Source organism: Trachurus japonicus, chromosome 24, assembly GCF_045865225.1.
Source record: "Trachurus japonicus isolate A0001 chromosome 24, Traja_1.0".
Taxonomy (NCBI): domain Eukaryota; kingdom Metazoa; phylum Chordata; class Actinopteri; order Carangiformes; family Carangidae; genus Trachurus; species Trachurus japonicus.
In genome coordinates, this window is record NC_140930.1 from 12,017,210 (window position 1) to 12,088,218 (window position 71,009).

The following is a 71,009-nucleotide window of genomic DNA, read 5'->3' on the forward strand; positions in this document are numbered from 1 at the left end:
CAGACGGCTTCAAAGAGGCTCGTAATAGGTGTGGCACTAAAGCCTCTCACACATCATGAAAAGGTCAACAACATTCCCTATGAAGTCTTTATGCCTCACGCAATGCAGGGATTTTTGTGCAGGAGTGTGTGTGCACCCTGCATGTATCTTTGAAGGAGCTAAATTTAAAAGCTGGATGGCCTACTTGTTAGCAGAGCTCGCTTCCTTTTCCTGCACGACAAGCAGGATGGGGCACTCAGCTGTGCAGCTGGAGCCGTGGCTGTCCGATTGAGACAAAGCGAGGTGATGATAGACGACGTGGATGCCTGTTGGATGATCGTCACGTTTCTGCACCTCTAGTATTACAGCGCCTGTGATTTTCAGTCAGTTTTGCTTCTATTTCACGTGACTGGTGACATGTGAACCATGCATAGGCATATATGCACGGGCGTAATGATCACGCAGAAAGCCATTTTGGTTCGAGGTTGGGTAGAAACTGTGAACAGCTCATGTTCCCCCAAAGGTGTTGAAAGGTAAAACAGCAGGGTGATAATTGAACTCTGTTTCCCCATCAGCTTCCCCTCATTTCCCATCCTCCTTTGCCCCCCCCCCCCCTCTCTCTCTCTTGTCTGCTTCTTCATGCTTCACCTCCTACATGTGACCTCCCAGCAGGGTCGGCTGCCAGCAGCAGGTGAAAGATCATGACCTCCCACACAAAGACCTGCTCCCCTTCTCCTGCGGGCAGTGAGAGCTTAGCCCCAGCCTTAAGCAGAGATTAAGAAAACAGGAGGATATCACACATCTCTCAACACTAACAATATATCCAGGAGGATTTCAGAACACAAGCCCCTCAGTAGAAAACGGAGAGCAAATGCCATCACCAAACTGCCTTTATATTGTGTGTCTATAATTGGGGTTGCCATGAACTGAAACCTTAGAGCTGATATGGAAACAATGGATAGAGTCAGTTGTTTCCGGTTCGTCACTTAAAATAAATCTACCCATTCGTTATATTCCTGTCATCTCTCCTTTCCTTCCTGTCGTTACTGCGGTGGTATCACTCTCCCAAAAAGCACTGCAACTGCTCTTGTCATTAAAAATACACCAGACATGTATCAGGCCTCCTACGGGAGCCCGGTTGGGTCTCTTCCGCCTGCAGTGCGTTTGAACTCAGCATGCGATATGGAACTGTTTTAAGGCAGAGGACAGATAAAAGTGTTGGGTTACACTGGACATAGAGATGGCAGCTATATCATTATGAACACACAACTATGTGTACACACACACGCAGACACACTTGACTGTTTTTCCTGTAAACCGTCACCCATCAAAAACACACGAGCGAGCGCGGTGCACTTGTGCGCACGCCACCACCTGGACCTCGGTATAAAATAGGGCAGGTTGTGGAGTGATTTAAGATAATCTTCAAGGGGGAGAAACGTGATACGGCGCAGGACCAAAGACATCCTCTGGAGCCATCCGTCTGAAGGTCCTCCAGTAAAAACATCAGTCAGGAGACACACAGAGAAAACTACCTGACAGCTGCAGCTCATCATAAATCTGACCAGCTGTGGCTACTACTGCGTCTATGTTTGTGTTTGACCAGAGGACCCAAAAAGACCAGATGACATGAAATGTGTCACCTCTGGGTTCCCATAGACAGATGCTAGCCTAATTACCTCAGCCTGTCAGAAAATATCTTACATATATTTAAACGTTTTGTTTGGTTTTTGCTCTAGTCTTATCTTTGCCACTTTGCCAGAACAGTAGTAGCTAGCACTTACACTGATATTAAAACATTTTTATTTGCAGGATTAGCTCTTGCCCAAGGGTTTTCTTGGGAGTTTTTCCTCAGTCGATGTGAGGGTCTAAGGGAAGAGGATGTGTAAAGTCCTTTGAGACAAACTGTTTGTAAAAACGGGCTATACAAATAAAATTGCCTTGCCTATTGCCTATACCCTATGTTAGCCTTAACAGCAGCTACCTGACTATACGCGTGTCACATGTTTAGCATCAAACTTCGTTCTTTCACTCACAAACAGCTGTTTCCAGAAAAAGAAACTCTTTCTACCACTTCTTCTCTTTCTATCACTTCCTTTCCTCTACTGAAGTTGAAATGCTAACCAGCTCCTCCTAGCACTTCACCATGAGTCACCGTAGCATCCAGCCCTGAAGAAGTAGTGCTGCTCGGAGGACACGTTATAACCTTGTGTGTAGTGAGGATAGCTGAAGCTCTTGCTAAGACTGATGAGTCAACAGCTGCTAATGCTAACAGCTATAAAGGCCATTGCATAGTTCGAAGATGATGTATTGAAACAAGCTAGATACAGTATCTATAATTTTGCAGGTATTGGATCATAAAGCAAAGTGATGAACAAGAGAAGATTTCAAGCTATGATAACAAGTTGCAAGGTCATCAAAGTTCACAATTTCTGACACATCTTATTCAAAACCATGCACACATTCTAACCTCATGTTGGTGCTAAGACAGAGGATAATCACGTTCATTCGGTTTCATCTGGGCACCGTGAGTTGTTATTTAGACGTTTGAGCTCGGACCAAAAGGAGACGTTATACAAACCCAGGGCCACGATGTCATTAGAAGACAAGCGGAAGACAGTAAATCACTGGGACCAAACCACTGACAGGGCATGAGAGGAAAGGGTCTGGGTTTAACGTTACAGTGTGGCACACAGGGAGGGCGAAGGTGCTAAGGTCGCCCGATCTCAGGTTACATTCTCACGAGATATAAAAGTGGGAAGAACACCTGCCATCTGTCTCTGACCGTGAGGAAGGAAGCTGCCATTCAAATAACTTCCCCTTGATCAGAAATGAAGTGACAGCTTAGCTTAACATTTAAAAACGACTGAAGGCCTTTCAATAATGTTGATGTGACTGTGCAGCCGTGGCCCTTGTTACTTCGGCATTTTGGAAAACCTATATTTGTCAAATGAGGAGACGGCTGTGGTCTCATGTAGCTACTAGAAAAATATGAGTGGTAGGCCTATAAATCTTGTCGTCCATGAGTGTGTTTCCTAATGTGGCAAATTTCCCATATGCAAAAGCAGGGTTGTGCAACATGGTGTCCTTATCAAATATGCAAAACTTTTTATATAATTTATGCTTGAAGCAGTGATTCAAATGTGTCAAAGTCACCTATGAGTGTCAAAAGAACTGAGCAGTTCCTCCATCTGCTGCTGTTGCATAACAGCCCTGAAGTCTGTCCAATTATTTAAAAAAAGAAAGAAAGAAAAAACTGTTGACCTGAAGCTGTCAATTAACAGTTGACATACTAAGCTACTGCATCAGTAGAGCATCATCATCATGGACGGCTCTTTTGTAGCCTAAGAGGATGTTCTGGTTATGCAACATCAGTTTGAAAAGGGTCAGTGTCAAAGTTCATCATCACTGGAACATAACTTCATTTTCTATAGGAGTGGTACCTCATGTTCTTTCTGTCCATCAATCCCCTCATACTGTACATAACATCCCATAGTCAGGGGTGAATGTCATTATCCCAATCTTCATTATTTCTCTCCTCTTATGTAATCTGTTCCATCGTCAATCTCTTAATTATCTATTCATCTGTCAGCATTTACCTGTCTGATCCAGGGCTGTAGTCTGACCCATGGGCGGCTGCTGCTGCTGCTGCTGCTGCTGCTGCTGCTGCTGCTGCTCACACGCGCTGTGTGTGTGTGTGTGTTACCTGTGCTGCTGCACAACAGACACACCTGCCTCTGGGATCCGACTGGATTCACTTGGGGGACGCGTGTTCCTAACTTTGCCCGTGGGCAGTTTATTAATTACGATGTGCTATTTGACAGTTTAACCCACGGGTTTTTCTTCTTCGCAGGGAGCTCATGCAGTAAATCCTCGGTTCTTTTGCAGCAGCTGGAGACAAGTCGATCTTCCTTTAAAGCGGGTAAAAGTGTTTTGCTAGGAAGTTAACAACCGCGTCCTCGGTGCAGGTCAGGTGATGACATGACCCACGTTGCGTTACGTCATCATTAGACAACACTGGCACGAGTCTTATCTGATTACGACTGGATGTTACGATTGATTTTGCATTATTTGGGTGGGATTTTACAATTTCACCTTCAGGTGGTGTAATTCTATTAAGTCCAAATTTATATTTTCAAGTTAAAGATCTTTGTTGCCTTGACTACAAAACCTCACAGCATCTTTTATAGGCTACAGATTTTAAAATGCTCACTGACAAACTAATATAATCTGTAACACACTTGAAAACAAATGCATGGCATATGAGAAAAATAATAGAAACAACTGAAAATCTTTAATATTGAATATTATGTAACTCATCCAGAACTCAGAATTCATATACAAAAGCAGTATAAAAATAGAAGAAAAAAATCAAAAGACAAAAAATATCCACATTTTGTTGTTTCTGTGTGTAATTTTGCCAAATGTCAAAATCCACAGAAAGACAACAGAACCCCTGAGTATGTTGTGGGAAACAAGTCCAAACACAAAGATGACATAACAGAGCTCAGGGTCCATAAGTATGAGTGGAATTCACTCTTTAAAAAGGTCAATTACAATGTCAGTTTCTGTGGTCAACAATGACCATGTAGCTACATTCCTAAATTTTCCAAAGAGCGAGCGAAAGGTTTTGTGAAGTGGCCTGACTGACTGCCTGTCCGATGTAAATTTCACGACACTTCCGCCTGCACACTGCGATCATAAAATGTTGTTCCACGCTTTCATCTTCACACAGATGTGTTGTCTCCAGCAAGAAAAGATCAGTTTGCTTGAGGTGCTTTCAGTAACCTGTGAGGAATTTTAAAAAAGTCCCTCAAGGTCCTTGTAGAGTTTACAGACAGTAGCCAAGGTCACATGGATTTAGTTTGTGTCAGGTCTCAAGTTTTACCTCTTAGGAAACATCCTGTGCAAAACATCTCGTTTCTGTTCAAGAGATGTCTTTATAGAGCACATAAAGAGATGATGGAGACCAAATGAAATCCACATTATATTCACAGATGAGAGCTTTTTGCCCATTTTAACTGCAATTTTTTTGTAGATATAAAAATATATGAAACTGCTTAGAAAATAATGGTTCAAGATTTCATCATTAAAAAAAAATGCTACCTGCATACACATACTGTTGCTTTGTCATGTCATGTCTTGAGTTTACATTTTTCATTGATCACAGAAACCTGCTTGTGTGCATACAGAGTGTAAAAGAAAACCCAAAACCAAACCCAGTCTTAACAGTTTATCATATAGGGCACAATAAGACAGTGACACTGAATGGAAACTGGGTCGCATTATGGAACCCACAGGGATAGAGCAATCATATAGCTGCTCTTCATATACACGCCACTCCTACCTTTTCTATTTTCTGCAGTTCCTCATTTAAACGCGTCACTGTAATCGTATTTTCTTTTAAAAAGCTGACACAAAGGTGTTAGTGACAGTTTACAGATTGTGTTTTTTCTTTGTGCCTTTGTGTGGACAATGGTGTGATAAAAACGATCCTTCCTCCACTGTGTGATTTATAGCTCTCCTGCCTTTTACCGACCGGTGAGTAATACCTTCAGCGCTAGTGAGGTTGCGGCCTAAATGATTGTCCCACAGGGGCTTGGCCTCAGAGCTTTTCCATACAGTATCATCTTTCTCACAGCAAGATGACTTCATTGTCGCCTGAAACTGCCTGAAATCCTGGAAGAGATAAAGATTTACCCTCAGGTAGGAGCCGAACAGACAAACAATACCGAAGCTGTCTATTAACATTTCTGTCCTCTCGACATGTCAATGTCTTCGAGCCTTTCAGTGAAAGAAAATTATAGTTGGCTAATAACTGTTTTTCCCATGCGTGTATCAGCACGCCTGGCCATTTTCAGTTAAGTTGAAGTCCCATAGTCCAAATAGTTTTGAGTTCAAGTAAGAAAATTGCGGTCATGAACTTAACTTCCAGGGCAGCTCGAAAACAACTGCCATTATTCTAGTGCTGGTTTTGTTAAAATATATCCCAGTTTTTTTTTCTTTTTTAAATGTTTAGTTGATGCCAATCACAAGATGATGCCAGTTTGATTTTATCATTTAATTCAATGTTTTAACATCTTGTTCTGTATTTTATATAGGGCTGACCTCCAAAAGTCGACTATTCGACGATTCGATTCGGAGGGGTCTGATTCGACTATGAACCTCGTAGTCGAATCTAACCAAGACCATACCATTCTGACTATATGGGGGTGCCCACGGCTGCTGAGCATAAATTGTTACATAGAATGTCTTTTTTCGTTATAAAAAGACTATTTTGATACAAAATCTGCCTACTTTCTGTTAATAAAGAGTTCAAAATTATGTGTGCGTTTAAACGGTAGTCTTAGCTTCTTACTACGTATTAATAAATCACCCACTGCAGTTGCACAATCAAATGAGCGGAGGTTTTTTTTTTTTTTTTTTTCAAATGAGCGGAGGTGAGCAGTAGGACCGTCAAAGTCACGGTACTCAGAAGTCACTGCAGAACACTCACGGAGTGGCAAAAAGACGAGGGGCAGAGCCGCCAAAGTTTAAAATCAAGGAAGTCTGACAGTCTAACTTTGTCAGCATTTATCATGCATGACCTGACAGAACAGCAAAACATTGTGAGGATACATCTGACTTTGACCGAGTTACATTCAAGAACCTGCTTTCAGTCACGGAAAATAAATTAACTCCAGCGGTGATTTTTTTTTTTCGATGGATCAGCTGTGTTTACCGTTTCAAGTGTCAATAGTTCTGATGGTTAGACAGATGAATTAGTCCCTAACACATCCTAAAGTTTGACATGTCAGAGTTTTTCAGAAGAGGAACTTGTTTTTTTTCCGACTTCCGAGTTGTCATGAACGCACCATAAGTGTCGGGAGTCACAGCTGTAATCTCGTCCAGTGTTGCCAACTTGGCGACTTTGTCGCTAAATCTGGCGACTTTCCAACCCCTCTTGGTGACTTTTTTTGTCAAAAGCGACTAGCGACAAATCTAGTGACTTTTTCCCGTGATATTACAAACGTTTCTGGACCTGAAATCACGTTATCACAGCTGTTTTCAACGAGCAGCGGCGCTGCCGCGGGCACTCACAGGTATTCAGCCTACACACAGTAGTGTCACGGAGCTGCCTCCGCTGCATTCAGAGACGCTCTGCTCCACGCCACAGACATGAAGAGCGCCGCTGCCCCCCCCCCCCCCCACCCCCAACCCCCCCCCCCCCAACCCCCCCCCCCCCGCTGAGATAATGACGTCATTTAGCGACTTTTAGCGACTTTTACGACAGCCAATAGCGACTTTGCTTACTGAGGAGTTGGCAACACTGATCTCGTCCCTCTGCAGCCTGTCTGTCTCTCTGCCGGTGCCGCGGTCACACTGTGTGTGTTACAGGATTGATTAACGTAATGTACGGATTGTCGAGTCCTTCTGACCTCAGTTTGTTTTTATACTACATGTTTTACCCGGTTTCTCTCTGTGTCCACGACCACCGCTATCCTTCATCACGTTGAGGGATGTTTGATTTGCCACTCACAGTCCGAGCAAAAGGAGCGTTGTCCAGGGCAACGTAACATAAACGCATACCCTGGGTCACAATGGGTACAAAAAATCATCCAAAGTGTGGAAAATAAATAAAGGTATTTGTTTTACACCTACCATATTTTTTGGGTGTTTTAGCTCTTTTGTTTGAAAGGGAAAAAGTCGCAAATTTGCTGCTATCTAAAAAAAAAAAAAAAAAAAAAAAAAAATGGTTCGACGATCAGTCGACTACGGCAAAATCTGACGAATCAGATTCGACTATGAAAATCCTTAGTCGAAAACAGCCCTAATTTTATACTCTTACACTGTGGTTTTCTGAATGATAAAAGGAACATATGATGAAATTTTGTTTGACTCGGTCAGCTTACCATATTCAAGTGACCTGTAATATCATGTGACACTTCACAAAACAAGAATATTGTGCTGCTCAAAACAAGCATTTATCTCCAAAGGCTTGGGCTGTGAGACACACAAAATGACTTCCTGACCTCAAGATAAAGATTTCCTGCATTTAACGATGTTTATGCATGTCTGACAATGTGCGTGGACTAACAGTACATGAGTTGTTATTTTTGCTTCCACATCATTTCCAGACATAGCTGTGCATTTGTGCCTATAGTACTGTCGTTAAAAAAAGTGTTGCTGTGCCGCCATTTCTCCTCAAATGGTTTAACGGTCCAGTTGCAGCTACAATCTTTTTTTTTTACACACTAAATGCACTTTCTGCCAAAGAGAGCAGTAGAGGACTTAAGTGCTGGACTCACCATATTTCTAGACATGTAAACAGCTGTGCTACTGTCAACTAATGTGGCAATAGCTACAGCCTTTAATTTAGGTTTACAATAGCCTGTCTTTGGTCTAGCTCCTTGCAGCACAAAGCTAGAAAATTGATTTTAAATTAAAAACCAGCAACAAAAATAAAAATACAGAAACACAAGAAGAGTTTTGTCCAAATTTGATGTGATTGCGTGGGTTTTAGAGTTTTGATAACTTTATTAGCGTGTGACTCAGCTGATTTGTCTAACTGTTGAGGTGGCTCAGGGGAAGCTTATCTGTGGCAGACTGTGTTAGAGACATGGCAAGAACTGCTGTTGAATTAAGTCACGCCATAGGAGATAAATGCTGTCTGGTGTTTGTAGTGTCAAAGGCCAATATGTGACGGATGAGGAGCCCAAAATAGGATCAGTGATGTTTCTCTCCTTCAAACAAAGGCTAAAACTGAAAGAAAGAAAGAAAGATGAGGGCAGCCATAATAAAAAAGCTCCATTGCATGCTAGTTACGATTAGATGACACACTATGTTGGTTCTGAAAAATTCTTCATTACGCCTCACAGACACAACAAAACTGAAAAAATGCATTGCAGGCTCAGACACTGTGTTCAGCTCACGACCTCCTGTCTATATCCCTGTAGTACGTCCATTTGGATTAGCATTTGCTTACAGATGTTTTTGACACCAATTTCGCACTGCTTGGTATCACTTTTACAATTTCCCAGACAGTTTTTTACCCCCGGGGCTGAACTGAACTGTGTACAGTGCATGTTCACCTATACACACACACACACACACACACACACACACACACACACACACACACACACACACACACACACACACACACACACACACACAAGAAAGCTTATCTCCTCCATCGGCTGTGAAACACTGGGAGCCCCGGTCTGCTGCTTTCAGCTCAGAGTGACGGCCGTGTGAGAGAGAGAAAGTCTTTGTGATATCAGACCCTGAGACAGAAAGAGCTGTCGAGAGTTTGCCAGGATTAATGGACATTAGCACATGAAGTCATGAAGGAAGCAGGAAACGCCACAGGAAATGCCTAAGAGGGTGTGTAATGCCATCTCTGATCACTGCCAATGTGGCACCCGCATTATGTATGCTGATGCGGTGGGAAAATAGTGGGGGCTTTTGTATGTTTAGCACACTGGACTGGATGCTAAATATAGGGAGAAATCTGAGACATTAATTGTATCAGTGGTGTTGTAAGACATGCGAGATGTTCAAGCACTCCAGTGAGAGCAGTGATTGCAGTCACATAATTAACATGGAAGAACAAATTAGACAAACCGATTATATTATCAGCAATCAATGACATATTTAAGGGCTGGTTGCCCCAGTTCGTTAATTAGCGCACCATTTCTTCACTGTGCAGTTGCTTTCTGCAGCTGGAAATATTATTTAAAACAGACGCATTTGTTTAATTATAGCAGTAAAGTAATTTATCCTTATGCAGGACTGTGTAAATGTTTATATTTTCTGATAAAAGTGGATAAAAGTTTCCAAAATGGAAAATCAAGAGTCTGCAGCTGCTGTTATGTATACTTTCTTTGTCTTTTTTTTAAACACGAACATTTTTGTGTTGTAGTTTTGCTCCAGCTTGTCTCCACAACACTCGTTTTAAAGAGCTCTTTGTTTCTTTCATGCAAAAACTGCAGACATTAAAAAATACAGAAATTATGTGTATGATTGTTTGCATTTTAACGACACATTATGAAAACCGAGAATATGTCCCAGATGTCCTGCTGCAGCCCTGTCCCCTATGTGTACATTTCACACTCAGTGAAACAGAGAGACAGCAAGCTGCTATCTAATCAGCACAGGAAGAAACTACTGTGGGTCTGTCATCGTTCTCATACAAAATGAGGAAACACTCTCTGTCTACATTTTGTTTTTCTACAGAGTTCACTGATGAAGAATGAAACTTTTCATTTTTTTGGGCTCGTATGAAAGGCTCTGGACGTAAAAGCGGGTGTTTGGTTGCTAGGTGGCAACAAATGCTGCACCTCATAATAACATGGTTGTTATGGTATCAGGGGGTTGATCAGATAATGGTCAGAACATGTTTTATAAATCCACTATTGTTTGTATGCTTTATCCTCATGGGACACTGATTTCCATTGCAAATTAAATGCAGTGTTACCATGGTGCCCACGTGTACATTATATGCCAAATAACAGCTGCATGAGATTTAATGATAGATTCCTGCAGAGAACTGTGACTTTGTGGTGTTATGTAAAGGTCTTAAACATAAGAGACACACCACAATCCATTAGTGTTTGACCCTCAATAGGCAACACTCCTACAGATCGCTGTCAGGTCACAGGGGAGAAATGCATCATGTCTGCTCTTAAACATTTTTTGTTACATCACTACCTGGTGTCAAGTGGCCCAGAGATGATGATATCACCTGGGTAAGGTAACTGGACATGCTGAAAAGATGATCCTGGGAACTTGTTCACACAAATATTCTTACGTATTCAAACAAATACTGAGATGACAAATACAGCATAATGACCTTACTTGTGTGTGAGGTCAATTACATGCCAGAGAGCACTCCAGTCCAAGTCTAGTAACCCAAACCCACACTGGATTTAAGTGGGATTTTTTTTAAACCAATCACAGATAAAGAACAGAAAAGACTTAATAATTTACTGTAATGTTATCAGCGTAAAACCAGTATACTGTGTCTAATCCTCATAAAGTCAGGGAGAGCGATTAAGTGTCAAACTAATACCGATTCGGGCTGTTAAATATGGCACAGGGTCTCCACTATAGTCTCCAAACATAAGAAAATAGGTTAATATTTTGCTATAATCTGGTAGATCACGCTACAGCAGCAACCTACACCCTGACCTCTGACCTCACATTATAGCTCCCTGATGGACACTCTCAAACTGGGTGTCATTTCAACATTCCTTATGATACCTTTACATGCTCACTTTAATAGGTGAGTCAAACGTCTGAGCACCATCTCTTCCCGTAGCCACCTCCTGTATGTGACCTCAGTTTCCCAGAAACCTGAACCTAATTGCTTCATCTTTCCCTCTCCCGTCATCTGTTGTGCATTGGCTGCATTACGTATCATATTTTGATCTCTCGAGCTGTCAAGACCGTCTCAGTTGCAAGAAGGCAAGTGGCATGTGGGGGGTCTGTTGGAAATGAGAGTCTGTTTTTTTCATTTGCCACCACCTTGAGAGTGTGATTAGAGGAAGTCTGTAGTATGTCTTCAAACCTCAAGAGCCTCTGGCCTCCCCCAGACAAACTTTGGTTTCATCTACCACAAAGGGTGCAGTGTTTAAACCTTTAAACAAGGCCTTTATTATCATGTTTAGAAAAGGGGACAGTGTGTGAAACCTTTAAATCTGAAGAGCAGAGCTTTTTTCCCCCTGATTTACCATAACAATATGCAGTATGAGTGCTGTGAGTCTATTAGTTGGAGATTTAAAAGTAGAGCAGCAGAAAGTTCACCAAAATCACAGAGAATAAGTTTCCTTACTTGTCATGGTGCTTATTTTCCTGTTGGAGAGTTTTTACCTCAGTCCAAGTACAATAGAGGTGAATGGAAATTAGATTGTTGTATTTAAAAACATCTGTCAGCTGCACTGGGACTATTTCCTCTATAGGAAGAAGTTCCAATGAAAACTGTACACAGTGAGGGTTACTCAGAGTACAGGGAATATGGTTTCTGGTAAAGAAAAAAAAAAAGATGTCATTGTTGGGTTTTTAAATGTGATTTTAATGCCATGTGCGTTAGAGCCTGCCTTCCACTGAAGTAGAAGCACCGTCGTTGAATAGCGACTTGAATAATGCTGAACACTATGCTCATGGGGAAATACCTGCAGCAGCCCTTGAATTAAGTCACAATAGACAACAAATCCTATGCATGTAAATAGACATCGGCCTAATCTTCTTCTCACTTGGATGTTTAAAACCACTCCTGTGTACAATGAATATAAAATTAGTGCCAGAAGATGATTGGAAACAACATCTAGTCGTAATCTTCATACTAGCACCTTTCTACCACACTGTAGTTGTTTTTATGGGAGGTTGTTGGCTTGGCTAGCCAATTTCTTTGCCAGGGCTAGTGACACGCTGGAACTTTGTTGTCTGAGTGAAGTTGAGTCAGATTAGCTTTCCCTGTGCTCCATACTAGATTGGCAAACATGTTTATTGATGGCATTTGTAGGTGCCATATAGGCTGCTGTAGGTGCTACTATTTTGGATAGTGCCAGGCTTGCTGTCTCCGCTATCTGTGCAAACTTAGATAAGTTCAAACAATAAATATTTTTTAAATATATTTAGCATAAGAATAATAGTAAAAGTATATGAATCAAAAGATATTCATAGGTAGTGTGAAGTTGAGTCAGCTTTATTCAAAGTTAAAGCAGAAGTAAGCGATCAGGTCGTTTTGGCTAACTTCTTGTCAGCCGATGGAGTTGGCAGTCCCCGCCCTCGTCCCTACGTCACCACATTCACGTTCTCCGTTCTCTCTATGCCGTTCTCCGTTCTCTCTCCTTATTGGATAAAGGTTGTAGGATACAAGGAAAGTTTTCTCCTCATCTTACAGCAGAGCAGTGACTGACAGACCCGTGTTTCAGACCAAACACTCTATGTAAGTGATTGCCGATATAACTATTCAAGATTTATATTAACACAAATATTCCGCTTACTTCTGCTCAGCTAACAGTCTCCTAGCTTTTGCTTCACATGAATTCATAGCTCCATAGCTTACTTGAACATCTCATCATTCTTCTTACCTAACTCTTGTAGGAAGCCTAAGTGCATTTCACAAATGTTGAACTATATAATGCGCATAGGAACCAGAAATGTTTGGAAACTTGATGTTGACTCTCAGTAAACTAGATGTGTGATCTGGACAGTTCTAAAAGGTCTGAGTCTCCTTATGTATTGACAAAAAAAAAGCTTACATGCCCCTGTGCTAAATGATCTTGCTAGAATGTTCTTAAAGGATCTAGAGAGTCACCTGTAGGCAGTTCTCCATCTCCCTCCCTACTTTATAGATAGCGGACAGATGGAACTAGGCTGTCGCTCTGCTAAAGTTAGCTATGCAATTAGTTCACACACTAATTAGCTGTGAGAGGAGCAGAGGCGCACCAGATTTCCCTTGTGCCTAAAACCCATTTCCCAGCCTGAATAAGAGTAAATGAGGTCCTGGCAGCGGTAGCAGGAAATATATATATAAAAAAAGACAAACATGGCAACTCCTGATGATACAAAAGGTTTATCACAGTTGATTTATGTGTTGTTTAGTTATGGGAAAATGGAAATGGAAATTTTAATGTTCCTGTGTGGTATGATAAGGACACGCAGCCTATCTCACACTGTCTAATCAGTGGTAACTAGAACATCTTTGATAAAAGAGCTTCCCAACCTCTGTGACTGACCTGCTGACAAGGGGTTGCAGCAAATAGTTAATTCATCATGTAATAATGTAATAAATATTCTCAAGCTGCAACAGAAACAATGGAAAGCACATAACATATATTGCTGAACTGTAAAAGTATGATTAATATGAGCTTGGATTTTACAATTAAAATCCCCTCCAAGTCGCTCATACTGCCCTCATCACTCAACTCTGCTTGGATTAAATTTGTGCTTTCAAAATAGAAAGAAGTCAGATGGATGCAGCTCTGTATCTGTGTGTGTGCACTGAGGAGAAACTGCCAGCCCAAGAATGTGGAAAGGGTTATAACACAATTAAAGCTCTGTTAAGGGAGTGCAGCGCTGGCAGGCATCTGACATCAGGTGCAACGGAGACCCAACAATAGGGCGTTCTGAGCTGGTGAACAGATCAATGTCATATGTATCGCTTATCATGAACAGGGCCAAATGCTTCACTTGACAGACACTATGGACACATTAGACATTCATAATGGGCACGAGTCAGGAGAAGGTCAGTCTGGTGAATACCTCCTTTAATTACGTCCCTGTATTCTGAAAAGAAATAGACCTGCTTATCGTCCCGAGGGGCCTAGGACTATAGGACTTGATCCACTGGTCAGGTCAAGACAGTTTTATAGGCTCCAATAATGTTAAAGCATCCAACCAACCAGTGCAGCACATACCATACCAGCAAGATGAATCATTTTTTTCTGTTTCTTTCAACAGTTGCCAATAGGAACATAAATCACATGTCTTCCAGGCAAATGTTCTTCCAGACCAGTGTGGAGGAAAATATCCAAACTTCCCATCTGACTCAGGCACCTATAGTTTCATAAGATGTGAGTTTCTGAACAAAACACGGCAGAGACTTCACATTGTTGTTTCTCGGACAGTGGAGAAGAAATTCTCTGGCATCAATTGAAAGCGGGGGAGGTTGCATTGGAACATTAGCTATTCATGCACTTGTACTCCCCTGGAGGAACGGGATCAGGAATCCCACCCATTTACCAGAAAAAGGCAACGTCCAAGGAAACTGATCCAGATCTGAGGGATCGGGGTGGAGCGCTGCTTAGCTGTTTTTCTTTTCCTTTTTTTCTTTTTTTTTTTCTTTTTTAGTAAATCTCGCTTTTTCCACAGTGGCATTATCTCAGAGAGCATTAACTCTTTCCCTTTAAGGGATTTAACTGACACTCACATCCAGAGTGACTGACGTATGAAAGAAGCTGTGAATGACAGTGTGAATAGAAATACCTCTCAAATCTCCAAGGTAAAATTGGCCTCATTATGAAGGACAACTTATTCTTTTCCCACCTTTTTTTTTCAATCTTCAAAACATTTCTCAAACTGCATATTCATCATTCTGTAGATAAATAGAGCAGCAGCAACAAATGGTCCTTGAGTGCCCAAGATGTGACAATAAAGGCCTACAGTATATTGTGTATAAAAAACGATGTGGCATATGTGTTCCTCATCAGGAATATGATTGGAGATCTTTGAAGGTGGACGGTGGGGGTTCCTCATCAAGTATCCAGGGTTAGAAGGTGTTATAGATGCTGGAAAGATTTGAAGATCAAAATTTGTGATTTTAAGAATCCTTTTTGGATTTTGACAGCATGTGACAGTGAATGAAAACAGACTTTATTGCTGAACGACACTCAAATGCCCTAAAGAGCATGATGGGAACTGCAGAGTTGGGTCATAATTTTCCCTGCAAGTGACTCCTTTGACATTGCAGAGACAAAAATTTGCATTGTGCAGCTTTATTATGTAAAGCTGCACAAAGATAATAACTTTGTCTTGTCTCAGTTTCCTTCCCCATGTGATGGTTCATGTCTAATTGTACCAGTTTTATTTATATGGCACGAATGTCTCAAAGGGCTTTCCTAAACATCAAGGTTTTCTCTGTCCTCAGCCGTTAGCGCATCATCTGCTTCACATATTCATAAAAGCACTGTTCATTACCCAATCTTCAAACTACCCTTGTCCCCTTAACCACATGTCAATTCCCGTGATTTCCCCCGTGATCGTCCCAGCACAGGGAAACCGTCTTTAGCTGCACGTCCTGAGCATCGACAACAATGCCCTGACAGCACCAGATGGAGAGTCATAAATCACGGGCCCATGCACACCCAGGAGAGTCCATAAATAGTGTAACAGTTCTGAGGGTAAAGACACCGCGGCAAGCCCCTGGTCCCCCAGCGGTCCCGAGGGCCGAGGCAGCATGTGAGCCACTGGCCCATAACTCTCTCATTCTTTCAGTGACACAGAGCTTTTTTTATGCTCTCATTTACTTGTGAGTAAATCACAGAAGGGGGCGACCACTGAACACACGAATGTTTTCTTCAGCTATGACCAACCAGGGACGGTGGTGGATTATCTCAAAGTATTCTGCAGAGACAAACCAGATGTTTTTACAATTAGACTGAGTGAGTAAGACAAAGAAGGAAAGTCACAAGGCCATAGACAGGGAGAGGGTTGAGAAACAAAACATCCAACTAATTCATAGGATTGTTTTTAGTTAAATGGAGTAACAGATGACCGAGTTTTTCCACACAGTTAGTCATGTAGTTTATATTCAGACTAGACTAAATACACTTTTCATACGCCAATCAGTTACAGCCGGCATAAGCCACATACAGATGCCAGACCATGTGAATTGATACGTTTAATCCCTTCACTATTGTAAAAGGGGTTCAAGCGTGGTCATATAGTCTGAGGGGGTCAGGCGGTTGTTGCAAGTGTGTTTCTGTTAAACCCCCATGAGTGAATCTATTTTCTGAGGCACCTCTGACACTCATCTGGACCACAACAATGCCCCCTTTCTCCTCTCCGCCTCACGCTTGGCTGGCCTCTCAGAATACGACCTAGGGCAAAATAATCCATACCCATGAACCCCCACACTGCACTCACATACATAGAAACACACACACACACACACACATGAACACACATGTCGGGAGTGTAAATGGTCACACGTGTTGAGGATCATTGAAATGTACACAGAGTCTCTTAGTAGAACTGATGAGCACACTCGTGATATACTCAAGTTCACACGGAGGAGGAACTTTAAAAGACACCCATGCAGCAGCGGAGACAGACAAGACATGCACATGACAGAAACACACAAAGGAGCACTGAAACATTAACATCCACCAGTGGAAAATGGTTTAAACTGAGAAAACTTAAGAGTTACAAGGCTGCCACCATGTGGAGATATTGAAGAAGTACACACACTTTGCTCTTCACACTAAAAACTAGTGCTAAACCACTCCTGCTTTTTTCTTCTTTTTTTTTTTTTTTACTTCATGAGCATCCACTACTGAGCTTACCACTGTTACTCTGACCAACATTAACCCACATTTGGTTTTTAGATGACAATGGACCCATGTGACATTCAGGTGCAGCCATGCCCATCCACAAACAACTACATCATCAAACTGGTGAGATCTTTTTGTTATTAGTAACAAAAGAATATGGGATAAATTAAACAAATTATGGGCAGACCTGCTTATCTACTCATGAAACCAGCTGTTAACTTGGGACATGGGTTTAAAATGAGGGTAGCCTACATAATACAGGACACATTACACCCTGTGTCAATGAGCATGGTAACAATTGATTCTATATAGCTCATGTATTGGTGGCAGATAATGATATGTTATTTCTAATTACTCCAAAGCCATATTTAAGTAGTTTAAAGCAGCTTTTACTATGAATGTCTGCCCTATTGGTTTGTGTTTGTGCATACATTCCTTTTATAACTCTGCAAACTCCTGCCACAAAAAGAGAGATTTGATTAAGGTCAAGATGGAAAATGGTCTTTGAGTTGCAGAAATCATTCAAATGCCGCCCGTCACACCAGCTGAAGTTTCTTTGTGAACAGCTGATAAGCAGAGTGCAGGCTAAAATAGTGTCATCATGACCATCGTCACTGTGTGAATACAGCTGCCATGAGGTGGGCAGCACCATCATGGTCTGGACAGGATCCATCCCTCACACACAATCTAGCTTATCTTCAGCCTGCACGACGCAACTTCCTGAGAGTCACCAAAGCAACAAGTAAGAGTTCATTTTCTTATTTTTAAGACGTCTGCAATTCCATTTGCATTTTGCTGTTCAGTAGTGGCTCCACTGGTCCACAGGTTGGCTGTTTGACGTTAACTTGATCTGTTCTCCTGGGAGCTGTGAATAAGTCATGCTGTTTTTTATTGTTGCTGTTGTTGTTTATTTGTTTTCCTCGAGTGAAGAATTGGATATTATTGTTTTGTTGTCATTCTACTTTCTATTCACACTCATTGTCATTAGTTCCTGTTGTGCTCAATTAATTCTTTGTTATCGCGACCTCCATAATTCTTGCTAGTTTTATTTCCTGTTGTAGTGTGAAAGAAATACAGGCTCCTCTCTTTACTATAAGTCTTTACTATATGTCTTCAAGTTGTTGTAATGGAAAACATGTCAACTATGTACTCTTATTACTTATAACTTATAAGTATTGTGTTGCCTGATGTGCTAAGCTTTTTCTATACTGCCTTTTTGTTTTGTTTTGTTTTTTACAGCAATAGGCTATACCTTTTGCAAGTGATTAATTTCTCTGATTGTCTAAAGGGTGTTGCTGCATATAATTCTGTCTATGTCCTAAATGAAATAATTATTATTGCAATTATTATATAGCATATATATAACTGCTGTGTTTACCTCTCAGGGAGAGGATACATTCCCCTTGACGCTGGCCTCCCCAGAGCAAGTTGTCTTGTTTTGATAAGACACTGAGGGTGGTGAGGTCACCATTTGGACTCCTTATCTTTACAGCCATTTAAAGGGTAGGTGCTCGTGCCGGCTCTTTAACATGCTTTTAAACACGTGACATTTTGTCTGGGTTTTGGTGCATTTTCTCATTTCACACGGTTCCATTCAATGAGAACCTCATATTTATTTTGAAGAGCAAGAAAATAGGCCCACAATACAGGCTGCCTAGGGGCCTAATTTCAACATACTTTTTTCTAGATAGTTTCAATCATTGTAAGCATCTTAATTTTATTTTAAAGGAGCTGTTTGTAAGTTTTGCATTTGCTAACCAGACAGCCTTACCACTGGCAGCTGTTTACTTACCAGTTGTGAGTTCAGCATCAAACTTCATTCCTTTACTCAAAAGTTGTCTCCAATGGAAAGAAACGCCAATGTCTTGTTTCTGCTACGTCTTTACTTCTACTGAGGTTAGCATGTTAACCAGCTTGTCTAGCCTGTCCCATCATTTCTGATAGCAACTTTTTCTAGCCTCCAATCTAAGAAAAGACATGCCACTGGTCAGAGGGAATGATATAAACTCTTGTCTTATAAATGTAGCAATAGCTGAAGCTCTTGTCAAGCAGCAATCACCATAAACTAGCAAGAAACCACAGTCAATGACAAAGAAAACTTGTAAATAGCCGCTTTAACTAATTTGTAGGCCTGCTAAATTAAGATTCAGAATTCAACATTACATTATATAGAGCTGTTACAAGATAGCAGAAAAACTGAGTGACAGAAAAATATTTTTTTTTACAGTGTAATGATGTGAAATCGTCACAATAAAATCACAGGCGTAAAAAACTTTTTGTAGATAAAAAATAGATCTGATCAGTTTGGCCTAAACACATGTGCATTATTGGATCAACATCTGCAGAACAAGTCAGGGAGACTGATTGGCAGATCGAAGCTGGTATTATTCATACAGTATGAGCGATTGCATGTGAGCGTCAAGGCCACGCACAGATGACTTCACCAGTATGGGGTTAATCTGTCGACTCAGACGGTGAATAGGTTTGGGAGGAGGGAAGAACCACATAATCTGATGTCCCGCCTGCTGTTCAGTCGAGCCAGCAATGGTCTGGGCTGGGGAGGTTGTTACTCAGGTTAGCTGCCCTAACTGGATTATAGGACAACACGTCAGTGAAAGGGCACCTGGGCATATACACATATAGCCATTACCACACACACACACGTGCCCAAGCAGAGAAGATTAGTCAGAACAGCAAATTTCACCCCCTGCAAGGAGCTTAAACTCCATACCAGCTGGGGGAAGGTGTCGGAGCAGCTCTGCATCTTTGACACCTCTCGGCTTTCTCTGAAAATATTTGCTTTCTCTCTACCCTGTAACCTTTTATAATCACTGGAAGCAGCTCAATGATTCCTTTTTCTTCCAGATATCTGTTTCATTGAAGTCTGACTTGTGTATACCGGGTGGTGGAGAGCTGTTAACAGCAGGAGGATGGAGACAGGCCCAAAGACAGACCCAGAGTCTGACACTCAGATGCCAGACAACAGCGAGGCTGCGAAGCTGGACGCCTCCGGGTTCGAGGTGACAGCCGACCGCCTGGAGCAGCTAATGAAGAGCATGGAGGTGCTGCTGTCGGACGTGGAGCAGCTGCGTAGCCACTGCAGCCACCAGGCCACCGAGCTGATGCGTGCGGCCGTGGACCTGAGGCAGCAGCAGGAGGACCTGAAGGAGAGTTACTCTGAGCTGTCCCGAGAAATGCAGGAGATCATGAATACAGTAGACGACCTGTTCAGCACCAAGAGTGCCTTTGATGCCAAGGAGAAGCAAACACAGAAACTGAACCGGCAGCTTTGAGAGACAGAAAGTGACTGACAGACTTATTTTCTCATTGTAGAGAAAAAAAAGACTGTGGGTGTTGGTTTTTTGGTTTGGGATGTGTGAGTGAAATTGTGGAAGGATTGGTTTTGGAGGTTTTGTGCTATATGCAGAGGCTTTGAAATAATATTTTAATGAGACCCTTGAATGGCATCATACAGACTTGTTGTTGTGCAAATCATAATTTTTAGGTCTATATTCGACAAACATAGTCACTGGAAAAAAAAAAAAACCTGGTAAAATTCACAACTCTATATCACTACACTTAGTCCAGTTAGCAAATACAGAACAAGAGAAGCCTGAGCTTAACACTGGTGCAAGTTGTTGCATTGCTTTCATGCTAGATTACCACGTATTGCTGTCTTGAATGCAGGTGATTTCCACCTCTTCTGCATGTCAACAAATGATTTACTATCACTTCTGCTGTCATTAGATTACGCAAACACACACATGCATATCATAGCTATTTTTACTCTCTTTTGGGCACTTGTGTGTTCAATGGTAAGACTAAAGTATATATTTTGCTCTCATCAGGCCACATGTCTCCTTCAGCTTTCCGAAACTCAGGAGTGTTTTGGTTTCCAGTTGTACATCTTCCCATTCAGCCATGCTCACTGCGGTTTCTTGCTAAAATAAAACTAAATAGAGCCTTAGGTTGATGTTTAAATCCCACCAGCACCTCTGCTGTGACTGTCTGGTCTGTATTTAGTGGTTGTGAGACGTGCAAAAAGGGAAAATCGGTGGCCAGCAATGTGAAGAGAATTCGATAAGTCTTTCACCTTACCTTATCACATTTTTAGTTTTTTTTCATTATGAATATTATTGCTTTCATGATTCAAAATCAAACGTGAAACCATTAAATCATGTGTGTTCAAACATCATCTTCTTTGCCGTCTTCCTTGTAGTGCAATGTACAATTAAACTTTTACACAAGAGCAGAAAAAATAAAAGACACTGACTTATAATTTATAAAATGAAATACGCTCATGGCCTGAGGGTCTTAGCTGGGAACATTATGTTCCAGAGAAGGAAGAGCAGCTTATATTTATTGTAAAAAAAAAAAAAAAAAAGAAGTGGAAAAAACCTCCTGTGCATCGCTGTGTGGTTGAAATCTGACACTAAATGGGCTGTGGTGTTGGAGAGCAGAGAGGGTGAGAAGATAGAAAGCTGGGTGTCAGTGCCTACCTTCACTGCTGAGGTGCACGTCTCTCTGAGCTGCTGGTCGACCAGCTGGGAATTCACTTCAAGACGGTAAGATGAAAAAGAATTCAGATTTGTTGTTCGCATCTTTCAACTATCCACACTTAGCCTATTCAATGCAGATTTTAAACTTTGAAAAAATGTTGAGTGGTAAAAGAGGAATTTAATTTGAAGCCTTGTTCAACAGACATAATTCATATTAATGGCTTAACTGCACTTATATTTATGTTAAATAGAAATAATTGCTCTGAGAGTTGAGTTATTTAGTTGCTGTTCTTATCAGTAGTTCGTCAGTGGCTTCTGTTGAACATGAACATCCTGCAAGTCCTGGGTCTCCTACAGCTGCTGGCTGTACCTGCCTTCACGGTGAGTCTAACTGTTAACAATAATTATTATAATTTTGTTCCGTTTGGATGTAAATTTCAGCACCCAAGTACCGATGGAAATCCAGTGGAGCACAGAGTACAGTATGTACAGCAGTGCAAAGTCTCAGGGCTGGAAAAAACCACACATATTTAATTTCTAACATATGTCTGCAATAATGTTGTTTATATGTCACAGCAGGTTTACAAATACTACTATGCTATACTTATGCAACACATTGGGGATGGTTTGTGGTTAAATGTTCCTGCTGCTATTTTGGTGTCTCTAGCATGCTCTTAGTGTGTGTTAGTGGTTGGGTTGGTGGTGGGTTATGATATGGTGTGTGAGAGCACTATGTGTTCCAGCAGCAGAGTGAGTAGCAGTTTAACTGTTTTTTATTTATATTTTTCAAGCTGACTCAGCCAACCCATGACTACTGGGGGGAGTTTGGACCCTATGGGCCCTGCAGTCGCACCTGTGGCACAGGAGTGGCTGTGAGAACCAGGAGATGTATCACTTCAAGGTAGGACATAAAATCATAGGGTCTTAAAATAGTATGATTTTTGAAATGAGCATCATAGCATTTATCTAGAGTGTGGCTTGTGTGCAAACAGAAGTCTTTTCTCTCTCCCTCTTCAGGACAGATGGAGGACATAACTGCTTGGGATCCTCTAAGTCCTTCATAACCTGTAATACACAGGTAATTATACTTAAATTATTATTATTTTTACCTTTTTATAAACACCATAAAACAACAGCCTGCTCCAATGTGTCCTAAAACTTTACATCTGTCGATAATCGTAGGAATGTCCAGTTGGATCCAGGGACTTCAGGGAGGAGCAGTGCGCCCAGTTTGACAGAATGGACTTTCAGAGCAAACGTCACGCATGGGTGCCTTACTATGGAGGTACAAGGTTTATTATTACCTGAATCTAAGTGATTGCTTGGCTTACAGATGACATTTAGAAATACATAGCCTATATACAAAATGAATGTGATTACTGTATCTTCAATATTGTAGCAACCAATCCATGTGAGCTGAACTGCGTCCCGAGAGGACAGAACTTCTTCTATAGACAAAGACCTGCAGTGGTTGATGGGACACCATGCTATGTGGGCCGCACTGATATCTGTGTGGATGGCGTCTGCAGGGTGAGAGCAACACTGCGGCTCTGCTGTTAACTTTGAGGATAATTGATATTCATAGAATGTTAGTTTATTCAATGAATGTTTTTAATTCTTTGTGTATTTTGTAGCTTTCATTTATGCAAGAAAATTTGATCAAGCATGCTGGTTTTCAGCATAACCCTGTCCCACATTTACACTATATTGGCACAGCAGTGTTTGTCAGGAATTCATCAACTCTGCACTTCTGTAATAAGATGCATTTTTCTTATTACCCTTGAGTTGGTCTTTTAAATCAGACAGAATCATATCAGTTGATCTCCTTTCAGACCCTGACCCATGGAGAGTTCGTGGGTTTGGATGACGACATAAACTCTGTGCACTCTGCTGCTCCTGTTGTCGTCGCTCCTCACCCGAGGGAGACGCTTACATACATCTACAAAGCCGGTGTCTACGGCGCTTGCTCAGCCACCTGCAATGGGGGCATGCAGTATCGCAGTGTGGAGTGTTGGGTTCAGGATGCAAGGAACCCCCGTGTGGTGGAGGAGACTTACTGCATCACCCAGCGCCTGCAGAGGCCACAGAGTCAGCAGGCTTGCAACATGCATCCATGTGCCGAGTACAGTGTCTCAAGCTTCAGTGTGGTTCGTATCTCTCAGTAGATTATCACATTGACAGGCACGGGAGGTTTATTATAGACGAAAATAAGATTTTAATTTGTTGTTGCATTTGATATCAGTGTTCAGTGACCTGTGGAGAAGGCCAGCAGACGAGGGAAGTGTTCTGTGTGGGACCAGGAGGTGAACGTCTGGCTGAGAGTGCCTGTAGTGGAGCAGCACGACCTGCATCAGTCCAAGTGTGCCGCAGGCCTGCCTGTCATATGCACATCACCTGGCACGTGACTGACTATGGACTGGTAAGGATTAAAAAGAAAAGAAAAGAAAAAACTTTGAATGTCTGTTATCTTCAAGTTGTTTATTTGCCTGTGTTTTCTCATATTTCCAGTGCACTAGAAGCTGTGGTGGTGGAGTGAGAGAGAGGAGGGTGAGCTGCTTTGATACAGATCTGAACCCGTACCCCGAGGCCCGGTGTGGATTGGCTAGCAGGCCTGTCTCTGTGGAGACATGCAACGCACAGCCATGTCCTCGAGCTCAAAGTAAGTCACATTTGAAGTGGTTATACACCAGTTTGGTTTGATTATTTATGTTATAGTTATATTTGATCAATGCATGTCTTTCTGTTCAGTGGTCCCAAGTGTACAGGATCCACGGGCACATGAGACCACAATGAGAGGATTTGTGCCCCACGTTCCAGGGGACCCTGCAGGTATGTAAAGGATGCAGTAGAATATCACTCTTTCTTTGCAGTTAATTACAGTAATATGTGTACATTTTTGACTTACACAAAATATGTGCATCCAGTTTATTTTTGAATGAATGCCTCCTCAGCCAATAGAGAAACTCTGCCCTTACTTTATGTTGTTGTCTGTCTGGACCATGACTGCACTGCTTCCACATTTACTTTATGTCTCTCATACACAAACACAGAGTCCAAACTGTTTCTATACCACCAAAGGCCATATTTATATTCTAAAATAAGAAATAGACAAACTAAACTGTGACCAAATAGGATACTTCAAAACAAAAATCTAAACATATATACGTCTGTACGGTAGCAGTGTGTTTGATTATGTCTGTGTCTGTGTTTATGTAATCTCTTTAGCTTCCAGACCACTGACAAACATTCCCCATGATCCCTACCCTGCTGTGGTCGGCCCTCACTGTGCACAGTCATTTTACGGCTGCTGTCCTGATGGCCAAACCTCCGCCACTGGACCTAGGAATGAGGGCTGCTACCAAGACGACTGTGTTCGCACCAGGTAGGGATGCCTCTGAGACAAAAAACTATTTGATGAATTGCTTCTATGCTTAATTTATGCACATTAGGGTAAAAAAAACAAAAAACTTTCTTCTTTAGGTTTGGCTGTTGTTTGGACGGAGTGACTCCAGCTCAGGGTTTTGGAAGAGTTGGATGTCCAGAGTACCAGACAACTGTGGTAGGAATCACATATGGTCCTTGTCTTGTTTCGATAAACTTATTGAAACTGATAGATAGATAGATAGATAGATAGATAGATAGATAGATAGATAGATAGATAGATAGATAGATAGATAGATAGATAGATAGATAGATAGATAGATAGATAGATAGATAGATAGATAGTTGCAGTAATGAAGGCAGTAGCTGTGATTAAAACTGGCATTAAAAAGATATCTCATGTTTCGTTTTCTCCTCTCCTCTCTCAGGAGCGCCCATCAGCCGCTGTAATGCCATCCCATGGTAATGTGTGCTCCATGCCTCGTGATGAGGGCCCCTGTGATACCTGGATGGTCCGGTTCTACTATAACTCGGGCACCGGTAAATGTACCGAGTTCTGGTATGGAAGCTGCCAAGGGAACGCCAATAACTTTGTGTCCATGGAGGCGTGCCAGAGAGAGTGTGGGGGTGTGGTGAGGGAGACCTCACCTTCACCTCGCAGAGTGACCCCAAGAAGAGGGCCGACCAGGGGTGCTCGGAGGGCAAGGGCATAACCTTGCACACCACTTATACCTCCAGTACACAGGATTAACAAGGAGCCCTTGCTATGAAGCTAAAATACATATACACACAAATAGTGTACATTGATTTACATATATGAAAACAGACACAAACATGTACTGTAAAACATTCCACATTTCATTTCGATTCAACATCAGAGATTACATTACAAAGATAGCCTCAGATCACCTATAGGCTAGATATCACAGCTCCTGGGTCTGATTCTTATCATTCTTTTGATCCTTGATATTTTGTTTGTGACACTCACCTTAATCATTTGTATGTTTTTTTTTCATATGGTTCAGAATCAATATCAATAAATCTTCAGCTCTCCAGTCAACTTGAAAAAAAAAAAAGTCTGTGTCCTCATCTTTTCTTGAAGTGTTTTCTGAAATTGCACTTTGTTTGGATTTGACTTTTTATTAAAGTTATGTTTAGTTTACAAGAGAATAATTCCTTTAAAATGATTTAATATGTTTACGAAAGTATTAGAGTTATGCCTAGGCTAAATGATTATCCTTTTACAGTCCATAACAGTGTTCCTTTTTATGCTTATTTTGCTATCGAGTACTTGTGTTATTAGCTACCTTTTTTTATTATTATAAAAATAAAAGTCTTGTGTTTTTACTAAAGTAAAAGATATACCGGTAGATAGTTTTTCCACCACAGACATTGCGTTTACAACATGACTATTCTTGCAGTTGCGTTTATTTTGAAATTGAAACTTTTATTTTGAAAGTAACTCACTTAACAACCGGAAAAGGTCCTGTTTCATTTCCCCTGAATATTTTTGCTCAAACAGCTACATCGCACCGGGAATTGAGAAGCAATAAATAACGCTTTTTTGCAGTTTTGCATCCTAAATAAGCATACAAGGTCTGCGGCCAGTACAAACATGGTAAGCTTTTTTGTTTTACGCTTAAAGAGTGAAAAACTTCTTGTATTTTTCACAGGAGGTCTCATTAATCCATCATAGCCATGCTAACAAGCTTCGGTGCTAACGTTTACTACTACTACTCTGTCAAACATGCTTTTTGTCGCACTTTTTCTGTTGCTTTAAACACATAGTTGCAACTTTTGGTCTGTTTTTTTTATATTTATATAAATCTCTGCCTATTAAATGAAACAGTAAATGAAACGTGTGGGGTATTAAGTCAATATAACTTACATTTGCTGAATAACCAGCGTTTACCTAACGTTACCGGTTGAAATAATGTAAAAGACATCACATCGATGGCATCAAACAGGAATTTATTAATTCATGTGACGAAAATAACTTTGTGTCTTTGTGTTCATTAAATGTTATTAATCGTTTTTACAGTCGCACACAATTTTGCTTGTCCAGCCGACGAAGAGACCTGAGGGCCGCACATATGCTGACTACGAGTCAGTGAATGAATGTATGGAAGGTGAGTCTGCAGCTTATTGTAGTCTCAGTCATTACATGCAGTGTTGGTAATGTTGGCTAAAACCATATACAATTGTTAGAAAATTTATTTCAAATATAATCATAACTATTTTTTGCTGTAAGTTATCGTTCATGCAAAGTAAAGGTATTTTGTCATCAGTGAAGGTAAGCTGAGAGACTTATTACAGTTTGGGATGTCTGAGTAGTAATATGCATAAGTGTAATTTTGTAACTTCTTCATCAATGAATGGTAAGTATGCTGTAGGATGACAGGACATAATAGGTAAATTCATACTTCAACTGAAATTAAACCCCTGACATTTCAACCACATGTTGGTCTGATTCACAGTTTTTACAGACAAATTTTATACTTAAAACAATCCATTGATGATCAAGATTTGCCAGTTGGCTCTTATAAGTTTATGTTCTTTATCAAACCTCAGTTGTTTATCCTGTATATCGCTCTTTTTAGTGAATTCGGTAGTGTTTTTGATTTAGGCTCACCAACAAACCTTGTTACATGGTGTGAAAGCGGCAATATACACAACATTAAATATCATGCTATGTGATGTTTTAACCGTTTTCTTTTGATACGTGCTGGAAATTATTTTTTGCATCTGTTTAGCATGCTCTGCACATCTCTTCCAGGTGTTTGCAAAATGTATGAAGAGCATCTGAAGAGGATGAATCCAAACAGTCCTTCTATCACTTATGACATTAGTCAGTTGTTTGACTTTATTGATGACTTGGCTGATCTAAGCTGTCTTGTGTAAGTATGGTCTATCTGGTGAATCATTTATTTGACTAAAAACCATCATATCAATAACTTTGAGTAAAAATATATTTTTTATTATTAACAGGTACAGAGCTGACACCCAGACATACCAACCATACAACAAAGACTGGATCAAGGAGAAGATATATGTCCTGCTGCGGCGTCAAGCTCAGCAGGCAACGAAGTAAAGGCTTCAATGACAGGTTGTCCTGCTACACACGCCTGGGAAGAGTTTACACTGCACTACATTTCCACAGCATCATATAGATCTGTGTATATGGACAACATTGTCGGGTGGGTTTTCACACAAAACTATACATTGGGAAAGGAGGGGGTTTGAAGAATGGGATTAAGTCAAACTTTTGAACTTTACATTGAAACAGAGATGTGCTCGGCAGCATGCATATTTGTTACATCACAAGGCGAGAGGGATTCAAGGCTGCACGGACTAACTTATTAATGGAGAGGGATCCATGCTTGGACAAGTGCTCCACAGGCCAGATGCAAACAATTTTTATTTGTCAAATTTTTAGTAGTGTGCTTTCAGTTCCCCTAAAATGATGTGACATGTTCTTTTTATATCTTCACTGGGCAGTTGGATTCAAACATGCTGTGGATTTTCACACAGGTGATTTTGAGTGAATCAATATTTGCAGACTGACTCCAGTTTATTTAACTGATCCCAGAACATTTCTTTCCATACTTCATCGGTTGTTGTTGTCATTATCGCCATTATTATAGCCTACTATCTTGATGTGAATTGCTGTTATTGTAATCATTGTGTTTTGCATAGAGTCTGATTTCATTTGTCCCTGTTGTTTTCTTTGATTTAAACAAAATAAAGAATTGTTTTCTGACTTGGCTCCACTTATGAATAACATTTTACACAATGGGGAATACACCGTTGATTCAGGGACTCTTGCATCTGATGCAAAGTGGCTGGCTGGATGGTAAGTTTTATATTCAGGATGTTGCAGCAGCAGCTACGCTTAAGATTTGTTGTGTTACTGTCTCTTTAAATGTGGCGGGCTGCCCTGTTGTTGCTGTGCTGGAAACCCCGTACTGATTCTGAAGGGACCCAAGATGGCTGAATACTCGCGGGGGGGTAGTTAGCAATTATCTGAGCAAGACGTCGGGGAATGAATGGCATATAGCATTATAATGTGAAGCGTAACGTTGAAGTAATCATACGACTACAGTTTGTTGGCTTGCATAGTTTTTTGGGGGGATGCATGAATACCAGTATGGAGAGAGTGGTCTCTCCGCGGCCCCGAGCCAGAACATGGCGGAACACTTGGGGCAGAAATAGCGGCTAACCGCTACAGCTAGCTGTCGTATTATTCAGACACACAATTGGATATTGTGTGGTCCAGGGTAAACACGGTGTCTTTCGTTCCGCAGCTGTGAAATAATGTTATCGGTGCACAGGTCTGGCCATTTTTGCTTCAATAGGGTTGTTTTAACATTGAATATGTGGAACGTAGGCAGCTAGCGTACGAGCTAACTAGTTAACTCGGTAGGTTTGGTAGCTAACGTAACTGGCTAACGTTGCCCGCCGTGAGCTGTACAGACTGTACTAATAAACAGACTGGGTGTTTTGGGAGCCATTGGTCATAACAACGGGGCTTATCATTCACCCTCCTCATTCAGCTGTATGCTATGAGTTTGTAACGTCTGTCAGCTCTTGTTTTGTCGATTAAAAACTCAGCTAACGTCAATGCCCTCCGCACTGTAAATGAGTCTGTCGTTAGCTGCTACAATGGTCTGTAAGCTGATTTTGTGTGGCGCCTTGCAAGACAACTTTTGAAGGATCTCGTCAGAGATAATAGTAATAATCAGATATTGTAGTTATAACTGTAGAATTAATTAACCGGGGAGACTCTTCCTGGGTGCTCGTCCAGGTGCCTCACTTTTTTTTATTTTTATTTTTTTATTTTTTAGAGGTGCTTCAAAGGAGTGTTAGCCTGGGTTGACCCCCCTGACACAAGTCAAGTCAGTGCCGCATTGTAGAGGTGAACAGGTGCAAAAAACAAAACAACAACAAAGTGAACTGAAGTTGTGGCGTTACTTAGGTGAAGCAGACAACCTGTAAAAAGCCAAGAAGGTCCGGGAGGGGAGGAGGAGGAGGGGGAACCGGTTACAACCACCTGCCAGGATGACGGACACTCGTCGCCGAGTCAAAGTCTATACCCTCAATGAGGATAGACAGTGGGATGACCGCGGGACCGGGCATGTCTCCTCTGCCTATGTGGAGCGATTGAGAGGCACGTCTCTACTGGTGCGAGCAGAGAGCGATGGTGAGTGAACAAGCTAGGGCATGAAGAATGGCACATGCCAATTAGGAGATTACTTGTAGTGTATTATTGACCACTGCTGTAGATTCAATGTCAACAATACCCTCCACACGGATGAATTTTAATCATCTGGGATCACGCATGTGTATGCAAGCAGGGAATATCCTAACCTAGTCTCCCCCATTTAGACTCATAGGCTGCCTCTTGTTTTTTTTTAACCAGGGTCCTTACTGCTGGAATCCAAAATTAACCCAAACACAGCCTACCAGAAACAACAGGTCAGTACACAGCATGCTGCTCTATGCTAACATAGGACACGGATTTCCCTCTCTGTGTAGTGATTGTAAATCGGTTTTGCTTTTCTTTTCAAAAGGATACTTTGATAGTATGGTCAGAGGCTGAAAATTATGATCTGGCACTCAGCTTCCAAGAAAAGGCTGGCTGTGATGAAATCTGGGAGAAAATATGCCAGGTAACTGCACTTCTTTTGTGTGGGTGTGTGTTTGTCTCCTTCATCTGTGAATGCCTTTTTTAGTATTAACACGTGTATGGGTGTAACTGTTTCTGCAGCTCGTTATATCTTCCTCTGTCACTGATGTTTGTCTCTTTGTGTAGGTGCAGGGGAAGGATCCGTCAGTGGACATCACCCAGGATGTGGTAGACGAGTCTGAGGAGGAACGCTTCGATGACATGTCGTCACCAGGTCTGGAGTTACCACCATGTGAACTGAACCGCTTGGAGGACCTGGCCGAGCTGGTGGCCTCCTCACTCCCATCGCCGCTGCGGCGTGAGAAACTGGCACTAGCTGTGGAGAACGAGGGCTACATTCGCAAGCTCCTGGAACTGTTCCGCGTGTGTGAGGATTTGGAGAACCGAGAGGGACTACACCACCTGTACGAAATCATTAAAGGCATCTTCCTACTCAATCGTACTGCACTCTTTGAGGTTATGTTCTCTGACGAATGCATCATGGACGTCATTGGTTGTCTGGAGTTTGACCCAGCACTCCCACAGCCGCGGCGGCATCGAGAGTTTCTCACAAAGACAGCCCGCTTTAAGGAGGTGATCCCCATCTCTGATCCTGAACTGCGTCAGAAAATACACCAGACATATCGGGTGCAGTATATTCAGGACATGGTGCTGCCAACGCCCTCTGTTTTTGAGGAAAACATGCTGTCCACCCTGCACTCCTTCATCTTCTTCAACAAGGTGGAGATTGTGGGCATGCTTCAGGTGAGAACGACAGACACAACACAACGTGTCCTGTCAGTGAAAGGGATTTGTCATTTATTGAATAAGATGTGTACATGCACCAAATGTTCACTCACTTAAAGCAGAAACAAGTGATACAAATTTTTATGACAAACAGACAACCTCTCATAAGAGAATATTTTGGAAAACAGTATTTATGCAGTGAGAACTGGAAATTACAGTAATTGTAGGATTGTACAAAGGTTTTATTTTTGGCTGATTGTGCTTTCCCAGTCTGAGTTTGTCTGCTAGTCTTTTATGGTCATGTGACCTTTGTGTTTTTGTACTGTGTCAACTCAGCAGTGTTTATGTATGGCTGTCTCCATAGAGATGGGGAAGTGTTGTGTAAATCAGTTATGCTGCGCTAGAGGAAAACTGAAACTGGCACGCTGTTGACTGTGGTACGCTGTGCCATGAGAAGTTGTGAAGTCAAACACCACTGATGCAGACCATTTCTTCACTTGCCAACACACAGTTTTATTGAGCCAAATGTAACAAAGTGTTTTACTAATTTAAAGTAGCACTTGAAATACTGGATTGCAGATATCACAGAGTGAAAGTCAGTTGTCAGTGTCAAGTATCTAATTCACATAACCCATCAAAACTTTTATATACACCAGATTTTCTTAATGTAAACAGTACAAGCTCAGAAATGCCAAATGAATGTATTTTACTTCTGAATGTGAAATTGATGAAGGTGTTTATAATGACAAATTGTGTCACACTATGAAATTTGTTATTAATGAACATGGTAATACTGTTCCCTTTTGTCTGCTGGTTATTTGTGTCTCTATTAGTTCAACAGCTGCTTTGTTATGATGGATTGTTTTAGTGGCAGTGAAACACTGACAGACAAGTTTGATTATTTATGTTTCACTCTGATTTGTTGACTTAATGTGATATTCATCCCTTCTCATCTCCGCTTCCCCTTTGATGTCAGGACGATGAGAAGTTCCTGACAGACCTCTTTGCACAGCTAACAGATGAGGCTACTGATGACGACAAAAGACACGAACTGGTATGCCAGACCTTCATTAGAAATTGTAAATCAAACTGCTGTTTTGTTGTAACTGTCCCGTGTTTTCATGGAGCTACATTTGTTTCTGTTTTATAGGTGAACTTCCTAAAGGAATTCTGTGCATTCTCACAAACGTTACAACCTCAAAACAGAGACGCCTTCTTCAAGACATTGTCAAACATGGGCATTTTACCTGCACTAGAGGTCATACTGGTGAGTGGATCAACATTAGCATACATTTCATCCACAACATGCATTGGGATTCATTTTGCTGTGTTTGCTCCGATGCGAGGGGATCGAAGGGATTCTTGGTGTTGTTATAGCTTTGACAGAAGGGCTGTCGTTTTTGCATTAAAGCTTCAGTTGGTAACAATTATTCAGTCATATTTGCTGGAATTGTCACTATATTCTGATGGTCAGACATTAAATGAGTAATTTAGGACAAAATCCAACTCCTCTGGCTCCACCTACAGCCTGTAATCGTATTTGCCAAAATCCACCGCGCCCGACGATTCTCCACCAGTCAGGTAGAGGGAGCAGGAGGAGCAGCCAATCGCCGCTCCTACACGTCGTGCTATGGATACGGTACATCTTTTTTTTTTTTTTTTTTTCTCTGTGGGTGCGTTCATGGCTACTTTGTGTGTGTCTGTGTGTGTGTGGGGCGCTTGGCAGAGGTTCATAAAGGGACCTGACGGAGTATTGTCTTGAAATTTCCGACCAAGTCGCGGAGTTTACTTTCACTTTCGTCAACTTACCAACTGGAGCTTTAAGATCATGGCATGTGATAAATTTAAGTTCACGTGAATTTAAAAAGGGTCAATTGTGACTCATCAGTCGGTGAAAGATATCAGGGTGTTGGCAATATGTCATGCATCTATTCTGTGTGAACAATCTTGTTGCCAGGAGTCGAGCATGATACAAACACACTTTGTTGAGAAAGCAGAATCAGACTCCCTGTGGTTCCTATATTTGATGTGTGAGGAGTTTTATGATTTACATTGTATTGTGCTCAGCTCTTGTTCAAGTGAATGACATTAAAAAGTTGCAGTCACTAATTCAAGGATATTTTCAGACTTGCACTGTATCAGCTTCTTATTTGGCCCCATGACACAGCATTTTTTTTCCTTGAGTCAAACAAACCTGTAATGCAACAAAGCAAAACCAAATAGTGGTTTTATGTTGATATTGTTTAACCTTGAGGCACGTCATGCACTGAGCATACATAGTAGAGTACAGACAAGAATAAAAATAAGATATCACAGAGGATACTCCATGGTGTTATTGCATTATTTGGTCTTCTGCAGAAAAATAATGCAGAAAGCGGCATCAGCTGGTTTTGGTTTGCATCACAGCTGAGCTTTCCATCAATGTCTTGTCAGACAGTAAATGAACTGTTGCATCTAATCATATCCAGTTGTATTGTTTGTCAGGAGAGTACGGGTTGGCTCACGGCTACACCGTCTCTTATATGTACATTTGGTCAAGCAATGGGATATGAATAACAAGTTATTGTTATTAAAAGCTTCCTCCATCTCCACAGCAGTGAATTATTAAATATAATAGATAGGCTAGCCTGTTATACTGTATACTGAGCTGTGTGTGTGGACGGGAGTTAACAACTCAGAAAGTGGGGATGCCTTTTCATTCATGCCACATTTCATTCAAGCATAATTTATATCACTGATTGGTCTGATCACAGAGCAACAGGTCCTTTCTCAGATGTCAAGTGTGGACAGATTATGTCACACAGTGAATACAGAGAGGGTTGACTTGATTTACAGCTGATTCAGTTCTGATTTTAAGACCCGGGTTTGTCGACTCTCAGAATAAGAGCTGAAATAATTTATTCAAACACCCAAAAACTTCAAGGACATTGCAACTTTCACAATTTATTTGCGCCGCGATCAGCTTTTGTTTTGACATGTTCAGTCTTAGGTTTTCATGCAATGCAAAAGAAAAATACTCTCTATAATTCTCCTATAAAAACTCCCTATGATGCACTCACGTTTTTAGATAAGAGACATGAAACACGTTACACCTGCTGACATGCAGATTTGTCCCTCCTCGATACACACAGGGTGAAGGAAAAAATATATATATTTGAAAATGAAACAAACTGCTGCAGGGTTTTTTTGAGACATTACTTTATTGATCTGACAACTGACACTGACAAATATGATGTATGTTCATGTAACAGGGAATGGATGACGTTCAGGTGCGTGGGGCAGCCACTGATATCTTCTCTTATCTGGTGGAGTACAACCCCTCCATGGTACGAGAGTTTGTCATGCAGGAGTCTCAGCAGAACGATGATGTAAGTATATGAACAAAGTTAAGATTTGCTGTTAGTCTGTCACAAAACACAATGATAAAACCCCTAATTTAGCAAAATGTTTCCATGCATCCAGTTTTTCTGTAGTGAATTATGAGAGAATTACATGCACCTATGAATCAGGTAGATATAAAGACGTGCTCTGTTAACTAAAGATCATTTGTTGCCCCACCAGGACATCCTCCTGATCAACCTGATCATAGAACACATGATCTGTGATACAGACCCAGAACTAGGGGGGGCCGTGCAGCTGATGGGTCTGCTACGGACACTGGTGGACCCGGAAAACATGCTGGCTACTGCAAATGTGAGTTTGTTTCAGTTTATACTCTCAGTGACTTTACAGGATTTTTTTCTGCTAATCCAGTCACTCTCCAGTACTGAAACAAAGTTCTCTCTTATTATTTTATCCAGAAAACAGAAAAGACAGAGTTCCTGAGCTTCTTCTACAAGCACTGTATGCACGTCCTCTCAGCTCCACTGCTGGCCAACACCACAGAGGAAAAGCCTAGCAAAGGTATTGGATATCTGCATGTTGTGTGGGTACATGTTTTTTAAATACAATTTTACCATCAAATGTATTGTATTGACTACCGCCTTCTTTCTTTGTTTAGATGATTTTCAAACATCTCAGTTGCTGGCCTTGATTTTGGAGCTGCTGACGTTTTGTGTGGAGCACCACACCTATCACATCAAGAACTATATCATCAACAAGGACATTCTCAGGAGGGTACTGGTGCTCACTGCCTCTCAGCACGCGTTCCTGGCACTATGTGAGTCCCATAGAACCATAATTTGATATTCAGCTCTTAGTACTTGCCAACTCTGATGGATTTTGGATCATTAATGTTTTTCCAATGGTGTTTCTGATGTAAATTACTGAGAGAAGCACAGATTTGGAGCACAGTATTGATCTGTATGTCTGGTTTTGCAGGTGCGCTGCGCTTCATGCGGAGGATTATTGGTCTGAAGGATGAATTTTACAATCGCTACATCATGAGAAACTTCCTCTTTGAGCCCGTCATAAAGGCCTTCCTCAACAATGGGTCGCGCTACAATCTCATGAACTCAGCCATCATTGAGATGTTCGAGTATGTCCGTGTGGTGAGTGTTACCAAAATCTGGCTTCCTCTTTTGAGCTTTCATGTCATGTTTTGATTCTATTTTTGGAGCGTGTGCTCGACTCGTGACAACCAATTTTTGCTTTTCCCCACAACATTTGTTTTTGTTCAGATTTTGTTACTATTATAGCAAGTTTGCCCATTTTTGCATTTTAATAGATCAAGAAAATGTAGTAATAAAAAATGATTCAGAAGTTTATTATATATATATATATAATTTATGCAATTTTGTGATCTGATGTTTACAAACAGACAAAAAGTAGCCTACTATAACTATTTGGCAGCTTATCTAACAAAATCCCCTAAAGAAACCTGTGTAGCATGCAACGTGTTATTGGTTCTTTTTAACTGGTTTGGTGTGATCTCCCCTCTGTTTCTCTCTTCTCTTGGCCATTTTCTCCATACTTCATTCTTCTTCTGCCCTAAACTACCTACTGCCTTCACTTCCCATACTTTCACTCTCCCGTCCTCTCTCTCTCTCTTCTCCCTCTCTCGCTCTCTTTCTTCTCTCTCCCATTGCTACCAGGAGGATGTGAAATCTCTCACAGCTCACATAGTAGAGAACTACTGGAAGGCTCTGGAAGATGTGGACTACGTCCAGACGTTCAAGGGCCTAAAACTGCGTTATGAACAGCAGCGAGAGAGGCAAGACAACCCCAAACTGGACAGGTGAGAAAACCAAGGCTGCAATACTATTACTATTGCACTGTCATTTGTTTTCAATGGGTGTGTCTTTTCTAATATATGGAAGAAGAAAAAAAGCAAGTGTGACCTCACGATTAGATAAGTGACATTGATAAGCTGTTGAATAATCGGTATGTTGTCTTATTTGGGAGGCAACTGTCTTCTGGCTCAGTGTTGTCTTTTTCCAGCAATAAGAGCATATCGTGTTGTAGCTAGTTTGTATTTCCATGTATTATCTTTCACAATTCAGACTGGATGCTTGCCCTGCATTGATTGTATCGAAAACAAGTGTGTGACAGGTTTCTCAGCTTAACACAATGAGTGCTGTGACCCGTGTACCTTTCACTTATCTGATACTGAAGCACACAACAATATCAGAAAGTGAAAACAAGTGTGTCACACAAGACCATGATTGTTGTGGTGCAACTTCAGCCCAGCATATCTGTCAACAACGAAAGATGTTTCTGTATTTAAAATCCCTCTCTGCCTGTGCTTATGCGTCTACATAGGCAGGTTTGCAGGAATACTATATGTGTATGTTTGATTTTTAACTACAAAGTTTTGCATTGCACCCTGCAGCATGCGCTCCATCCTAAGGAACCACCGCTTCCGTCGTGACGCACGGACGCTGGAGGATGAAGAGGAGATGTGGTTCAACACAGATGAGGATGACCTTGAGGACGGAGAGGCAGTGGTTCCTCCATCTGACAAGATGAAGACGGAGGAGGACCTCATGGAACCTATAAGCAAGTTCATGGAGAGAAAGAAATGTAAGTACTGGAAAGCAGTCTTTTATTATTTACAGATACTTTGGGATGAAACTGATTGGAGAGAGCCATATGATATGGTACCAGTTATCAGGACAGGATTTGTTATTTTGCCAGAACAATGATGGTAAATAGCTGAATATTTTGAAAATGACAAGACTTTGTTATGCGTCATGTGAAGGGTCAGGGGGTTCATCTTTCTTGTGGATGGATCTGAGCTTGCTCTATTATGCAGATCATGTAAATGAACTAAGAAGTGGATACTACAAGTGTTGCTGTCTGTGCTGTTACATGGTTGCATCGTGGGGTAAACTCAATGGGCTCGCTTATAGGATACAAAATCAATTTTGTCACACTGGAGACACAGCAGCAGATACTGTATGCAAAACCACATTGATGCTGTTGTGATTATATTTCCTCAGCTGTTGTTGGTGTTGCTTTAGCTGTAGTCATGATAAATGGACGTACCTCCCCCTTTTACATGAAAGGAACTTGCATAAGCCCAGATACTTCAGACATTTGTCAATGTTTCAGACAAGCATGTATTGACTTGATTCAACATGGCTTCGCATAAACACACTGAGTCACTCAAACAGCTGCAGGTGCATGCAGGTTGGCCTATTGTAGTGTGTTTCTGGAAATGCAGTCAGTTCTCGTTGGGTTCACCACAGACAATAAAAGGCTCATCTGTCTTGTAGAAGCATGTTGTGGTTACAGAAGGTACATTTTGTCAGTTGGCTATAATGACCGTTTCCTGTCGTCTATCCCTCTCCACTCGCAGTGAAAGATACTGACGACAAAGAAGTACTGGGGAAGTCCAGCTTGTCGGGCCGACAGAACCCCAGCTTCAAACTCTCCTTCTCTGGCTCCACTAAAACCAGTCTATCCAGCCCCCCATCATCTGCCTCATTGAACCCAGGTTCTCCGGGATCACCAGGGTCTCCGGGCTCAGGGGCACGTAGCTCACCCTCCACCACAACTGTAACCACAAAGGTACGTGTCGGCATGTTAATTGTAAAAGTGTAGGTCCGTGGAGAAAATCCACTCCTGTAGTGTTACTATGCTGATTATTAAGAGGCAAAGACAAAAATGATTTGGTACAATGTCTGCTCTGTTTCCAACACAACTAATGTGAAAGATGAATGTGGTGAAAATTGAGCATTAACTAATAACTACACACATCAGCTGTCAATTTTCACACACCTCCCACAGTGCTTGTACAGAAGAGAGAATGGTCATTGCCACCAGACTGTACTAGTTTTATACTTGTTGGCTTAAATTAAACAGCAGAAAAATAGATGAACAAAGCTGTAAGGTTTATAAATCAGGTGAAGGAGAAGAAGATGGCAAAGTCACTGTGCACAAAAGGGAGGAAAATTAACATACTGGTTTAATGAGAGCTGAGAGGAGAAACGAGTTAGAAGTGATGAAAGACATTGAAGCAGGACTGAGCCTATTATGTACAGTTGTATCTTGTTTATTCAAGCCAAGATGACTGGATTAATTATGTTTTTTGCCTTCCTCAGGGAGGTTTAGTGGGACTGGTGGACTATCCCGATGACGACGATGAGGAGGAAGAAGAGGAGGAGGAGGAAGGGGAGAGTAAAGAGGACCCTCTGCCTCCTTCGAAGAAGTCCAAACTGAGCTCCTAAAGAAGCCTCACTGTCTCGGCTTGTGCTCTGCTCAGACAGTGTCAGTGCTCAGACTAAACACAGGAATGATCAAACTTGTAAACAAATTGAATGAATGAATGAAAGCCACCGCTCTGTTGTCAGCGGGTGGCGCGAGAGGAGCAGACTGTGAACCGATTCGAAGCCTCCTCAAGACTTGCCCAGACTCATTCATACAAGTGCCAATCAGGAGACCAGTAGTGGAAAACGTCTGAAAAGTGGAACAGACGAGTGAAAGTTGGGGGGTGGGGAGATCGCACTCGAGATCTTCAGCGGACTCGGATGTTATGAAACGAGTTGGAGTTTGGTAATTTAGCAACTGGAGGAAAAGACCACATACAAAAAAAAAAAAAAACATACATACAAGCAGACTGAAATCCCAGAGAGCTTGCGAGCTCGGACCATAACCCACTGCCCCCCGCCCCCCACTCAGGGAAGGACATCACAGCGGCCCAGATGGGTCGGCCAATTCAGACCCAGAACCACAACTCGCACCCCATCCCCCTCCTCAGAATCCTTTCTACTTCTTTTCTCCTCTGCTCTTTCTCCGTCTCTTTGTCTGTTGCTTTTCGTCCCCTCTTTTTTTAAGTTTAGTATATAGGACCAGACGGGAGGCAGCATGTGGCAAAGAGCTGTCCTTGTTGTCGTTTGATGATGTCATCAGTGTCGTCGTTCCTCAGCGGATGTTCTTTCTCTGACGAGAAAAAAGCCAGCAGTTTCTTCATTGTTTTCTTTTTTTCTCTATTTGTCTCAATCTTTCTCCTGTTTTTTGTAAATGACAACAAAAAAGACCTGCCTTTAAATGTTCAGGACGTTTTCAGTCACACTTGAACAGGTTTTTAAAGACCTCAGTAGGTGAGCTAGTTTTACCCTTTTTGCCCTTTGAAACTGCAGATTTTTTGGAGAATTTGTAATCCCGTCTTGATTAAAGATTGAGTGGAATTCTAGATGTGATGAATTTTGTCATATCTTCTCATTTTTTTTCCTTTTACATGAGTGTACACTTAGTTGTTCAGAATATTTGGGACCATTAAAATGATCTTTGCTGTAAGATGTCCTACTACCCTTTGTCCTGATAACTCAACTGTCTCTGCTGCATCTCACTCACTTACCTGTCAGGTTGTTTTTTTTTTTTTACAAAACAAAAAGCTGACTCTTTATTATGAGTTGTTTATCTGAGTCAAATGGGTTTCACAAACTGCAAGGACTACATGTTGTACCGTGAAGACTGAAGAACAGCCTGTAATCCCCTTTTAGGCAGTAAACATTTGAGTACTGAATTTCTTTTATGAATATTTCCCTCTGGAAGCTGGAACAGTATCAGGGACTCTGTAGTTTAATGAAACCATGCAGCTTTCAGCTTTGTGATCTACAAAACATGGTCAAATCCATTACTTTCCTCCATGTTCCAGGCTTTACTTCGTGGCTACCTCATTTCAAGTTATTTATAGGGGCAAAGGAATGCCATTGATTTTATTTCAACCAGCAGACTTGGCGTCTTGGCTTCTGTGGGTGGCCCTTGGTTGCTGAGATCCTTACAATCCACCAGGTGGCGCCCTAAGTCCACATAAGAACCATAAAACAAAGTGCATTGCCTGTACTCATGGATGAGATCATCTGTATGTAGTCATCTATGAAGATAATATTATTATTTTAGTTCTGTAACTCTGATTTGGTGCTGTCTATCCAGTATTCAGTTATTATTGTACTGCTGTCAAGGCATAACACTGTCGTTTGATCAGTGGGTAGTTAGCAGGCAGACTGTTGGCTTGACACTTGCTTGAGTGTAAAGTGTTGAGACTAGGTGCTGCATGTAACACCATCACTATAAAGTGTAATATAATGCTCAGTTTGGATGTGAAACCAAAACCCTGTGAAAAGGGAACACGATTCAGTTGTTGGACATGTTTTAACTAATTTACACATATTTAGATGTTGAGTTTGAGAAAAGAGTTGACATACTGTGTACCATAACTGTAGGCCCCGGCACTCTGGCAGATCTAAAGAATGTTGTTTTTTTTTTGCAATGAGGGAAAACAGTTTATGAAAGATGTCAGCACCTCCCAGCTTATGTGGTCACCTCAGTGGGAGTTTGAGTACGACTCAAAAACAAACAGCATCAAGGCCACCAAGGAGTCACTGTGTTGTCCCTCCAAGTGCATTGTGGCCTTCAAACATTGCTTATTAATTAAAACCCAACAGAAGAGGATCACTCGGAGCTCAGCGTGCAACGAGAGCCGTCACACAACGCCTATTAAGGCTCCCATTCACATGAAAGCCATCCCCAGACAACGGCAGCTTTTCAAGAGCAGCCCTCCCTGCCAGCCTCCGTTTGCTCCTCAGCAGGAGTGTGGCAGAGTGTGTGTATGTGTGTGTGTGATCTGCCTCCATGCCACTGGAGAGGCCAACCTGCTGCTGGTGCCAGCCACTGCACCACCAGAATGCCGGCTCCACTCCCGGTGCCAAGGCGCTCACCCGGCTCTGCCCGCCTGTATGTCTGCCAGGCTGAAGAGCCTCCCCCCCATCGGGGACTCTTCTGTCCAGCTTCCTGCAGGGCCGATGAAAAGCCTCTTTGACAGCTCTCTTGATTGGCCCGGCTCCACGAGCATCCAGCCTGCCAGATATCAACTTCCTCTGGATTGATCACATCAGTAGATATCTGCACAAATACTAACAGCAGCATGTGAAGATTTACCGCCTATGACATCATGTTGTGCAACAGGGCTTAGTTGTATACATACTTTCACAGAAAAAAAAAAGTATACATACTTTCACAAGAAACAACCATAATTGCACATTGCAAACAAGATGAAACCAGGAATTATCCTGCCACTGTCCTCCTCCTCCTCCACCACTTATGAGTGGACTGAGCCATACCTCTGAGTAGTTCACAGACTTCACCCTGACAACACATCCAGTGGTTTCCATCAGTAGTAACATGTTTAAATTTAGTCTGGTGGGGACACATTATTTTTAGGTTTCCTAAAAAAAATAACATGAAGAACGAAATTGTACTTTATTATTACCCATTTTAACTATCTAGCCTATCTAAAACTGCAGCGAAGAGATATGACCAATAAAATCAAATGGAAAACTATAGTGAGTGTAATTTGTTTGGGCTGATCAATCAATAAAAACACCAATAAATTTCTTAAAAAGAGAAATTGGGAAAATCTATCTATCTATCTATCTATCTATCTATCTATCTATCTATCTATCTATCTATCTATCTATCTATCTATCTATCTATCTATCTATCTATCGCTTGCCTATAGGGGGCGATAGAGACCACATGTGGACACAGATCTGCAATCAGGAAGCAGAAAAGTCATTATCCGGTTACTGGTCATTTGAAAATGAAGTTTCAGGGAGCTCACAAACTTTTTTATCATTATTTTTTCCCCGCGTGTCAGTGTTTTTACAGTAGTTCCGTCTGATCAAAGTAGGAATAAAAAAAACACACACAAAACGTGGTGTATTATGGTAATCCCATCCTGCACGGTCACCAAATCAGGATATGAAATAGGAAATATGGCACACATGCGGTTTTCGGAAGCCCTGCCGAGGTTGTCAAAACACCGGCACAAAGTCTACCTTCATGCCCCCCACCACCCACCCACCGGGCCGGGGCGTCGCAGCGGACAATGACCTGTGTTTCCCCGGCACAAAGTGCTCTCTGTGTCCGCCGAAGCTCCCCTGCGTTAATGGAGGTGATTGGCCGTGTTCGGCACAGCACGCCAGCCGCTGCGTGCGTGATTAATCACCGTGTTTAACGCTGGAGCTCCCCCTCTGACGGGGGAGAGAGGAGAGGAGAGGAGAGGAGAGGACGGCCCGGCCGACAGGAGACCCCGAGGCCCGGGGGCCACGACGCCCAGGGTCAGCACTGCACTGCAGCATCCGTCGGTAGCAAAAAAAAATGAAAGAGTGGAGAAAAGTCATCATCAGTCACATCTGGTTTACATTAAGGCCGAGGTGAGATACAGTCACGAACAGAAGTCAGTCCGCCGTAGTTTTCATGAGCTGTGCTGCTGCTCTCAGGCGGTCACTGGATTGATGGCCGACAGATGAATTAAGTCAAGAGGTCAAACCTGTAGAGTCCGAGCTGACATCCTCGTATTCAATAAATCCTCCATCTGTGTAGGCCTACTGAGAGACAGCCCAGGTCTGCAACATGAAAGAGTCTTAAATCACAAGTAGGCCCAGCTCTTTGTCTCCTGGTTGGTTTTGCAAATCACAGTGCTAAATGCTAATCAACTCGCCTCTAGGCCTGCGAGGCCTACCCGTGGCCTTGGCCTTCTTCTAAACAGCATTAAGTGAATTGCTAATTGATGCCTGGTCCAATGGTTGTTAACTATTTTGGCCTTTTTTCTCCCAAGTTTATCAACTGATAACTCATCTGCAACAGCTTAAAGCAGAAAGTGACCTCTCCTGCTTTAGTTAACAACTTTAGCTAAACCATAAAGTGATGTTTGCAATGTAAGACATCTTGTTTCGCTCAGCGTGTAATGGCAGTGTTGCACTCATTTCATTGACTATCTTTACATGCACAGCAACACTCTGATATACACTTGAATAAGATCCTGTTCTGTTGAAGCCATTGCCATGTAAACAGCGGTTTCTGATCAGCTTATTCAGTGCAATAACCAAATTAAGATGGGAGTATTCAGATCTTATTTGCGTCATTGAGACATACGCTATGCATTTTTTGACATTTGCCAACTTCTTGTTGAAGCGTGCCCGTAAAACTGGTATCTGTAAACTAATAGAGAAACAATGCAATGGGGACAAAATGCCAACATCTTGACATCATATTGCGTTTCACAGGAACGTGACTACACTGTTGTGCATGTGAACGTAGTTGTTGTCTATTTCTGTTGATTTACAAATCAACCAAGTATTTAACGATGTAGATTAATCAGTTGTGATACCTCATCAGTTATCACCACTGTATAGCTGTAAATTATGTATATATGAGGAGATTAGGTAGTTTTCATTTGTGACATTTTCAGAAGCTCAATGATGTCAAACTGTCCAATCTGTGACAAAAACCAGAAATAGATAAATGTAACTTTGACATAAAAGTTTTTTTTAATCTTCATTATCCCTGTAAACATCTGGTGGTCTCTTAGATTTATCTTGGGAAAGTTGGGGTGGTGGTAGGGGGTAGTCCATGCAGAGGACCACTCATATGCACATGTGCCTCTTGGCTCTGCTCATAACTTTGCATTCACTGCAGCTCAGCAGTTAAGTTCAGAGCAGATACGACTGTTCGTCACTGTGCCCCATAAACCAGCAGTAAGCCTGCGCTTCCTTTGTTTCTCAGCAGCGCCGCCGCCGCCCCTTCATAACTCTTGTCGCCCTAAATCATAGATAAGTAATGAGCTTTCCCATGGAAGAGCTGGGAAGTGGAAGAATTTGGGGCTGATCTGCCATTGCTAAATGTTAAGTGGTTGGTATTGTGCCGCAGCATGGGCCACAGGAAACATGGATGTGAACGTAAGAGCTCTTGGGCTGCGTTTTAAATGGAAATGTCACAGTGATAAAGAGCGCACCTTCCGCACCCAGGGGCGTGTGTGTGTGTGTGTGTGTCATGTGTTATGTGTGTTTGTGCATGTGTGTGAGATGGGTCTGAGGCACGCTGTAAATCCACACACCATGAGCTGCAGATAGCTGGTCGTGCACAGACCTGCACACACACACATATCCACACATGCACAGACGCCTGGATCTATTCCTAGAAGCAGCCTTACTTTCCAGGAGTTTTACATTTAATGGCGCTGCAGTAATGTGGAGTCACACGTTGGAATCTCGCAGATAAAAATCCCCGCCTGCATAAATTTCTGCGCCTATTAAAAGCAAGTAAAACTCACACTGAATAAAATAAAACCAACTTCACCGGGCCCTGTGGGCACGTATAGCGGCTCAGAGCTGGAGGTGTTTGCTGAGAAATGAGGGCCGAGCACCGGGGTAACACAATGGCTTCTGTGAACGCAGAGAGAGAGAGAGAGAGAGAGGGGCAGACATCTGACATCCAACTAAAAAAAACCACCCAGGGCAAGAAGGTGAATGACCACACGGTGATGCCTGTGCTATAGAATTTACCTCACGTAATGTAGCATGAATGAAGCCCTTAAAGGTATCGGTTTCCAGTCAATAAACAGGGAGAATCGGACGCATGGTTCAGCGGGAGTTGAACATGTGGGACCAGTCACACACACACACACACACACACACACACACACACACACACATACACACACTCACCCAGTCAGGATACTGCTGTGTACATTAAACTCACTATTCAAGTTAACAAATCAAACCTCAGCTATATGTTAATGTCCTGGCAGTGGCTGCAGTAACACAAAACTAACCAAACACAACTTCTTCCCCAAATACAGTAGCAGTGAAAATGTTGTTTGACAGTCACAATTTGTGTCCACTTGTGTTACCAGAGTGTGAATGGCCTTGTGTATAATCAAATCTGTTTTCCTCTTTTTACTGTAGCTGATGGCTCCTGCTGCCGGAGTGTCTGAGTGCTTTGACGGCGGCTCTGTGTCGTGTGGCGTTGGCGTGGAAGCCGTGCCAGTCGGCGGCGTGTGTGGTCAACAGGCGACTGGGAAGCGAGGGGAGTCGGAGTCGGAGTCGGAGTCGTCGTCGTCGCGGGTTCCAGGCCAGGCAGAAGCCCCCCGTTTTTTCCCCCCGGGTTCACAAGTCAGTGCCTCGCCTTGTATCTGTTCTGCTCGTCACGCTTTCTTTTCTCTGATTGGCCCCTTTCTGTTTCTGTCTCCATCGCTGGCTGACCTTGAATAACTCTTTACCTACTGTACGCATGGCATGTGCCGCTTTTATGATTTTCTCTGTATCCTGCTAAGATGTATTTCCACCGACCCCCTCCCCTCCCCTCCCCTCCCCTCCCCTTCTCTCCCCTCCCCAGGCCTTCCCGCTCACACACTTACACCTCATCTTTCTCCCTCCCCCCCCTTGTGGCCTCGGGGCATATGGTTTGACTGGGCAAGAGATAAGAGGGATGTGTCAGCCTGTGGTACTGAACAAACACATCTTTCATTTCTTCCTTTCTTCTCTCCTGCGATGACTCCTCTTCCCCTGACCGACTCCTTTCTCCTCTCCTCTCCTCTTTCTCTCTCCCCCCCCCTCTGCCCCGCCTGCCTCCCCCTCCTCTCCTCACCAGAACTCCTCACCTCTTTTTCGTCTCTGTGACGGCTGGGTACAATTAGGACCGAAAAGCCTTTCGTCTTGTCGCACAGAGAGAGAAAGAGAAAGAGAGAGAGAGAGACGTTGTTATATTTGCGGGTGATGGAGAGGGGAGAGGAGAGAGAAAGAGAATGGGCTTCAGATGCTCTCGAGGAGCGCGGACGAAAGGGGGGAAATGAGGGGCAAGAGGAGAAGAGACAGATCTCCTCTGGCTGAATGAAAGGCCCTCTCTCTCCTCTCTCTCTCCTCTCTGGTAGGGCACATCAGAGGCATGTGCTGCTCCAGCTTCATGGAGGGAAAAGTGGTTTCCACCGAACTCTGCTTCCATTTATCTCTGGCTCGCTCTGCTCTGCTCCCCCTGTACTCGCACACGCTCACATTTGTGCGGCACGTGCACGCTCATGCGCACAGTGCTGGATTTTGCTTTGATTCCTGATTGCTTTGGTTTCTGCGGTGGCTTGATCAGGTTACTGTTCAAACTCTGTGCCAAGCCAGCGTGTGTGAGTGAGTGTGTGTGTGTGTGTGTGTGTGCAAGTGTGATGATGGTTCCTCAGCCAGTGGTGGGAATAGCACAGTTTCAGCTGCTATTATTAGCCCACTGTTTCACACAGGGCCTGATTCTTTCCCCTGTCTCCTGTCTGACACCAGCATTTCATTATTATCTGGCTCCAGCGCAGGAACGTCTACGCTATCACAGCGCGCCGCCACGGGGAGGACGGCCCCAGCTCTCATTCCAACACGGCTTTTTATAGGCTCTGCTACTCCTGTAGACACTGTGTTACTTAGTCAGTCTGTCAAGGACTCCGGGGTGTAATAGTTCCCAGAGCCAGGTGACACACTTTTACAGAGCCCTTTTTTCTCTGTGCGCTCCAACACTCGCTGTCGACACAGTTGGCACGGGAACCAGCGTTTTGAAGGGCACGGCCCTGGTTGAGATCACGCTTTAGTCACCGCCCTCACATATGACACACACACACACACACACACACACACACACAAACACTCGTTCCACGACCCCCCACCTGACTGTCAGCCTCACAAAGTGTCTTCCGTTACAGATAAGTGCTGCGCTGATATTGACAAGGTCACGTTGGACCGTAGCTGCTTTGACCTTTTGAGACCAGGGTCCATTTGAACAGATGGTGAGAGAGAGAAAGAGAGGGAGAGAGAGAGAGAGGTGAACTTTAAAGTGCAAAACATGGTCTTTATAACACTTAACACTTCAGAGGAGCTCAGAAATGTCCCAGAGGCTGCAGGAGGATATCTACTGTAGAGCATTGGTGCCCAACTGAGGGTGTCAGAGATTTCAGGGGATCTACAGAGCTTTGTCTGTTCTGAGGTTGTGAAATTATTAAAGGGACAATGAGGAGTTTTGGAAAAGCAAAGCGTTTTCACACTACATTTATGAGCCTCCGCGCACACCGTAAAATTCTTTGACCGGCGCAAGACAGACTCATGTTTTCATTCATCAATAATTAAAGTCAGAGGTTCAAAGAGGTTCACATACCGTCGTAGTTCTGACCATAAACGGTGATTCAGCTGCGTTATTCTCATGACTCGCCACGAAGGAAACGCTGGTCGGCTCAACCAGCATTTCCGCCACCACTAATAATAACAAAATAACGATAGAGACAGAACAATATATTTATCGAAAATGGGCCCATTAACAAGTGTGGGTAGCAGAGATTCATCCACATTAATGTGAGACTTTTTTATAACCCAATAGAAACTCCTCGTTGTCCCTTTAAAATCATATTTGTGCATATTGAAATTTTAAAATCCCAATAACAACGCCCAATTGGATAATCAAAATAATGTATTAAAAGACAACAGAAACAAAAACCTATAACTGTTATTTATTTATTTTTAACTTAGGTTTTATTTCAGTTTCATCCAAAATCATACATACAGAATCATATTCATCATAGCATCTCCTTTCTCAAATTTTCAATACAATGTAGTGCTTATAGGGACATGACAACGATTATGACACAACAAAGGAAAAGGGACAGAAAGATAAAATAAAATTAAACGAAATAAAACAAAACAAAATAAGAAAGAAAAAAAGAATCAGGTTAATAATACAGAATGGATTCAAAATGTATTTGGGCTCCTCATTGTAATAACAAACCCATGGCAGGCTCCACCTTTTATCAACAAAATAAAAGTTTGCATCACATTATTCATTCGGTTGGGAACCACTGATCTAGATATGTACAGATTGGAGGCTCTGTTGTTTTCTGTGGAGGAGAGAAGTATAAATAATCCCAATGTCGGGGACTGCACAAGATGCTAAGCACAGCGTAGCCAATGGGAGTCGGAGGAATTTCCCTGTTAATCACTAATGTGTGTGTTTATGTTTGAAAGTGTGCATGTGCAGCTATGTACACGGGATGCTTTGATTGCATGTGAGCGGCGTTGCTCTGAACAAAAATAAACCTCCAGTGAAAAGCGTCTGCCACAGGCCCCGACGTCGTACTGTAGCCCCTCTTTTTCCCTTGTGTTTAATTTCTGACCCGAGACCAGAGAGATGTTGGTTTAGCAGCGCTGCAGATCTGTCCCCCGAGCTCCGACGCCGACCTGGGACAAGAGGAACTGTGAGTTTAGGGGGATCCTGTGTGACGGGTCCTGTGTGGTTTTTGAAACGCTGACCTCGGATCGGTGTTGAGTTCGGAAGTTCAAGTTGAGGAATGTAGGAAATGAACCCCGTGAAACTGTCTCCAGTGCTGACAGTGAAATTGTGAAGATTAAAAGATGTTTTTATCACTTTCTTCAAACCGGTCATTCATCTTTTCCTCCAACTTGTTTTGTCATACCGTTTAATCAGTGATTCATATCCGGCAGTACGCAAGAGGAACTCTATATTTGGTCCTTGGGATATCTGGTTCTTTTACTTGTGCTCTTTTTTTTTTAATAGACACACACATCCCCTATCTCCCAGAGGATGTGAGCTGTTAGCCACGGTTTCCCTTTGTCATTTCATCGGCCTTGATTTCGGGTGTGAATTTATGTGAAGTGGTAGCAGGAATAACAGCGGGGAAAGAATCCGGGGGGATCCATATTTCCTCTTCCTGTTACAGTACCAAGCTTTTATTGTTCCAGCGGAGGCCTCGAGGAGGAGGAGGTGGCGATGACGGTGGTGGCGTTGGGCTTCAGTTAAATCCTGGAGCCGCTGGTCATGTCACTCACGAGGTGCCGCAGCATGCGGATCTGATGCCGGCTAATGGGCTGAAACGGCTCACTGTAAATGTCAGCGGCCGGCTGGGTGGTCATGTTTGTCAGGTGGGGGCATAAACCCAACTGGTGCTGCTGAGAAGGTTTTGAGACGGGTCCAGAAAACAGTCCTGGAAAGATATGAAAAGATTGGGCTGGGAAGTTTGAGATTTTCTCTTAACTCTGTGGCAGACTGAGAGAAAAATTAATACACAGGCTTAAAACCACTCGCATGCAATGAACCTCGAAGACTGGCACTTGTGGCGGTGGCTGATTTTGGATTAAACTGTTTTAAAGGACAGAAATGCTTCTACTCTTTTCCTTTTTTTTGTTTATATTTTACTCTTTATTGGTTTCTTGGGTTAACAGATAAACATCAAACATTTACACAAAATCATCTCTGTGTGCAATTGTGTGTTCTACTCTATTCTATTCTACACATGACTAAATTAAATAGCTTGTGACTCTAGATATGATAATTTGAGCTCCAATTACACACATACAGTCATCACCATACAGTTGATGTGCATATCATTGTTGTTTCCTAACGTACGTAAGTGCCACCTTTAGCCAGGAGACAGGAGACATAACGCGGAAGATTGATATTTATACTGCCTTTTGCTTTATTTTGGTGCAGTTGTTTGCCATAGTGTAAACCTGCTTTATTGCTCAATTAAACGGTATTCAAAATATATTTTTAATCAGCTGCAAAAGGCCTTCAGGAGCAAATCCTGCTTGAAAACAGTGCTGTTGTTCCAGAGCTCTGACCTTCATATGTATGTGGACCTTAAATTCAGAGGTTTTTTAATTTTTTTAATAGGTGAGTCCATCCTTTCCCATTTCTGCTTCTTATCCAGGTGCAGATTGTGTTCAGTGAACTAGCAATATTATCAGAAATTGTTGTTGCTGACAAAATTGTGATATGAACATAAATATAAATGCACTTGTATGAAATAGTTCAGGCCTCATCATTCCTGGAGGTTGCGACTGAATTCTTCAACACTGCATGGTCTGACCATGACGCAGGCAACTCTGTGGTATTAAAAATGTCTTGAAAGGCCCAAATTTCAACTCAGTTAACCCTGCAGAAGTCGTAGAAGGAGGAGTTGGTAGTACTGCACATCACACTGAGAATAAAAAAAAAAATGAACACTACGTTCCCCAGTTGGAAATGGCAGCGAGCCAAAGTAAACATGTGGTTGAAGTCAAACATCTAGGCTGGAAAAAGGACCCTGGAGTTGCTGGACCTGTTTCAAACTGTTTAATATGGTTTTGGCCTTAAGTAAGTACGTTGATACTGGAATAGTTTGCTCAGTTGTAGCTGCACATAAATTCATTAGGTAGGAAATTAAAGTTGAGAGTGTGATAGCAGTTTGGATGAAGTCTACTTTTCTCTTATTTGTTCCTTTTGAATACACAGTTTTCTTTAATCTGTGTGGTCCGTTTCCACACAAATACCTCTCCCTGCTAACTGTTGTATCAATCTTATCTGTCATCTGTCGGCAAGTCTCAACCTCATAAATGCTCCTACACACCCTACGCAAATACCACGAACCAGGGCCCCGCACAAAGAGGGTCAAAGGTCACCTGTTTTCTGATCTGACCCCTGCCTGATCTTTTCTGATGCGATTGACCGCTCACATAAAAGATCCCCAGTGGTCAGCGGTCACCCAGGGTCCCGGGCCATCCGTTAGCCACGGCGGGGGCAGATAGGGGGAAAGGTTTCCGGTTCAAGGGTCAGGGAGATGCCACATGCTCGGTCGTCTGTCACAAGGCTCGGCCCCTCTCGGATGACAGTGGCCAGCTTTGAGAGGCCAGTCTCCCATCCAACCCCCCAACTCCCCCCACCTCATCATGCCCCACCGCTTACAGATGGGTGCAATTCATTCAGGCTATCAGTTCCACTCTGATGTGGACGGCATGTGACTGAGGGGACAGGCCAAATTGGACGAAGTGCACAGATGCCATGTGGTTGTACATCAGCGTAAGGGGGAGAAAGAAAAAAAAAAGTCCCGCTTAAAATGGCCATTGCGCTGTGCACAGTGCCAGGGCTGCTTATCAAAGATATGAGTCAGTCGAGTTATTCACTGTTTCATTTCATCAAGGCCCTAAAAATGTTTTAAAGAGTTTAAAGAAGTGAGAATGTTTCTCCACCCCCGATGGATCAGTCTTCTTTTTAGGACAACTTGCAATTTCAAAGTTCAACATTTTGGCAAATTGGCCCATTGCCATAATCCCTATAGTCATAGCAGTAGGTTCGTTACCTTTAATTGTCAGTGCAAGCTATATTTAGAACGGCGGAGCAGAGCCGCGAGCTGCTCAGAGCTACGCTACGGAGGCTAATGGGATTTCTTGGTTTCCCCTCATCAAACTCATCAAATACACAATCCAAATCCAAAACTCCAAAATGCTCGGCAGTTTTTTGGCAAGCAGTCTCTCATTTCCCTCCAAAACAACTCTGTCTCGTAACGTTCCGTTATCATCTCATAACGTGGTGAATGTGCAGGTCACAACTTGTCCAGGAGAGCGTTTTGGAGTTGTTGGATTGTGTATTTGATGAGTTTGATGAGGGAAATCATGAGCCTCCGTGGCGTAGCTCTGAGCAGCTCGCGGCTCTGCTCCGCTGTTCTAAAAATAGCTTGCACCGACAAATAAAGGCAACAAACCTACTCCTAAAATGATAGGGATTATGGCAATGGGCCAATTTGCCAAAATGTTGAACTATCCCTTTAAAGAGTTTAATGAAGTGAGAATGTTTCTCCACCCCGGATGGATAAGTCTTCTTTTTAGGACAACTCGCCATTTAAGTCTCATGATTTTCCCCACACACACAATCACACTCATACGCATACAAACACACACACTCACACACTCACAGACAGACACATATAGAGTGGAGGTGACCCTGTCCAGACGGGATATAGGGCTCAGTTCCATGGTCAAGCGCCGGTGTTACTGCTGAGGAGGTGAAACGTGAGCCAGCTCGCTGTCCTGGATCGATGGACTCGCCTCCGCTGCCGTCCCAGGAGCCCGCTCGCTCTCTATCACTGTCACCACTCCTCGTCTCTCTCTCTTTCTCTCTTCCTCCCGCTCTGCACACACTCTGTCTGCCTCTTTCTATTCTCCTCTTGTCTCATCTTCACGCGTGTCTGCCCCCTCCCCAGCCCCCACCCCCATCCTTTACAGTATATCTTCTACTGTGTTGCCAAAGCAAACAGTTACGTTATCAGTTTGACAACACAAACACAAGCAGCTTCCACAGATGATGTAACACATCTAGTAATACGGCTGTTTTTATGAATCATATATGAATATATACATAAATGATAGAATATATCTGCACATGTTTGCTCTTATTCCACCCCCCCCCACCCCCCAGGCTCTACATCCTGCCCCTGCTCCTTCCCTCCCTCCTCTCTTCTTGTCTTTCCCCTATCTCTCTATTTCTTCCTCTGCTACTTTAATCGGAGCGTTCGTCTTTCTCTCCTATCGATCGACTGCGGAAGCAACTGGTCTGCAGCTCAGCAGGAATGTGGCAGAGAAGCTTTTTGTTTCATTCGTGTGGATTCAACTGGTGCGTGTGTGTGTGTGAGGGAGGGTGGGGGGTTGTGTGGTCCCAAAACCAGGAGCCCCATAATACTTACCTATAGGTTTAAATGGTGACTCGAACGATGTTGTTTGTTCAGGTTTGATCAGTCCCCATAAATACACTAAAGCAAGTGTGTGTGTGCCTGATGAGTTGTACAGTACAGTAAGCAGACAGCCTGCAAGACTCTGTGTAAACCTGGTTGGTCTGCATGTCTGTATTCATATGTGGGGTTGTGTATCCTGTTTTTGTGTACTCTATATCTGTGTATGCATTGAGATCTCGGTCAGTGAGTGAGAGTAAATGATGTCATTGAGGTTGTGCTTATAAGCTATTAATGATGTCATCATCACAGACACAAAGGACAGTGGTTCGCTCGAGAGCGGACACTAAAAACTCAACAAACCACGAGCTGCCATGTTGATGTTTCACCTGTCTGATTAGGAATTACTGAAGCTCAGAGAAGCAGTGACAGCTCCGTTTGATTTTAATTTTTAAACATTACTCTAAATTTTTGCATAAATGCAAATGAATTGCTAAAATGGATTTCTTACTCATCTTTAAAACCAGATGTATCTTTAAAGAGTAGGTATGGATTAATAGGGGTAGGTAGTTGTGATTGTAAAGTTTAAGTCTAAGTGCCAGAGAAAGCGTTATATCAATGATGGCTCCCAGTGGTGCAGGAGTACAAACGTACACGTGTGTGTGTGTGTGTGTGGTGATATGTGCGGCCACATTCCCTTCATTATCACTTGGGGAACACTTTGCCCCGGTGCAGCCATGACTGTGACCCTGTGTTTCGAGTCCAATATGAAAAGAGAAGAACTCCAGCCAGGAGGATTTTCCTGTAAACGTCCTCCTCTGGGTGAGAGCCATCAATCCGCCTCTGGCAGCGTTCCGCCCGGAAACAAGGATCACGTCCAGTCAAAACAGGCCAGTGTTTGGTTTCACCGCAGAACACGGCTGGACGCCAGTGGCGAGACCCTCGCTGTGAGTGTGTATGTGTGAGAAAAGCGGGCGAGGGGAGGATTTCTGCACAGGAGAGAGTGAGACGCAGGTGAATAGGGGAGAAGAAAAGAAAAAAAAGCCCTCGTATCTTAATTTGTTAATTTGCCCGGAAGCAGAGAAAAATCTTGAGAACCTCGCTTTCTAAATGGAGTGAAGCTTTCATCTCTCAACGCTGTAATTTCCTGCCAGTGCCAGTTGCCGTGCTGCACGAACACGGGGAGGATGCCTGGTCTTCTCAACACATGTTACTGTGCTTTTTGTAATGAGTTGAAAACTCCCATCTGTAGCTCGCTCACTGTTCTCCTTTCTTCTCTGGGTCAGAGAATACAAGCCATTAATCATCACCTGGGTGTGTGACAGCCAGCGTTTGATTGGAGGTTTGATCCTGGCTCTTTGACAGCTTTCTCTCTCTTGGCTGGTGTTGCTAGAGGGGTAAAGGCAGGGAGGCAGGGGAGGGCAGGGCGGCGGGGGGTGTGTAAGGGGGTTGAACACACATCACAGGGAGCATAATTGGCCGTGAGTGAGCGCTTACTGGATCTGCAGCGATCTCCCTGACTGAGCGGTGTGTGTCAGCCGCCTTGGACCCCCTCCAAGCAGCCGGGGATATTTTTAATTTACCTCCGACATCAGGCCTCAGGAATGCCCCCCCACTCCCCCCCACCATTCTATAGATACCATACTCTTCCCCCCCCCGCATCCCCCGCTCTCTTTCATTCACTCCTGCTCTGCTTCCCATTATCTTTATTTGAAATGCAGATCTATATTGACTCATCAGAAACACATGTTGGCGACTCACGTGCATATGTGCCGAGAGTACACGCTCTCGCCCGTGTGGGCGCATGCATGCATGCACGAGCCCCTTATGAACACAAATTCACTTACTTTTTTCGGTTTGAAAGCCGATCCGTGGGTTCACTGTAAAATAGGCCCAAGGTGCACTCCGGAAATACTTGGAAGTAGGAGCCAGGGTGCATGTTGTTTTATCCTGCGCTGCCAGGTCACCAGAGTTCAGGCTTTCTTCACAGGCATACCTCACTGATTGATCTGGATCCGAACCAAGGAGAGGTTCTGCCCTCAGGTACAGTAGATCGAGTTGGTTACAACCAGGTCGGCTCTGGTTAGACGCCTGCTGATCAAGCGCAGGCCTGTCTTGGCTTCTTACCCGACTCTTAAGTTTTGACGACAGCGACTGGATGTTATAATGGCTTCCTTGGTTTTTGTTGTGTTTTTTTTTTTTTTTTTTTTGCCATGTGACGTTTTTTGGACTCTCTACAAAGTGATGGTGCCATGATGTAAACAGCCCTGTTTGGAATCCGTACCAAGGCCCCAGTACCACTACCCACTACTTTGAAATACTTGTTCTTGTAACAGGAAGTGCCCCCCACCCCCACCCCCCATCCTAATTATGCCCTCGGGGAAACAAGGCTTCTAGGAACCAACTAGTTGCACTCATACATAAACATACTGAGCAGAAATGTCTCGTTCAGACGATCAAAGTTTCAGGAAGGCAGACTTCAGATTTAATAGTTAGTGTACATTGTTGCTCTTGAAGAAATATGATAATTTGAGTGTTAATCTGACACTGTGTTGACAGGGCTGCCCTGTACCAGGAGGGCTGAGAACATTTTGAGGATCAAAAGGTGCAGAAAGGCTTACATTTTCCTAGAATCCCACCACCAAGGTTACAGGGAGGTGAGCTTTGGCAGGGTTCACTGCCAAGGTCTGGACATTTTTTTCTCTGTGTGTGTGAGTGTGTGAGAGAGAGAGCCCTGGTTCTGTCTTTATGAACGTCCACCTGAGTAGAGGCTGTTTCCGCTGTCACGGTAAATTCCTGTGCAGCTCTCACAGTGTCGGTGCCGGCAGTGAGCTGTCTTTGGGGTGGTCGCACTCAAGAGGCCCCCTGTTTCATAGCTCCTCAGGTCGCCCCCTGCCATGCCTGCTTAAAATAAAGAGCCCCTCTGTCTTTGTGCTCGGGAAACATCAGTGATATACTTCAGCAGAGTGTTGCTGCTGCCGACAGAGACACCGATCATAACTTCTAGTGGTGCTTAATGAAGACGTTTTGTTTTCTCCTACAGTTTGTATGTAATTTCCAAGGAGACATTGCTCAAATACCTTGAGGTCATTGCAAAAAGCAAGAAAGTCATATTTCATGTAAACTTCTTATCCAAGTTCAGTAATCTTGCCAAGCACAATTTTTTTTGCATCATCAAACTTAAAAGGTGGGATATTTTTTTTATGAATTCAAATCTGAATGCCTTTATTGTCAATACACAAAGTTCTCGACAGTGCAAAGGACCCAAATCCACACATCTTTAGAAAGGTAAAACGATAAAAGATGAAAAATTTTAAGAGGGGATAGTTGAAATCAGGTAAATTGCATAAAAAGAGTGCATAACAACCATATAACTCAAATTATTATGCGTTCTCTGAAATCCAGTTTTCAAGAGATCCTGTTGACTGTAGAAGGGAAATACTGATGAACAAAAACACACATAAAAGGACACAAAGCACTGAGTTGATGTGCATTTCCATCTTACTCCACCATGAACACTGTTGTTGTTCTTCTTTTTTTGAAATTTTGCCTCAATCCAAATAGGACAGTGAGAGATGGACAGGAAATTTTGGGGACTGAGGGATGACATGCAGGAAACGGGTTTGAATCCCACCCAGGGCTGCTGCGCTAAGGGCCAGGGCAGTGTTGCATGTGCTAGGTGGGTCTTAACTCTTCTAGTAAGATAGCCAGTTTATTTATTATTATTCAAGACAGAGCTGATGAGAAACAAGCAGCTTGGTTATTAACCTCAAAACCAAGAAATCTGTGAAGAAAAGAACAAAATAAACGCCTTTGTATCTACATTTTGCAGAACGGTCTCCAGTATAAAGCTCCTTGTGAGGATGCTTTCAGATGGATTCTGTTATCACCTCATTAACCGAGATGAAAAGACACATGATTTATATCTTCAGGTGAATCAATGAGAAAGTGGCTCAATTTTCAACATAGGTCATTTTTTTTTGGGTGATATTACACAATATTTCTCACATTTCCAGACAGGATTTTTTCTCTGTGTCCCATCAAGGTGCCCTTGGACACAGGACACTTAACCACCAGCTGCTCTGAGTTACTCAGTGGCAGATAAATGAAGACTGGTTGTACTGGCTGGCTCCCAGTTGTTGGTGCAATAGAAGTGTGAGAACGTGCACACCAGCGCTCCGCTCCGTTTTCCACACACGAAAACAAGCGGCAGACTCTAGTTTGGACGCCCCGTGCATCAGATTAGAGAGAGCGATAGTGATCTTCAGCCAATTAGGATTGAAGCAGCTGATAATTGGTGGTTCTCCTTTTGTCGCCGCGTTCATTATCCCCATCGCGGCGGCTGGCGAGAGCCACACAACGCGTATATGCGCGCGTCACGTGTGTTATTGTTTTTGTGAATCGGACTGTGGAGGGGAATTGGATGTGTGATGATGGTGGTGGGGTCGGAGGAGGAGGGGGTGGGGCGTGTGTATATATGTCTGTTTGTGTGTGTGTGTGTGTGTGTGGTGGGGGGAGGAGGGGGGTGCTGTTATCTAATATGTGTTCAAACTGATTCCTCCACCTGCAGATGTAACAAAGCCAACAAGGGAGCTGAGCGAGGGAGGGGCCTACGCAAATTAATTTCACCCAACGCTGTTTTTTCCCTTTGTCTTAAGCCAGCTTCCTCCTCCACCACCTCTCCATCCCTCGCCTCCTTCCCTCGCCTCCTTCCCTTTGCCTTATCCCCCCACCAAAGCTCTTTGTCCTATACATCAGTGCATGCGGTAATGCTATGGATACATGACGTCACTCCGGCGGTTGCACTCATTACTGTAATAGCTGAGTGCGCTCTGCTCTGCTCCGCTCCGCTCTGCTCTGCTCGGGGAGGGGAGGCCAGACGGATTTTCCTGCTGTAGTCTGCATAGGTAGTGGATCATCTCCCTTTGTCTGTCTCTCTCACCCCCAACTCTCTTTGTGCCTTTGTCTTACAACCTACCTTTCTTTGCTTCTCCTGCTTTTGCCTTTTGTTTGTTTTTTGTTACTGTCGCTTCTTCTTCTGTTTCTCCTCTTCACCATCTAACACACTTCCCCCACCTCCAGCTCCACCACACCAGAACCATATACCTCGGTCTCTTAATCCCCGTTCGCCCTGCCACACGCACTCATCTCCCTCGTCTTCCTGTCTCTCACGGCAGTTAGTCGAGTGTGAGTGATGGAGCCTCGCTCTTCGCCACATAGTGCACTAATAACGCCGACCCTGCGGTCTTGATGGTGCAGGATGTCTTCCGCCACATAGGACCCCTCTGGGAGGTGTCAGTACCACTCTGTGATGGGGTTTGTGTGTGTGTGTGCCTGTGTGTGTATATGCGCATATGGTCCCTCATGCGTGTGTGTTTCGCTGGTAATGCAATGTAAATATCAATCACAGCGCAGGAGAAAATGGAAGATCAAAGCAGACAGGATATGGGAGAATGGACCTCTGCGTCTAAATGTGTCTGGCCTGCAATATCAATGATGAGCAGAGGGAAATCCTGCGGGGCCCTGATTCCTCAAATGTGAAGTTAACAGACGCACTCGGATGAGAGCATTAGAGCAACTGCTTTCAGGATTACAACACCGATTCCCATGCGTCTGAGGTTCTCCTGTGATACGAGAGAAGGGAGGAAAACAGTTGGGAAGAAGAAAAAAAGAGTCAAGCCTCTCAACTCTCAACGGGGCAATGAGAGATGATGGGTGGTGACAATACAGCCTTCAACGAAAAATGTGCGTCCTCTCCTCTCCGCTGGGCCCTCCGCTCCACCTCTTGTCCCCGGGCCCCCTCGCACAGCTGTCTGTGCCGCCGAGGCCTCTCGGCTTGAGAACCTACGGAGGCTCCTCCAGTACAGGACCCCCGAAAAAAAAAAAAAAAACCAAGCTGCCCTCCCCAAAAAAACGGAGAGCTGTCACCCTGGGCTGCCTCAACCATTGAGCCTCTCCCTCTGCCGGGGCCTCCGACCAGGAGCCACGGGGGGAGAGAGAGAGGAAAGAAAAAAAAAAAAGCAACAGGGAAACTGTAGAAGTCTTTTCGTATGATGTGGCCTGTAGAACAGTCTTGATATGAACTAAATGTGACAAGAGCAAATTACCGCCAACGAAGGGCACAGAGGCCTGAGGGAAGCTATCACACACTGGACAGCACAATGACTAGTACAAAGCTACTGTCCTGCTGCATTAGCTGTGTCTAATTTTTATTTCGCTTGCTCTGTCTGTCTCTCAGTCTCATGGTCTCGTTCCCTCGCTGCTGTCATTACCCCTGTCATGCTGAATGGAGCTGGAGGATGTCAGTTAACTGGACACATGTGGGCAGAACTGTCAATTACCGATCTCCTCTGCGTGTGGATTAATTTTTGCGTTCCACGCTCCCTCCCTCTCTCCCTCCCTTCCTCCCAAACAAACCGAATGTTGGATTAAGGTTTTCGCTTCGCTCACGCCACGCTGAGACAATTGTTTGTCTGCTATTGATCACGGCCCGCCGTAATCAATCCGTATCTCGTCTTTCTGCCACGACCGAAGATGAATACGTAATCTGAGCGTTGAAGGAGAACTGAAGAAGTCTGACCCCGTCTGCTCCTGCACATCGTATTGATCCTGTGCCGGCGGATTACCGTACACGATGCCAGTTGCTCGTAATCTCACCAATTTGGCAGAGGCGCAAAAAAAAACGAGCCCTATGGGTGGTCGCCATGACAGTGCACCGAGGGTTATGTAACCCCCCGCTGATAGAGTTGTGATTGGAGACTGATAAGGGCATGTGATCCCTGCACAGGAATTAACACACGCCTCGCTTCATCCCTGATCCTGCTTCCACTCAACATAAAGCAAATTACTACTAACAATCTGCAGGCAGGCCTGGCTGTAGCAGCAGCCCAGGACTCTGGTGCAACAGGGACAATGCCATTGTTCTCCAACTCCCTCCCTCCCTTACTCCCCCAACAAATTATAAGTACCCCACTGGGCTCGAAGAAGCCTGTCGGCCTCAATTCCACGAAACTTTACACGTCTAAACCGTCTTCTCAGATGGCCGTGGAGGAAAAAAAAAGATTTCTCCTTTTTTTTTTGTTTTTTACCCTTTTGTCCTCGCGGCCCTTGATTGTTTTCTAATTAACGGAGCTTTGAGGTCGGTATTCGTCACTGATTTTCCCATGCCTCTGACGGGCTGAGGGCTGATTGGACGGACAGGACTCCGAGAAGGTGCTGACACAAACAAACACAAAGCCGACTTGACACCTGTGCAAGAAGTAACAAGATGTGAAAGCCTGAAAACACACAAACTCAGAGTCCATGCAAGAATGAGTCCATTTTTTTTCTTATCAGGTGGTGGCGAATCTGCTCTTTTTAGGAATATCTTGAAAGTCTCACTTGCATCTCTTACCGTGCCTTATGAAAAGGTAGAAAAAAGATGAATGTGGGCCACTTTGTGTTTCCTGAAGGTCACCTCGGTATTCAATGTAGTCTGAGAGCAGGTGTGTATGTGTGTGTGTGTAGGGGAGAAGGTGGTGGTGGGGGGGTTTCTAGAGCAAAGTGGAGTGTTACAGAAATGAAGAGTAAGCACAAACAAAGGCAAACGAGATGGGGGAACACATGAGCCCTTCAGGGTCAGGGCGAATTCATTTCCCATGCATCAGATTCAGAATTGATGTTGCAATTCCCCTGATGGAAAGAAAACCCCACAGTCTGCATCCAACCCCCCATTGAATGTCCACTTATTTACCTCAAGGTGGAGAGTTCGTGTTCTTGTGAGCGTCTGGGAGAGGAACTCATCCGTCCCCTGTGAACCCTGAGAGCCCAACCATCAGCCAACATCAGTGTTGTGTAACGCCACCCACCACCCGCCACCCGACAGTATCGGCTCGCCCTTGACTGTCACCCTCCCTGTCACTTCCTTAAAAATGGATATTGAGTTTGTGAAGCTGCAGATGGGGGGAAATGTGTTAATCTCGCCACTTAGGCTCAGCCTTTTAAAATTATGTGAGCCGCCCCATCTGGGTCACCTTGTGTTTCTTTTTTTTTCTCCCTAAGTGTCCCCTCTTTTTTTGCATGGGGATAAATTGTCCCCCTTTGAACTCTCACTCTCACTGTGGCCAAACAATACACATTTGAATGGATTTGCCTCGCAGTTGACTATTTGCATATCAATTTAACTACGGATGTTCTCATAATATTTCATTGATTAACATATCTGGGAGCGATGCTCTGCGAGATTAATTAAAGCCATTTATCTGCTAAAGGTCCCCACTGTGCTCGAGGACATCACCATTTGTCTTTGTGATGATTACTGTTCGGGGAAAAAAAAAAGCTCGCTCCTCGCTGGAATGCCGTCGGAAGAAAAGGAGCCACCACTTCTTGGGAGACAAAGGAGCCGCGAAGAGCCCACGTCTGCCTGGATTTACGGCGCCGACGCTGATGACATTCTGTACATCATCTCGCCAGAGCGCACTATCCTCACTGAACCTCCTGTTGTTCACATCTCTCTCCTCTCCTCTCCTCTCGCCCTCCCCTTCCCCTTCTTTCTCTTGCATAATAGCTGCTGTGACCGTGAGCTAGTAGCAGCAGCAGCAGCAGCAGCAGTAAGCGAGTGTGTGAGCTCACAGCCGCTCAGCCCCGCCCACCCGGACCCGGCTGGGCTCAGCCGTTACTGAAAAGCTGCCAGTATTTCATCATCCTCTCTCTGTCTCCCCTCGATGACCCCCGCTGCAGCTATACCCCCAGTCGCCTCAGGGTGGCAGCGCAGCCATGCGTTTTTTCCCTTTCCTGCTTCCCCCCACAGTCCAGACACATTGTCCTTGTTGACTCTGTGTGTGTGTGTGTGTGAGTGTGTATGTGTGCGCATGTGTGTGTGTGTCTAACGGCTGGCAGGAACACCAACCGCCTGGAGTCTGCAACGCTCTCTCTCTCTATCTCTCTCCCTCTCTCTCTACAACAGTCTGGCACTGGCTAACACCAATAGACACAAGGGACAGAGGGAGAGGAAGAGAGAGAAAGAAGGAAGGAGGGAGGGGAAGGAGAGAGACTGCGGAAAAAAAAGGACAAAGAGAAAGGAGGGAGGGAAATTTTAATGCAGGGAGGAGGAGGAGGAGGAGGAGGAGGTGGTAGTAATGTATAGAATGATGAAGTAAGTGAGAAGGATGGAGAGAGACACAATAGGATGCTCTGGGACCTTGAGGGATTTAGGAAAGGATATAAGAAAAGGAAAAGAGCTGGGAGGAAAGGGGAAAAAAATAGAAGAAAGACAAAGAGAAAGACAAATATAGAAAAACTGTGACAACAAGCTGATACAGAGACAGATGAGGTGAGAACACAATAGGAACCAGAAGAGAAGAAGAAGGAAGAAAGAAAAGTAGGAGATGGTGGCGATGCTCCCACAGAGCCTCACACTGAGCGTAGTGTATTTATGAATGTGTAATGCAGACGGAGCACATCAGTCCAACAGCTGGATGTGTATAGAAGGGACATGGGTGTGTGTCTAAGGGTGTGTGCATGTGTGTGTGTTTAGGTTGGTACATAAAGACGCACCTACATGCCCCCAGGTTTGGGTATATGAAGCATGTGTGCGCTAGTGGAGTGGAGGGTGGCAGGGCAGGTTGTAATGGGCGTAAAGGGGCATAAGTGGACGTGTGAAGGGGAAGGAGAGGGGCTCTTAAGTCAGCACCTGTCGCGTGCTGGCCCAGGGGAGGAGTGTGTGTGGTGGGGGCGCTTATGGGAGGAGGAGGTGGTGGTGGTGGTAGTGTGCTGGAATGCAGCCCACTCCCTTGAGGTTACCCCCCACCCACACACACCCATTCCCAATGTCGCCCACAAAATGATTCCTCATCTCTCTTATATAACCCCTGTGATCTCTGCGCTTTTATTATTGCACAAGGCGGCACACACACACACACACACACACACACACACAGGCAAGACAGTGACAGACGCACACACACGCACACGCACAGACACGATACAACCACACACAACTGTGCACGTGCACATCGCTCTGCGGAAAAGGTGTTGGGGAGGTATTGTACACAGGATGGGGAGATGTTGGCCGCTGTCCAGAGGAGGATTATATCACTTCCCCCGTTGCTTTCTACTTCAATACGGGGAAATCTAGCGGAGCTCCGACTGTGCCAGCGCTTCCCCTTCCTCCTCGCTGGCACCTCTGCACCGCCAGCTGCACATGCACACGGGGATTCAGGCTGGTTAGTCATTTACACAATCTTAATCCAACGGCAAATCCCATCTGTAATAATAGAATATCTTTACGTCCCATGGAGTGATTTGCTGAACACACGTGCTCTTTTTCATCACCGTCATGTTTTCTTTTTTTGGGAGGGGGGGGCTGTACAGTGTTTTGTTTTGGAGCTTCAAGTGTAGGTCACTGCAAAGCACCATGGGGCATTTTGAGGCTTAATTGCCTCACACCTCCAGGGCTTGTAACGAATAGAGAACGCTACTTCATTCATCCGAGAGTTTTTTTCTCTCTCTCTCTCTCTCTCTCTGAGTTTTAACTTGCTGTTGTTAAACTCTTATTTAATGTTCGTGATCATATATCATTTTTATGTTGGGGAAGTGCTGGGTAATTTCCTGGAGCTGTAATGGCAATTAAACCATTTGATGCCAAAATGATACGTATCATTTTCAGACGTTGGCCCCATAAAGACTCAAGGATCCCCAATAAAAAAACGTTAAAGTGAGCTGTCTGGACACTTTCACTGCGCCGTGACCCCCCGTCGTGACCTTTGACCCGGCAGAGTGTACGCACAATGGGGAGCAATGAAACGCCAGGGATATGGTAAAGTAGTGGAAGTCCCCAAGGTCAATAACTTTATGGGGCTGAAGAGAAATAGAGGAGGTGGGGTGAAAAGAAAAGAGGAAAAAAGAGATGAGAGGAAAAGGAAGTGGGAGCAGAGGTGGCATTGGTTTAAAAAAAAAGAAAAAAAAAGAAACCTATGCGAACACACACACATACACATCCACACACTAGCCTACTTTCCTATTGTTTTGGCCGGAGTGGCAGAGTTGAGATCCCCAAAGTAATTATGAAATTTAATTACAATTCCTCGGGGAGTGGTATGGAAATGAGTTCCCATGTTTCTGTGCCGCCAAGCGGAGAGCAGAGCACCGCCGCACAGAAACAGCGGTGCGGTGGAAAAAAATCACAGGCCGAGACACTCAGCGTCGTCATGACAGCTGAGGCATTACGTGACGGAGTCGACATTGAACATGTGATGAAAGCACCCTGTCACCTACAACGCCGGTGACAAAGTCTCTCAGGCTTCCACTTTGTGCCTTGAAATAGTCGAAGTGTGAAGTTTTTTGTCAGTGGAAGTAGCACAGAGCAGAAGCTGCAGCTGAATACTGAATGGAGTATAGATTACCGCCTGTCGGACCAACAGAGATTCTTATGATGTGAAACCCACAGGGGTCGGAAATAGAAAACACTAAAGACTTGAACTACGGTCAACAAGTCATTAATCCTGCCCTGGCAAACACACAGATGTGCGGAGAACAACACAATCCAATCACGTCTCGGAGCCATGGAATGCGGTCAGATGCCATAACAATATATGACATCAAAGCCTGTAAGGTTGTAAGCTCCAAGGGGGTTGAATAACCCCTCAGATTAGTGCTGTAAGTCATGGCAGCCACCCCTGCTCAGGGACCCAGACGTCATAAATGTCCCCAGACACAGAGCCAGTGTCGCGCTTGGCCTTGCTGACCCCCAGAGTGGACATGTCTCTGGGTGGTTAGATTTAAAAACGAATGTTTTTAGCTATCCGGTTCCTGAGGTCGGTCTTTTGTTTGTGTCAGGTTGAGTGTTTAAAGATCAGCGGGGCTTTGTTTTTAGATGCTGATTTCTGACTCCTAAAGCTGTGTGAATGGGAGCAGCTGTTTTTTTTTTGTATATGGTCGTGGTGGTCGACCTCTATCCTCCGCTCCCACTGACCTTAGTGAGGAGATGTCCTTGAGTACCACTAATCTGCGACAATTGGAATGAGTTATTACGCGGATTCAGCATTTTTCATCCCTGCATTATTATTGATTTATGCAAATGTTGCCCCAATTGAAGCGTCCTGCTGGCTCAGACAGAGCTACAGCTAATCCTATATAATTATAGGGTTTCTTAGGTCGTGTCTTTGTGTGTCGCTGCCGTCTCTCTCCACTCAATCATAAAGTTAAGAGACACTTGAACAGCGCAAGCATTGTGCACAGAAATCACTTCTAATATTCAGATTCCACTCGATATCTTGACCTTGCCAACATACCGATAGATGTGGAATGAAGTCTTTGTTTCTGTTTTTGTATTCATGTCTTTCTTTGCCATTATGGATGAGTATCACTACTTGTATAGCAGCTGTAATCCCACATCTGGATCGCTATCAAGTTCTAATCTTTTGAACGCGACTTGTTTGGCACGAGGCCTGTTTCATGAAAGCCTTTTCTGAGGTTCACCGGCTTAAGCACAGACAAACAAAAACAAAACTGAACAAAAAACCTCTCGGCAGAGCGCTGAGCTACATTTCAATGTATTTTCTGCAATGTTGACACTGATCACTCTCCAGCTCCTGCTGCTGCTACTACAGAGGCTGGTTTCTGTCATCCTGGCAGCTGCTCTCGTCCGACCTGGGCAGGATGTTCGCGCTCCCGGGCTGCTAAAAAAAAACAGGTGTATATGTCTTAACTGAGGGACCAGCCTACGGGAGGAAAAAAAAAACACTCATAGAGAATACATGCGCAAGGCACGCACACACCCAGACACACACACACAAAAGAGGGCTCCGAACAAAGTACAGGCCAAAGAGCGGAGTTGCTGAATGAAGCAGGTTTAGATGAAAGGGGTCCATTCTGACATCAGCAGGCTGCTGAGCCGCTGCTGGCAGCTACAGACGGGGTTTGTGCCAACAGGGCAGATGCAGAGGCCCGGCCACCTGATATGGAAGGAAAAGACTGAAAAGCAAAGAGAGAGAGAGAGAGAGAGAGAAAGTGAGAGGTGCGAAGACAATGGAGGATGAGAGTGACAGACACCAACAGTGCTCAGACAAGAAAATGAATGTCGCTTGCATATTTTTTAATTTTTTTTACACCGCTCCTAGCGCTTTCTCCTCTCTCCCTCTCCATCGCTCTTCCTCTCTATTATGTACATAGACACTCATACACACACAAGCTGCCGCACATTAGCATAATCCTACCCATGAGCATGGGAGTCATGGTTATGCTCCCAGGCAGGCGGTGACTTATGTTGTGCGCTTCTAATCATATTACATTCAGCCGTGAGCTGATGTTCTTGGCGTGGTCCCTGCTGATACACATGTTAGACTCAGCCCTGAGCGCCGCACCTCCAGCTCTCCGCTGCTCTGGAATGGGGTGAGGGTGGGTTTTTTTTTTTTTTTTTTTTTTTTAAATATTGAACAGCTGTTGAGGTGAAAGTGCTGTGATTTTCTTTAATTACACTCCAGGAACTGTTAATTTGTGATATGAACCCGCTCCAGTGACAGGTGTTCACTCCAGTCAGTGATACCAAACCAGGTATTTGCACCTGTACGAGATGACTGACTGCGTTGTGGCCAAAAAAAAATCGGATTCACTCACTCAGCTGCATCTCGTTGAAGTCAGATCCTGACACATTTAGCATGTTTTATACTTTATTCTGTCATTTAATGTTTAATGTCACTTATAAGCGTCTTGCTATTTAAACATTTTGACACTTTGTTCCTCACCGAGTGCATGCATAAAACAATAGGATGTGTGCCAGTATAGTTGTTGGTGATAATGATGTTTATCTCCACAGCATATAGGAACGCATAAAAAATACAAACATAAAAACATATCACATTGGCCCTACACATGTACATGCGAGTGCACCCACACACATGAATAATACATATACTCATCCATGTACATGTATATGTATACAAGAACGGGTCAGGGTAAGGGCAAGTAAATAAATATGAATAAATAAAAAGCTTTAATATTTGATTTTACAGTTTCATGTAAGTTACTTAAATCATCTCAATCATGATCCGTCTGATGTTTCATTAACATTTATAACAAGTATAACGAGTCATTTAGCTTTAATTTGTCAGGGGCCCATCGTTTTTCCAGCTTCTTTTTTTTGGTTTTGTTACTGTTTCCATGTAATATATGTCTTCTACATGCTGCTTTCAATATTTTGGTGTTCAGATGAATTTGATTGTGATTTATTGATCCAAGTTTTTCTTCTAAGCAGAAATACTTCGACCAATACAACATTGATCAGGGGTGCATGGGGAGCATTCACCCTGTACTGTCATTCACTTGTTTATCTGTAGTGTTTTGACGGACAGTCTTAACAATTCCTCTAATGTTACAGTACCCGTTCTCCAGCTTGTTTTGAAATGCGATGGTCAGGCAGTCATTAAGAGGCTCTCTGAGTCCATAAGTCTATGTCCTCACTTGAAACGTTTGATATTGAGTCTGCAATCTGATGTACTGCGTGTTGCTCAGCTACACATCTCTCTGTTGCTGCACTTCGTGTAGAATAGAAATGCGGTTTCAATGTTATTGATATTTTAACAGCTGTTATCAGTGAAGCGCTAGAAGTAAGCGAGAAACAAAACACACACTTTGTTTGCTATTACCTTTAAATGCAGGTGTCTAATAAAACACTGAGACACTTTTCCCTCGCAGATTGAAACACCTCACACAAAATTGGTTCCTGAGATGTGGTAAGCACAAAAGGGCCTATTTGTTTTTTTTTTCCATCAATAGAAAAGGTTATAAAGTGTTAAAGGGATAGTTAAACACTTTGGCAAATTGGCCAAAGTGTTTCCCTCATCAAACTCTTCAAATACACAATCCAACAACTCAAAAACACTCTGGTGGACAAGTTGTGACCTGCACATTCACCACACTATGAGATAATAACGGAACATTACGAGACAGTTATTTTCAAGGTAAATTCATAAAAACCTCTGATGCGCGTTCCCGTCGGGGGCAGTTTTTCAACAAGCAGTCTCTGCATTTGTCTCAAAAACAACTCTGTCTTGTAACGTTCTGTTATCTCATAGCGTGGTGAATGTGCAGGTCACAACTTGTCCACCAGAGCGTTTTGGAGTTGTTGGATTGTGTATTTGATGAATTTGATGAGGGAAACCATGAAATCCCATTAGCCTCCGTAGCGTAGCTCTGAGCAGCTCGCGGCTCCGCCGTTCGAAAAATAGCTTGCACCGGCAATTAAAGGTAACGAACCTACTGCTATGACTATAGGGATTATGGCAATGGGCCAATTTGCCAAAATGTTGAACTATCCCTTTAAGGTGTACATTTCATCGTCTCCTCTTACTTCACCTGTCTGTCGATGTGTGCGGGTTGAGTTGAATGCAGTAAATCGGTTGCTGCCGTCGTCCTCCTTCAACAGGAACATATACCACTGCGCCTGCAAGATAAAGTCTTCCCTGGATAAATGTTTGTGAAAGATAAAATGACTAACACGTGTTCATTCCGTATGATAAACTGTGATAGAGGAGTGAGAAATGAAGAGGAGATAGATAAAGCACTAACAAGTCTTTAATCACATTTAAAGAGATGTGAAGGAAGGCCTGTGTTGACTTAGCGGCACATAGAAATCCTCTTGTTTGCTGCTCCTCAAGCGAAGTGGAACCCGCCAGTTAAACTCTCTCAGATGGGCCGAGTGTTTTATAATGTTCAGCAGAAGGATCTCATCTGTTCTCTGCCCCACACGCCTGCATAGGCGTCGTGGCGTGCGCGTAGGACACGCACGCGCGCGGGCAATCGTATCGATATTATCTTCTCAACCTACACGTCTCCTTTGATGGTCTGCACATGTCCTGTACGTGATCCTGTGAGGGAGGAACCGGAGGGTGAGGCGTTCTGCACGTCACAAAGACTTGCGGGAGTCATTGCGGCGAGGGGTTTGATTCACCGCTCCATCACCGTACACAAGACATCCATCATCATCATCACCACCACCACCTGACAGAGCGAGGAATTTTTGCGCACAGGAAGTCAGCTGTATTGCTAACGGATGTAGCGTGCGTTCGCGACCGCACACGCACTCGCCATGTGTTCCCCCGGCTACCGGTCTACTGGTGGTAGCAGCCCATCATCATCGCGCAAACACACACGGAGAACAAACTCCCCACATCTCGTCCCTCCATGACATCACGGGACCATATGAGCTTGACTGACAGGCGGTCTGTTTGTTTTCCTCTTCAAGACGGAGTCCATTTCCTGTGCTCCCTTTGTTTTAGACTGTAGATCTAAAAAAAAAGAGAAAGATCTCCCTTTTAAATGCTGTGTTTACATTGTGTGAGCGCTTTGAGGGAAAGCACAAAGCCGCCACACAGTGGGTGGATTATAAACTTGGACTGAGTTTCAAACAGACAGAATTTATAAACACAGAATTCCCCCACACTCAACTCGCGGGCCTCGGCCTGCTCGCATATTACTGTGGATCAAACACAGACAAGGCCGATCCATGCATTTGTGTGTGTGTGTGTTTGCATTGTGCTTGCACCTACTTCTCCAAATTAGCCCAACAGGTCATTTTTTACCTTCGATATGTGTGTGTTTATGGTGGCATCCTCAGCAGCAGCTTGGCTGAGGGGAGGGGAGGGGAGGAGGAGGAGGGGGGGTCTCTGGGTTGCCATGTTATACTGTGGCACGCGAGGTGGGGGTGAAGACCTGAGTTCTCCGTGTCCTATCGGAGGACTACAAGTGCCTGGATACCCATTATGTGCCAGCTGTTCAGAATGAGGAGTAATTGCACTGTTGGCAATGGTCCACGTTAGGCCCCTGCGCTGTGCTGCCCCCCACCACCCCAAACCTCACCACCACCACCACCACCCTAACCCTGGGCATGCTGCCAAGCCCTCCCGCATTCTGCCTCCATGACCCGTCCTACCACCACCACCACCGACCGGCACCCCACCCCAGCCCACCCCACCACACAGCCTCGACGCCCGACCCATATCATCCCCCAAAACTCTTCCACCCATTACCACCAGCCCTCTGTTCCACATTCCTAGGGGGGGCACTGGTTAAATCTAATCCCATAATAAGACACTCAGCTGTCCAGGAAAAGAAAGAGAACTTTCCTCTGGTAAATTCTAGACTTCCTTTTTTCTTGCTCCCCCTCCCCTCCCCTCCCCTCTTTTCGTACCCAAGTGGAGGCAAGATGACACTTCGGGCCCCCTCGGCCAGTTGCCTTTGTCTTTCTCCAGGCTTGATTTATCCTTTCTTCCTTTCTCTCACTCCCTCTTTCCTTCTGTGTTTTTTTTTCTTTTTGTCAGTGGTATAAGATTGCCTCTCTGTGTTGGGTCCAGGGTCCCCGAACAGACACATGGGAGGGCCACATTACCGAAGGGCCACATGGCTCTGTTGTGCAAGACCAGACACACACACACACATTCAGTTTTGTGCTCCCAACACACAGATGCAAGCAATTTGTACATTACATTACTAATACTCGTGTCTTGCCTGCAATTCACTTGGTAAATGACATAGTTGGGACATCATTATGTTGAGTTAAAATGTGAAACATGGATTTCAGAGGAATTTCTACCTTTTACCTAAATTGAAATAGCCTGTTCTACATCTATACTAAGAAAAAAAAAAGGAATATTGTGAAAACAGTTTCTTCACTGTGTATTAGACTGAAATCCGATCATCCCAGTGGCTCAGTAAGAAAAATGCAGCGTTCACACTTTGTCTTGTTTTTTCCCATTAATTTGTGTACAACTTGTGCGACTGTGGCAGTAACACAATTAGCTAATCAATGGGGAATTGACACGGCCCAAGGACAGCAGGAGCCCTCGATCCACTACAGCCGAAGGGACACACTTGCATTATGCACGGTTTATGTGTGTTTTCTGGCTGGCTGTAATTAATTAGGTTAAGGTAGGAGATTGTGAGGCTCAGAGTTTCCACAATAACCCACATTTACGCAGTTTGTGTAGTGAAGTGTCCCGAAGAACGTGTAATAAATAGAGTAGTGAAGGCATTTTAAACAATAA

The 71,009-nt window shown here is 43.6% G+C and overlaps 4 protein-coding genes across 6 annotated transcripts; all 4 read left to right on the forward strand.

The window, feature by feature from the left end:
- The first annotated feature begins 17,589 nt into the window (after window positions 1-17,589).
- Window positions 17,590-21,213, forward strand: LOC146961425 (uncharacterized). The gene is made up of 3 exons (XM_085770628.1): window positions 17,590-17,760; window positions 18,404-18,521; window positions 19,884-21,213. The coding sequence occupies exon 3, from the start codon at window positions 19,949-19,951 to the stop codon at window positions 20,309-20,311; it is 363 nt and encodes a 120-aa protein (XP_085626754.1). The 5' UTR covers window positions 17,590-17,760; window positions 18,404-18,521; window positions 19,884-19,948; the 3' UTR covers window positions 20,312-21,213.
- A 168-nt stretch (window positions 21,214-21,381) lies between these two features.
- paplnb (papilin b, proteoglycan-like sulfated glycoprotein) lies at window positions 21,382-25,962 on the forward strand. 2 transcript variants are annotated; one of them, XM_085770626.1, is made up of 13 exons: window positions 21,382-21,583; window positions 21,816-21,898; window positions 22,309-22,418; window positions 22,535-22,595; window positions 22,700-22,802; window positions 22,917-23,047; window positions 23,350-23,664; window positions 23,760-23,936; window positions 24,026-24,176; window positions 24,266-24,346; window positions 24,743-24,899; window positions 24,998-25,076; window positions 25,327-25,956. In XM_085770626.1, the coding sequence occupies exons 2-13, from the start codon at window positions 21,842-21,844 to the stop codon at window positions 25,609-25,611; spliced, it is 1,707 nt and encodes a 568-aa protein (XP_085626752.1). In that variant the 5' UTR covers window positions 21,382-21,583; window positions 21,816-21,841; the 3' UTR covers window positions 25,612-25,956. The 2 variants fall into 2 exon arrangements, with proteins under 2 accessions (XP_085626752.1, XP_085626753.1); XM_085770627.1 differs by having other exon boundaries at window positions 21,499-21,583; window positions 21,819-21,898; window positions 25,327-25,962.
- A 429-nt stretch (window positions 25,963-26,391) lies between these two features.
- Window positions 26,392-28,200, forward strand: erh (ERH mRNA splicing and mitosis factor). Its single transcript, XM_085771028.1, has 4 exons — window positions 26,392-26,516; window positions 26,940-27,027; window positions 27,675-27,795; window positions 27,887-28,200. The coding sequence occupies exons 1-4, from the start codon at window positions 26,514-26,516 to the stop codon at window positions 27,987-27,989; spliced, it is 315 nt and encodes a 104-aa protein (XP_085627154.1). The 5' UTR covers window positions 26,392-26,513; the 3' UTR covers window positions 27,990-28,200.
- Window positions 28,201-28,860: 660 nt separating this feature from the next.
- ppp4r3a (protein phosphatase 4 regulatory subunit 3A) lies at window positions 28,861-39,989 on the forward strand. Of its 2 annotated transcripts, none has more exons than XM_085771029.1 (15): window positions 28,861-30,098; window positions 30,318-30,373; window positions 30,469-30,567; window positions 30,711-31,328; window positions 32,287-32,364; window positions 32,461-32,577; window positions 34,562-34,678; window positions 34,872-35,003; window positions 35,111-35,213; window positions 35,311-35,469; window positions 35,631-35,800; window positions 36,344-36,486; window positions 37,081-37,271; window positions 38,050-38,261; window positions 38,795-39,989. In XM_085771029.1, the coding sequence occupies exons 1-15, from the start codon at window positions 29,957-29,959 to the stop codon at window positions 38,918-38,920; spliced, it is 2,463 nt and encodes an 820-aa protein (XP_085627155.1). In that variant the 5' UTR covers window positions 28,861-29,956; the 3' UTR covers window positions 38,921-39,989. The 2 variants fall into 2 exon arrangements, with proteins under 2 accessions (XP_085627155.1, XP_085627156.1); XM_085771030.1 differs by having other exon boundaries at window positions 36,347-36,486.
- Window positions 39,990-71,009: the final 31,020 nt, after the last annotated feature.

Excerpts from the sequence above, each read along its gene's own strand:
- LOC146961425 (XM_085770628.1), top strand. The coding sequence starts at position 19,949 with ATGGAGACAGGCCCAAAGACAGACCCAGAGTCTGACACTCAGATGCCA.
- paplnb (XM_085770626.1), top strand. The coding sequence starts at position 21,842 with ATGAACATCCTGCAAGTCCTGGGTCTCCTACAGCTGCTGGCTGTACCT. Across the intron at positions 23,665-23,759 it reads GTGTCTCAAGCTTCAGTGTG|TGTTCAGTGACCTGTGGAGA; the intron begins GTTCGTATCTCT and ends ATTTGATATCAG. Across the intron at positions 24,347-24,742 it reads CGTTCCAGGGGACCCTGCAG|CTTCCAGACCACTGACAAAC; the intron begins GTATGTAAAGGA and ends TAATCTCTTTAG.
- erh (XM_085771028.1), top strand. Across the intron at positions 27,028-27,674 it reads AGTGAATGAATGTATGGAAG|GTGTTTGCAAAATGTATGAA; the intron begins GTGAGTCTGCAG and ends CATCTCTTCCAG. Across the intron at positions 27,796-27,886 it reads GCTGATCTAAGCTGTCTTGT|GTACAGAGCTGACACCCAGA; the intron begins GTAAGTATGGTC and ends TATTATTAACAG.
- ppp4r3a (XM_085771029.1), top strand. The coding sequence starts at position 29,957 with ATGACGGACACTCGTCGCCGAGTCAAAGTCTATACCCTCAATGAGGAT. Across the intron at positions 30,374-30,468 it reads CAGCCTACCAGAAACAACAG|GATACTTTGATAGTATGGTC; the intron begins GTCAGTACACAG and ends TCTTTTCAAAAG. Across the intron at positions 32,578-34,561 it reads CTGCACTAGAGGTCATACTG|GGAATGGATGACGTTCAGGT; the intron begins GTGAGTGGATCA and ends TTCATGTAACAG.